General features: G+C 38.1%; 1 protein-coding gene and 1 long non-coding RNA gene across 2 annotated transcripts; one reads left to right on the top strand and one right to left on the bottom strand.

The window, feature by feature from the left end:
* Nucleotides 1-3,026: 3,026 nt before the first annotated feature.
* On the bottom strand, nt 3,027-21,081 carry LOC134415190 (uncharacterized). The gene is made up of 7 exons (XR_010026958.1): nt 20,981-21,081; nt 17,071-17,220; nt 12,741-12,944; nt 4,968-5,072; nt 4,416-4,489; nt 3,868-3,956; nt 3,027-3,437 (listed from the first exon to the last, which is right to left on the bottom strand). It is a non-coding gene; the product is annotated as an uncharacterized LOC134415190 (long non-coding RNA).
* A 38-nt stretch (nt 21,082-21,119) lies between these two features.
* Nucleotides 21,120-29,690, top strand: UFM1 (ubiquitin fold modifier 1). Its single transcript, XM_063149212.1, has 6 exons — nt 21,120-21,186; nt 21,280-21,336; nt 22,068-22,125; nt 24,232-24,271; nt 24,650-24,682; nt 28,337-29,690. Coding segments are annotated over exons 1-6 (258 nt in total). The 5' UTR covers nt 21,120-21,184; the 3' UTR covers nt 28,405-29,690.
* The last annotated feature ends 42,399 nt before the right edge of the window (nt 29,691-72,089 follow it).

A 72,089-nucleotide genomic window follows, 5' to 3' on the forward strand; every position in this document is an offset into this window, starting at 1 on the left:
AATGCACAGAAATGGAAATAGGGATACTTAATGTAAAGGGTCTTCCTTAAAGGTCTGGGGGATAATGATGACATATTAAGAGGTGTAGGAAAAATGCAAGGAAGATTATTATCCTCTTTTCAGAGGTTTTGATTGGAGACTTTAGAACTCCATATTTCAAAAGCTGTTTAAAAAACTGTTGAGTACAATATGGATGGTATTGTTTGTCACACAGTCAATCCCCATCACCTTTGGTGCCATCCCTGACAGTAGGTAAGAAGATGGTAGCTTAGGTAATCAAATGGGCATCTTGTAGGTCTTTTAAAAAACATTAGGTAAATGTTGTAAAGCATCACAGCAGTGACTCAGGCTGAACCTGGAAAACAATGTACTACCATATAAACAAGAAAGACCAGAAAGTTCTTGTTTTACACTAGAGGTACCTCCAATGAAACTAATGGAATAGTTCTGTGGTAATCAGAAGAATTTACTGGTTCAAACAGTGTATTTTTTAAACTACTTTCTAAACAAAAAATGCATTATTTCTCTCAGCCTATAAGTATTTTTTTCCTAATTACATATATTTAAAAGTCTTCGTGTGCGCCCTATGTACTGACTACTAACTAAGTAGACAAATCATGGAAAATTATGGGGAAAATTTGATATTCTTCACAAAAATCATGCAAATATAGAATGAAACATATCTGATGCTCATGTAATTTCACACTCTTCATGGTATGGTATAAGAAAAGATTCAAATTTCTCTTTGACCGCTGCACTTTCTGGGAAGGGGGAAGTTATGTGGGTTTTTAACTTGTATTTTTCATAACAGTACATTGCCAAAAATATTCCAGTCTCCCTAGGGCTCTAATGAAAGGCTATGAGTAGGTTAATGGATTATAATGAAAATCCAGCATGTTCAAATGTGAAAGAAGGGGGGGGGTGGTGGTTTTTCTCTTTTATTCCCTCACATCTTTTATTTTCTCTGAACCAAATGGCTCACTAATGCATTTAGAGCTCTCTCCTGTTGGAAAAAGCTGTTGCTCTAGCTGTGAAACAGCCCAACCCACTCAACAGCAGGTCTGCCCCTCTCCCACCTCCTACACCTACCACTCTTCCCAGAGAGCCTGTTTCACCCAGCTGGCTGGGCACAGAAGAATGGAAGAGTTTGGGTCTCTTTTTATTGGTCTTCCTGGAAAGAAAGTTTTATCATAATCTTCAGCCCCCCAACCCCTGAAAACACAGAGGAAAAAATCCTCCTTGTTTCATTTTGCTCATATGTCTTAGCAAAGATAAAGAAGAAAGCCAAACAAGACAGGAGGATTTGTGAGGAAACCTAGAAGGGAACAGACAGTATTTAAAAGCCAGGAAAATACAGAGAAAGACACAGAAATCCTCCTTTGGAAGACTAACACACCAGTCCAAATGCAGACAGCCTCTCCACATCCTATTGGAGGTGGTCCAACACATCCTGTTGGACCTATTGCAAAGGGAAATCATTCCTTCCAAAGCAGCTACACATTATTGTGCAAGTGGTTTTAGGCAGGTTCAGCCCCAGTGCTACTGAAGGGTCTTTCCTGAGGCGGCAGCTGAAGATATAAACTACAGAGTACATAGTTTTAAAAGGCAGCCAAAGAAATTTGGAAATCCTTTTTCAAGATTTTATCCTTACTACACTTCAAGGTGCCAGTAGGATTTGTTTGGAGGAAAGCAGAAAAATTAACATTTGACAGACACTTTCAATTTTCATACATACCAATGACAGAAGCTGTAAATCTAGGGTAAAATTATCTTTATGTATCTTCAGTAATATGTCCATTAAATAAAATTATTATTTTCTAGGTCATGTGGAAAGTTCAACCCTGTAATTTGAAATATAAGGCACCTATTTATTTCTCATTTTCTGTGGCTTTGTGTCCATGATTTACAGTGTTTACTTCTGAAAACAGAAACTCAATTCCCACAAATGCATTAAACTTCTCACTGGGAAGCTCTTTAAATAGATTGACAAACACTGTCTTTGTCTTCCAAAACATAGCTGAAACTGATCATCACTAAAATGCTTCTCAGTGAGTCACTGCCTTCTTCGGTAAGTTACCCTTCTCAGAGAACCCCCAGTGATGAAACAGCCTGGCCATGCCCTGGACAAGCTGCTTTATAAATGCAGGCTTTCACAGAGAGCTGTTATGTACTGGGAACTTGTGATCAGATCTGAAAAAGGGCAAAGCACCTTCAGCAGAAAAGCATCTAAAATATAATTCTAACCAGATACTGACCTCTTTCCTGAGCTCTGCCACTTTATTCGCCCTGATGTAGTTTCTCCTTGCAGAATCACAGAGCTGGAAGAACTACACTGTATTGATGAAAAAACCCCATTTCATTGTGAAAGGTCTGTAAACAACAAGGCATTAGAGTGGTTTCAATACATTCCCTGACAATCCCAGAATGTGGGAGGTGGGAATTTTCAAAAGACTGTCAGCAGCATCTTTATGAGGTTCAGGAAAGAAAACCCTGGACAGATATGAAATGGTAGATGATATTTTATTCAGTTGCCCTCTCCCCGCCACAATCGCATGCAAAGAAATAAAATGTGGTTGAAAAGTTTTGAACCTTGGTGTCTGTATACAGAGTAGATCCTAAACTGACCACTAAAAATAGCTTCCTAAACCACACTCTACTTACACATGATTTAAATGCTGCTATTTGAAATTTCACTATTAACAGCAGCAGGAAACCTGAACAATAAATCACTTATGTAAAGACAGTGTCACATATTCCATACAGGTCTGTAAAAAAGGGGAGGAAAAATGAATAAGCAAAATAATTTTCAAGGCTTGCCCACAGGAAGAATTCTGTATTCTCTGACAAAATTCTGTAACTTTGCTTAGTGTGCCATGATGACCTAAAAATGTGTGTATGTATGTGTATATATATATATATATATATATATATATATATATATATATATATATATATATATATATATATATATATATATAAATATGTGATCTTTCTGATTATGATTTGTAGTTCTACAAGTTCCAGTCAAGGGCAGGGTAGCTGGTATCTGGTCTCATACTTTCCTTGTAGTAAGGAAAGTATGAGACCAGATACCAGCTAGCCTGGACTAACAATTGAATTCAAAGGTGTTTCAATTTTTTCTGCCATTACAAAGAAATATTTCTTAAAAGATCATACAAAACTGCTAATTTCAGCATTTCCAGTCTCCAACTTTTTAAACAAATCTGTCTCAGCTCAGAATAATTTTCTGATTCATAATGAGCATCTATTGTGTTTGTGTCAATTTAATTTCTTAGGTAACTTTGCTTAGAATTACTACAGATATAAAGTAGCAAATGAACTTCGGTAAAACTAAGCCCTTCCTGTGGATTTGTTATGCTCCACTGACACATGTTAGTTTCTGTCCTCCATCTTCATTCAGTATTAGTATTCTTCAGCTGAGGGAAATAGAACAAAAAGGATTATTGAATTTTGTTGTACTAAAATGCCATATCTTGCTCTCTGTTTTGACATTTTTCTTAATCAATACCTTGTCAATGCAAAATAGACACAGCTATTTAACTTTCTGTGTGCAAAGAATATAGGCTATTACTGGATTTCACAAAGGCCACTGTGTGGGACATGAAGGAAGCAGCCCATAATGGTGGGGAGACTTAGTGAGAGAAAATGGGACAGACAAGGCAGACATAGCACACAATTGTAAATAAAGAAAAAAAATAAGGTTGAGGAAAATATTCTTATCTTCTAAGGGCTTCTATGGATACACAAAATGTTTTTCCCTCCTATAATACAAAATACAGTGAAAGAGGAGGCAGGTCTGGTCATAAAACCACATCAAGTTAAATTTGATGCATTCTTTCTTCTTACCTGGGTCATCCATACACAAATTTCAAAAAACTTGTGACACATGCAAAACCAGCTGCTTATTATCTTCAGTATGTGCACTACAGAGTTATCTGCAATTCAAGGAAACACATAGAAGTGATGCCTGTTACTATCTGTGGTACAAACATCCACTTGGGGTTTTTTGCAGGTAGAAATATCAAGTAAAAGTCACCACCAGAGAACATGATTTTCCCATCTGTGTTCAGCCTGCCCTTACTGCTGCAACAAAATGGAATTTTCATCACTGATGCTTCCAGTTGTGTTAACATTACAGGAACCAGTTTCTCTGTGAAGACCACTTCATCACTCTTGACAGAATCAATTAAAGCTGCTGATTTTCAGACAGAAAACATCAAAGCATTCTGCATGTATGCCTTTCAATCCTTCATCATAAATCAGAATTTTAGGTTTGATCTTTAGTGTTTTAGTTATTTTAGATGTCAACAGTAAAATAAACCATGTGTGTGTAGTTCCAACAAAGTGATGTCCCATTCTTTTGCAGTTACAGAAATACTGCATCTCATTCTCACCAAGGTCAGCGAGTCCTTGGAAAGCAGCCTGTGAAACAGGGCCTTTGGACAGGGAGAGACTTTTCCAACTCCATCTAAAGAATAAAAAGGTAACAGCAGAGCTCCTTCATTACATGTTCACCACTGTAGCTTACAACGAAAAGCCTGATTACACTTTTAAAATATTGTTGTGGGGTTTTCCTTATTTTCTTAAAGAATAATTGCACTGCATTATTAACTTCCACTCCCATATGAAATTCTGCATGAGATTTCTCTAAAGCAGATTTATGGCAATCTGCATGATAAGCCTGGGATTTTTCTAATTTTATCTAAACAAGGCAGTGCTTGCATTCACAATTTAAATGAAAAAATAACATGAAGTTCTTAAGCAGAATTATGCCAAAAACTTCCTATGCTAACTGATTTATATAGTCTGAGTATTTAAAATGCATTGGTTAATCAATCCCTAGCACTAAGATAAACAGAGAAGAACTGGTTTTAGAAATGGGAAAGGAAAATGAAGTAGGCCGAAACACAAATCTGTGTTTTCAGTCTTCACTCTTACTTGTTTACCATTTCTAATGGAGTAGGATGTGTTTCTTCACACAGTGTTTTCTTCTTCAACTTTCTACTGATGTTCTGATCCTTTGACCACTGGCAAAGCTGCTAAATCAAAATCTGTGAATAAAATTCACATCATAAGTTATATACTTATTTTAATTACTTTTAGACATGCTGAGAGTATCTGCAAGGTGATTAATATAACCTGCTTTAATATAAAATCATGCTAATGGCAAAGAATATCTTTCTTGGGCTTTCTACACAGAGAATATAAGTCCTTATTAATGAAAGAAAAAGCTTTTACATCAGAGTAGGATTACTGAACAAAAACTGCAGCAGATATATATATATATATATATATATATATATAGATATATATATATATATATATCAGAAATCATTTGCACATTAAGAAACTTACAAATCCTGAATATACCTAGAGAATGTAGTTACATCGAAACACTATATATATAATAAAGAAGAAGAAAAGTGAGGAAATTTACTCCCCACATTCCTCTAGATTATTACAGTGGATTTAATTTTTGAATGCAGGTATATTATAACCAGTTCTCCTGAGCTAGAAATTTATTAAGACTCTAATGTTTGATGTTTGAGCAATGACTTTTCTATTCTTCTTTACTTCTTTCCAGTCCTTTTTAGCTGGAGGGAAGGGCCAATTTACTGAAACATCCATATTTACTTAATCACTATGCTGCACAATATCAATATTACCCAGGGAAGAATAATACATGCTAAATATGAGAGAAAACGGAAAAGCAATGTAACTAACCATAATTAAGGTGTGATAAGTAATAATAGCAAAGCATCACAAAAATAATTTGAATGCATTTTAATCTATTAAACATTCAGGTAGGTTATGACAGACTCTCACTCATTATTTGGAAGACAAATTATTTGATGTATCATGCGTCTTGTTGACAACAAGATCCAATACTTATCCAATCTGCATTGTTAAGCTGTACAGCTGAGCCACCAAACTCAAATGGGGTGGAATACACAAAAATTAGACACATATATGTGGCATCCCTCAAAAACAACTAACAAGAAACAGAAAATTTAGGGATGCAAAATATCTGAAGGCAAAAATATCAAATAGTGCAGGTGAATCTCACTTGAGAAGAGTCGTCTTTAATGGGAGTCAAGTCAACCAGAGTGGGATTCATTTAGAGGTTATAACCACCAAAATCTAGCTGGTTAAGATGCTTTAATCAGCACAGATGCAGATGGTATCCCTGAGACTAAAGAGCGATTCAGGTGTCCAACTGCTTGATATAGGATTTATATGTGCAATAGTGGAAGTCTGGACCATTTTACCTGCCACTGGTATCCTGGGTTTCATACTGAGGAGCAAGAAGAGTAAAAATCTCTCTGGAGTCTATCACCTTTCCCAACCCCTTGTAGTGGGCTTAGATCAACAGAGTGTTTCAAATGGCACGAGCAAAACTACTTTTAGGTAACTGAATCCTGTCCTACCCAAATGCCACCACCTGCAATGACCTAATTACATGAACAGATGAGAGCATAGCAAAATCAGATGTTTCAGCGGTTTCCACACTCTTTTTTTCATAGTGGATAAGAAATGTGTCTACTAGACCATTCTGAAGAATTCTTTGAGACTCTGGAAAATGTCTGGAGGCACTTCCATAAAGCACCATTGCTAAGAAATTTGCCTTTCCAAGCAGGATCTTCAGCACAGATTTCAGATCAACTGATTGGACATACTCAAGATCCACAAGAAGGAAGTCCATCTGATAGGCAGGGCATGGAGATGGCACATGCCATGCTAGTCCATGATAAAAGGTGCTTTGTTTCACTCTCCTTGCCCAGTTTCACCATGCCAGCTAACAAAACAAGACCTAAGGACCTGCTTCCTAAGGAGAAGTTGATAAGAAAGTCACACCATTTCTATTAGTTTTTATATGGAAGTGCATGGTGAAAAAAATACTCCAAGCTGATCAGAAAAGCCTCAATACAAGGTAAAATAAGCATTATTTGAACAAGCAAAGCAAATGTTAACACATTGGTTCCAAATATGCTTTGCAGAACTGAAGTTTAAAAAAACACATCTTAACTAAACTGTTGCCAAAAGCAAAAAATAACTCGTCCCTACTAAGCAATTTGCTTATTAAAATATTAAAAGTAGGATGCGTTCTTTTTTGGTTCTTATTTAACAGACTGGATTAAGAGCTCAGTGGCTCAAGCATAATAATTTCTATGTCTTTTCAGCTGAATTTACTATTTTATGTGGATCAAAACTAATCCTTTCCTTTTCTAAGGATTTGTAGATGTATGTCTCACAGTTCAGTAAATGTGACTAGTGGAGTATATATTTAGGAAACATTTTCTTTCTTTTTGTGTGCTTAGCTGTATCTAGCTTGAGTATTAACCAAAGTTATATGAACAGAGTCACATGAATGGGTTAAAATTAACCCATCATAAAGACCCACTGTCAATAAAAAGTTGAAATGAATTTTTATTAAGGTCACACTCAATTTTTTTAAGAGAATCAGACAAGAGTTTACAGAAGAAAAAAAAACAACTGTGAGGGCTCCCGTTTTTTTGCCTTTTGTTTTTTTCCAGTTTCAATTACTTTTTCTCTCTAAAACTTTAGAAAAAGATTCAAAGGAATTTCTACACTTAGTTCAAAGGCAGCTTTAGGTTCCAAATTTTACAGTCATAAATATGTGCGAGGGAAATTTTTGATTGATTGAAGCAGATTGCAAAGGTCCCTTCAAAAAGTTCAGAAATAAAAGCTGTGTTCTCTTCTGAAATTTTCTTGATCTATAATTTTCTCTCACTAGCTTGGAATTTCTCTACATTAACCTGTACATTTCTCTCTTTCTTGACATGTATGTTTACAGGGAGGAAGAGAGAAGCAGAATTGCATATGCTAAAGCACAGCATCTAAGATGAAGGGGGTTTTTTTTGGTAAATAAAATAGTGCTGAGGGAAATGGCCAGTGTCACTGCAAAGCTGCACTACAGGGCCTCTTGTGACAAGCATGGGAGATTCCTGGTGACTGGTAAAACAGAAACACCAGACCCAGGAAGAGAAAGAAGACCTGAACAACTACAAAACAAACATTCTAATGTCTGAGGAGTTTATGGAGCAGATTCTCCTGCATCCTTTATCTGAGGCATATGATGGACTCAAGGTGACTGGGTGCCAATTTAATAAATACCAATTTAAAGCGGGCAAAGTCTGTTTGAGCAACTTAATAGCTTTCTATGATGAGATGGTCAGCTATGCAGCTGATGGGCAAGCACTGGATGTCATTTACCACGTCTTTGCTACAATTTTCAGGGAAACTCAACAAGAGCAGAAGCAAGTCCTGTGTCTGGGATGGAATGCCATCAGGTAACAAAACTCGTTGAGGAAGATCAGTTTTACAGAAAAGTGAGCAGTGAAGGTCAAGTGCTGGGCTGCATTAGAAAGTGAGGTCAGCAAAATGCAGGAAGTGATGCTTCTGTACACAGCATCTGAGACTGCATCTGGAGTATTGTCTTTAGCCAGAAAAATATTCTGATTATTTTGTTCCTCTAGATGTCACACAATTAAATGTTCAACACAATTTTCTTCATATTGTTCCGGGTTGTAAACACTGAGACTAATTCCTGCACCAGTAGGAACCAGCCTGGTCTGGCTGGCTTGAAAGCAGTTTTGCAGAAAATTACTCAGAGAGCTGGTGGACAACAAGCTGACCATGAGCCACCAACGTGCCCACAGGGGCAAAGGACACCAACTGCCTCCTGGGCTGCATTAAGAGCATCACCAGCACATCAAAGGAGGTGATCCTTTTACTCTGAGAGAATTCAAACACCGGCATAGGTTGTCCAGATAGGCTGTGTAGTTTTCATCCTTGGAAATATTCCAAATTTAACTGGAAAATGATCTGGGTGACCAGCTTTAGATGATACTGCCTTGAGGAGGAGAAATGAAATAAACCATCTCAGAGGTACCTTACATCCTCAAATACTCTGCAATTTTGAAAAGAATAAGTAGATAACAACATCAAAATCTTCAGCATGCCAAAAAATAGCAAGATTACCTCTTTCCTGTAACATTCATGTTCTGAAAACCACACAAGCAGCTTGAACAGAGTAATTGACTCAAGAAGTCAATAGGGTTTCTTAGAAAATCCGTTTCCACCATACTGATAAAGCCTTTGATAAAACATGCCTTCATGGGCTTTGAAGCAGAGTTAATATGATTCTCTTTGAAGTGAAAAAGACTAGTTTAGTCTGAAAAAATATCAATAGCAAGCACAACCATTTCACCTGTGGTACTTAGTCATTCAACAAACACGGTCATTCTGCTTCAGAAGATCATTCGTTTCCACAATCATCTTCCTGTCTAGGGAGTCAATAGGAGCTTTACCTGGAACCGATTTGTTCTACCTCATGCAGCATGGACTGTACAAGAAAACAGGCAAAACAGACAAAATGCGCTCTTACCTGTTCTTGGGGGTTTTGGCTAATCTAAATCTGTAAATTAGACCATGGACCTCACTTAATACCTACAAACACTCCTCAAAAACCGAAACTCAACTGATACTTCTCTGACATTCTCCCTTTCAAAATAAACACTTCTAATTAGAAATCAAACTAAACTAAACTAAACTAAAATTTTTCTAAGTCCCCTAAACTATCTAAATAATTTCCTATAAAAATGACAACTTGGATGAACTTTTGAGTAGACAGGATTTCCTTCAGCTAACAACAGTTTTCCACAGACACTTTATTAAAGGTGATCAGTTTATTTGTGATATAGGTAGGAAGAATGGGGATTAAAAACTACAATACAAATTTATTAGAAGCAGTAAGTCTAACAAATGAGCTTAAATTATTTCTGAGGATATTTGTCTTTAGCTCTTAATTTATATACTATGATTTTGTAACCTACTAAATTCTGAATGCTCAATTCTGTAAGAATATGATTCCTGCTACAACTTGATATTAAGACCAATTACTACATCATAATGAATGTCACATTATGATTTTAGTTTTTGAACTTCCTGCCAAAGCAACATGCTTCATTGTGAATCCCCAAAAAAACAAGGAAAATTGTTAATATGACACATTTTACATTTTATGATAGATGTTAATATGATACACTTTATTAAATAATGTATAGTTTTCCATGTGGTATTTTTTATTTTTTAGAATAGGTCTTGCACGTTTGAAAATCTGCTGTTTTTACAGTAGGTATAATGTGATGCATTGCAAAGGAAAGACACTAATCCTCTTTTTAGGCAACATTTACATTGGCTTCTCTGTTCAGGTGACTCACTTGGAATACATTGTCTGAACCTGCATCACGGATTACTCTGTACAGGAAAAAAACGAGATCCAGGAGTTTATTATCCACATAGGACAACATATTTCATTGTAACAGATAATGCTATTAATTTAATGCTAGATAGTCTGGCAGCAGCCATTTCTTGGCTTATATTTCAAGGAAAAACAGATGGGAGGTGAGAAATGGTGAAGAACTGGTAATTTGTGCAATACAAACAGCACGGAGGGCGTACACCATGGGGAAGTCAGAGAGGCAAGTGGAAAATTATGCTTGGACTGAAAATAAAGTAGGGATAAGCAAAAGAAAGCAGAAAACAAATAGAAAATATAAGCAATGCTGGAGTTATTCAGGAAAAATAATTAATTTGATATAGAAGAAAAAGAAATATATACAATAGCATATTGGCAGAAGTTTTTTGCTAGACTACAACAAAAAAGTGTCCAAATAGAGATAATACAAACCTAATCAATAATTAAACTATGGGAGAAAAAAAAAATTCAGAGAATTTTTTTCCTCTATCACTTTTGGGTAGATTTTGCAAGTTAACAATGTGTTTGATGTTATCTCATACTCGCTCATTTCATTTTCCCATTTTATATAGTTTCAGTGATCTTACTACTTCATTAACAATCTCTGTGGTTTTACCATTTTGGTTCCACTCCTCTGAACAGTAGAGAGGTGATACCCTCATATTTTGTCCATTATCTTCCAATCTAATTTGTAGTTATTTCTCTTCTTCCATCGCTTTCCTGTACAGCTCATTTCCTTTGAATTGGTGTATTGAACCAGAGGCAATGGGCACAAATTGAAACACAGGAGGTTCTTCCTGAACAGTAGGAAACACTTTTTCACTGTGAAGGTGACCGAGCACTGGCGCAGGTGGTCCAGGGAGATAAGAAATCTCCATCCTTGAAGACACTCAGAAGACAAGTACACATGGTCCTCTGCCACCGGCTCTACGTGGCCCTGCTTGAGGAGTAATTGGACCAAATGACCTCCAGAAGTCCCCTTCCACCTCAATCATTCTGAAGTTCTGTGATATCTTCTTTCCAATGAGTTTATTCAATCTTCCTTTTGCATTTTTTTCCATTTAATTTCTTTTATTAGGTTCTATGCCAGCATTTACTACTCTGTACACTACTCAGCCCTTCTAACAACCATAAGCCTGATTCAGATTTAGGAGTGTTCCCAAAGAAATTGCTGAAGGAAATAGGTGCAATGAAGCTTCTGGAAAAAAGAAAATTATCTGCTAAAAATGTAATAGCCTAAACCGACTCCATGTGGTGGAACAACTGATCCAGTCTGAAGCAAAGTCTTCAAGACAGAGGACATGAAGGTAAGACACCTATGTGAACATTTAAATCAACATTAAAACACTATTTTCTCTCTTTTCATAGGAGGAAGACTTAAAGAGTTTAATTCTACAGATGAAAGGCATCACATCATCCTCAACTGACGTTGCCCCTGAAATGTGAAATGCGGTTATTCCTTTGCTTTTGCATGAAAATGGTAACCAGTACTGTATTTATCCACTGAAATCCTATTTGCACTTTATTCTTCTTCCAGATCTTAATGTGATTTTACTTCCATGCCAAGGACTGATTCTTTAACTGGTATTTTGCTGCGTTTTCTAAAAGATTGATTTTATCTTTTATGCTTTGTCTCCCCATATTCTAATGAAAGAACCGTACAGAATTAAGTTGAATTCAACTGGGTATCTGAAGTCATACAAGAGGAACAGTAGAAGAGGGGCCTGAATAACGAGGCTCCAGAACATCTTAGGGGCATGGACAAAGTGTGGGATTAATGTCATCAAACCCTATTTGCACTAAATAGATGTCAATATGAGAGCTAGCCAGTCTAGGCTCTCCCTGTTGTCAGTTTGGGAAGAAATTGGCACTTTGAGGAAACAGCTCATCTTTTCAGATGTCCACTTCAAAATAATATAAACTGTGCACTAGAAGTACCTTCTTTTCACTTTGACTATAAAGGGAACACAATGGAACTAGCTTAGATGTAGATATTTACAAAGTTGGCATCAAGACTTTTTCAGCTGAACCCTTCAAATTCTGTTGTAGTGTTGGATTTGCAGTTAAAATTTATTGCAGTCAAAGGATTTAAAGGTGTTAATATATTTCCTAAGCCTTGCTAAACAGTAGCATTTAGGAGATGGCATGAAGATATTTTAACAAGATAATATGCGGCATAAAAACCCTTGCAATGAAAAGCATAAAGTTACTGAAATGAATTAGTACATTCTTCAGAAACTCATTTGGCACAAGAAGTTGTGACTCTGGTCTTCATTTGCTAGTTAAGCATAATTTTCTGTTCTCTGCATGTTTCTTGACTATTTCTAAACAGTGTTATGCTTCAGAGCTTAAAAATCCCTTATGCCAATATAATTTTGCACTTACTAGAATTGATTTTGTTTTATGGGTAATGGTCCAGAAAAAAGAAGTTTCTTACCATGCAAGCACTGCAGAAGGAGACATACTTCCTAGGTCAGAACATTCCAGCTAAATCTTCGATCAATTAATAAGTCCACAGGAAGGCGACATGCAGAGAAATACTTGGCTTTGTACCCAAAGAAATTAGAATGCAAATCCTGATAAACAGAGCCACAATTTGAAGGCTGGTGTCCTGAACCACAGCAGGTTAGAAAGGCCTGTTCTAGATGAAGAAAATTAAAGGTCGTGTTTATCTTTTTGTCAAAAAAAAAAAAAAAAAAAAAAAAAAAAAAGCTTTGGCAATTTAGCCTTTGCAAATACAACATAAGTTTTCACTTGTCTTTCATTTTCACAGATGCACCACCTCCTGTAAATCTCTCTTCTAATCCCTTCAAACACTAAACTAGTGATCTGTGTAACCTCAGCTGCGCGACAGTGAAAACCGTCCTCTTGCTATAATACTTGCAGATTATACAAACTCTCTTCTGGGCTTGCCATCAAAGAGAACAAAATGGAGAGGAAAAATACAAGAGGTATCTTCATAACAGATGACTGAAAAAAGAGAATATATACAAGGTCACTTTGTTTAAAGAACTGTGAGGGATATCACAGTTGAAATCTTGTACTAGGCCTCTTGGAATCACAACTTCCTGGATCCGAAAATAATTTCTTCTTGTCTCCTTCTCTTCACCAGTCTTTACATTCAAAAAAGGAAACATCATTTGGCCTAATTTCTTGCTTCACTTCAGCAAGGATTTGTGTAGCTCTTTTTTAGTTAAATGTTAACTGTGAAGTCACTAGAATCACCTGATTTATTTAAAGTTTATAAAAAAGTATTCCTTGTTAAAAAATCTAATAGCCTAGGCATATTAAGAATAATTAAATTCCAGTAGGAGCTGAATCAGGACTCTTGCTGCACATAAAGTATGCAATTTTGGATGAAAAACTCTAACTAAATTTTTCACGGTGCTAGTAACAATTTAAATCTGCATGTAAAGCCCAACTTCCACAAGAAATGAAACAGCACAATAAGAAAACCACCCTATACTTGGAAAAATGCCTTGGTTGGATTGGTATTTATTCTATACAGAAAAAAAAGGGATACTACAATAAAAATATTCTTAACCTGAAATTATGCTTCAGCACACTCTTACATTTTACTATTGGAGTCTGCAAAATTTCAATGTTTGTGTGTATTGTTCAGTTCTCTGAATCATATTGAAAATAAGGTGATTTTATCTCCAGCAGCAAGCCAACCCACTACAACACATAACAGAAGTAAAACTAAATGACAGAACTTCACAGCCTGATTATGGGCACAAGAAAATCAACACACAGAGCAGTTTACTAGAAAAAAGAATCTGCATAACTGCATGAAATAAATACTGGGCCATTTCAGACCAGCATGCTCAGATCACAGAATTTACTGCTTGCAGCAGATAGGTGATAAAGGTACATGTATTTTCTGAGACTGCTGACTAGTCTCAGAAAATACATATACCTTCTGCAATCTCCTCACAATTCTCCAAAGCAGAGTAATAAAATATTCTATCATAACTGTCCTCATGGCATAATCAAACAAAAATAATTTTGATAAAGTTAACAATTGCAGTGAAAAGGTTAATATCTAGATCTGGATATGTTTTCTTTATATCTATACCTTCAAAAAAAAAGTCTTTTTTTCCTCACCAGAAGAATGGGTGACCTCCCCTTAGACTTGAATAATTACAGTTTATTAAACAGGCTCAAAAGAAAAGAAGGAATTTCATTTCTTAGTGCCCAATTAAAACACGGATGTGACTCTTATGGAAAACATTTTAAAACCATTTCCTGCATATAAAAGCAAAGTATCACAAAAGCATTGGCATGGCTAAAAGCTTCCATAATTGTCATCATGACAAAAGAGTGATGAATCAAAATACTTTTAAGATGACTGGGATATGCAAAAACCTGGAAAATTATTCAGAAAGAAAATTATTTCATACAAATTCTTCAAAATAGGACACACTATATATATGTAACAGTGTCATGCCCCTACCACATGAATCAAATTCCATGATTTGATTTGATTCCAAATTCCAAAAAATGTCAGATACAAGAAAGAGTACACAATTTCGGTTCTTCCTGACACTTTCACCCTGATAAATGCACATAATAATAGAATAATGGAATTGTTTCAGTTGGAAAAGACTTTTAAGATCATCAAGTCCAACCATAAACGTAACCCTGGCAAGTCCACCACTAAACCATGTCCCTTGTTGCCTTATCTACACGTCTTTTAAATACCTCTAGGCATGGTGAGCCAACCACTTCCCTAAGCAGCCTGTTCCAGCGTTTGACAACCCTTTCAGTGAGGAAATTTTTCCAAATGTCCAATCTAAACCTCCCCTGGCACAACCTGGGGCTATTTCCTATTGTCATATTGCTTGATTCTTGAATAATCATTTTGATTACTGTAAAGATTTCTTAATAATTACTTTTTCAAAGCAATTGAAAAAGAAAGAAAATCTAGTGCTGGTTCTTCAGAAGACTAATCTTTGTTTTGATACGTGGTTATCTGTATTATTTAACCACATACAAGCATAAAATAAAATCTCTGGAGTCTTCCATTATGATTTCTATATGACTAATATGACATTTTTATGTGATCATCTCATTTTGATGAATTATTTTAGTAAAATGTTTGTGACACAAGAGAACTGTAATAGGTTTTAATTATTGTTTTGTTAGAGGAAGAATATGAAGACGTGTCAAATTGTCTGATGATTAACTTTGCATGGCATTTCTAAAGTGTTATAATCTTCCTCTATCTTTGGCTTAACAACATTTTTTTAAAATCCCTATGTATGCCTATGTTTTACAGAGAAATGCCATCACACAACAAAGAAAAAAGTCTCATATGGGCTGCAGGCTCATGAAATTCCCTGTTTAAAGAAGGTTAAATTTTTCTTACTGGGGTGTAACAACAGGCTAGTTTAAATAGGCTAAATTTATGTAAATTTATTTACACCACTAATTCTGTTTTTAAAAAATAAAAAAGAAAGAAGAAAAATCATAGATTCTGTAACCATTGAGGAGTAAAAAACAGCAACAAAAACAAGAGATGATGCAGTGCTACTGCTTCCTTTCTGGAGGGCTGAACTTCCTGCAGAAGGATCCTACCAGACTGCTTGAGAAAGGCAGATGACTTCTGCTGACATAGGAGGATCCTGCAGCCAAGCAGGTACCTCTGCACTGGGATGGGTCACAGAGGCTCACATTGATGAGCCTGGAAAATCAGGCCAAGAGATGCCATCATGCTGAGCCAAATGAGAGTTAAGGGGATGTACCAGCCAAAGGAAGACTCCAGCATCCCAACTATAGGAAATGGTATCCAGAGGAAACCTTATTCCCAAGACCTTTAAGACCATCAAGTCCAAACATGTTAAAGTTGACTCGATGATCTTATGGTACCTGCTTGTTGGAAGCCTGCATGCTGAGAATTTTAAACTTTCTGTGCTAAAGGTACAGATCCACAAGAGAACATTGCATTTGACCTGAGGCTGTGAAGAAGGCTTCCAAAATTGATTGATAGTACTGGGATTACAGGTGTGTAGTTGTTAGAAGTGTGTAATATCACAGGTTGAAAAATTTAGGGTTTGGGATTTTAGAATATAGAAATAAATATGAAGCAAGATGGAGGTTTTAGGGTGGAGGCAGTTTGTTCTTCTTTACCTTCTTCTTCCTTCTTCTTCATGGGTTTGGGTGATTGGACAGAAAAGTCTGAATTGCAGGCTTCCAGGGATCAGTTATTGGGTTAAAAGGGAAAATAATCTAGGCATCCTTTCTTAATTGGATAGTTTAGTCTTAAAATACCTAGTAACAAGAGATTGTTAGACATTTTGTGCCTTGCTAACAAAAAACTGCAGAACTCATGGTTGTGAGACCATTTTACTGATAAGAAATAATAAACACCTGAGTCTGAACATGAACATCTCAAGTGCTTTCAATCCAGACCCAGAGAAACCAATATCTGCTAAAAGGCTAAATTGGGTACTTTTTCACTAAAGATTTCTGGAAATCAAACATTCATTATTCAGTCCAAAACTGACAAGCTAAAAGCAAGTTTTGCAGGTGGAAGATGTTTTACTGCATTTCTTAAAATTCCGTACTTGATATTTCCATAGAATACTTAGTATAGATGCTTACGTAATAAGCTCTTCCTCCACATGGGCACAAAAACTGGCATTCTTCAAAGGGCACATGCACTCATGAACAGAAATGCAGTGAGGGTTAGAAGATTTAAGTCACAGTGTGTGCTTCCAAAACAAAGGAGAAATCTTTCAAAAATACAAACACTTAATGCTTACTTTTATGGCCAGACTCCAAACTGGTCAAGTTGACTTGTTGAAGGAGCAGGAAATTTTGAGTCCCAGTTCTGTATCATGGGGCAGCTCTACTTGAATGCTCAGCAATATATTGTAGCTAGCAGATTACAGCAAGGGAGGAGAGGAAACAAACTGGAAAGAATAAAAGCAGGCTACATAACAATAAACACAGTTCTCCAGGACTTTCTACTCTGTGCTGTGGCTATTGATCTGCTTATTTTTCTCAACTCAATTACACTAGGCCCAGCCAGGTGGAATACAGTCATGTGGGATGAACAGCTTCTATTTACTGCAGTTATTTTCTCTTGCAATGCTATCAACAACTAGGTCTTGCCGAAAGAGTTGTCAGAGGTACTCTAGCTCATCTTACTAACATCCACAGCATCCAGGAGACTATATTGTTATTTTCTGGTTGGTAATTTTTTTTTTTTCATTTTCTTAACCTAAAAGCTTTCAGTTGAACAACTGTGTTTACATATTGCCAGATCCCAACTGTTTTAATTAATTGCTGAAATTGTCATTCCTTTTGTCATTTACACAGCTAGGAAAGTCAAAGTTAGGTGTCGTTGCTGTAACACAACATATTTGAGTCTGGGTAATTAAGAGCTGTAGAAAAAACAAATTTTATGAGGAATTAAATTTTTTTCTCTGGCTTCACTCACAGGGTAAGGAGGGCAGACTTTTTTTTTTTTTTAATAAAGCAGTTTTTCCGGTGTTGAAGAGGATATTGTTGTATATAGACCCATAAGTGAAATGCAATCCTCTAAACCATCCCTGGCTTGTTTGCAGACAGGACGAGTCCCATTAACTCTCCCAATTAAAAGAGAAAAATCATGCACATTCTCCTCCTCTATTCACTGTAAATTCTCATAAAGGAAAAAAAAATCAACCCTGCCAGCTCTTTGAACAGGTTGAAATAGCACAGGAATATTCTGAATTTGCAGCACTGAAAAGGTCCTCCTTTCATGAAATCACTTGGATGCCTGCCTGTACATCAGAAGATCCTGACCCTGTGTGCTGGGTTTGCCCGGCAAGGTTTTGGCAGTGGCAGGGGCTACAGGGATGTCTGTGAGACACTGCCAAAAGCTTCCCCATGTCCAACAGAGCCAATGCCAGATGGCTCCAAGATGAACCTGCTGCTGGCCAAAGCTGCGCCCATCAGCAACAGCCCATCAGCATCAATAGCACAACAGACTTAAGAAGGAGAAAAGAAAAACCAAACCCACAGAACAGCACAGAAGGGAGTGAGAATATGTGAAAGAAACCACGCAGCAAGAACCAAGGTCAGTGGAGGAGTGGGAGGAGGTGCTCCAGGTGTCACAGTAGGTTTGCTGGCAGGAGTTGTGGTCCCTGGGAAGGACCCACACTGGAGTAATTTGTGAAAGGGACCTTACAGGGAGAAGAGGTAGAGAACTCTGAGGCAAAGTTCAGTCCAGAAGGGAGGGAGAGGTGGTATTTTTAAGATTTCATTTTACTTCTCATTTCCATGCTCTAGTTTGATAAATAATTTCCCCAAGTCAAGTCTGTTTTGCCCATGGCAGTAACTGGTGACTGAACTCTCCCTGTCCTTACCTCAAGCAATGAGCCTTTCTTCATGTTTTCACTCCCCTGCCCAGCTGAGGAGGGGAGTAACAGAGCAGCTTCCCTGGGCAGCTGGCATCCAGCCAGGGTCAGCCCACCACCCCCTGGCATTTCCATGAATCTCCTGATGCCTGCTCAGAATACAGCTCCACAACACCTCAAGCTGACCCGAGGTTCAGTGCAGTATCACTGCCAACTAGCTGTGCTTCCTCATGTCCTTCTTTGTTGGTGGCTTCTGAAGACAATCACTTAAATCACCTAAATTTCTGGGGATTTTGCTAAATCAGTTTCCTGAACAGATCCTTTACCTGGTCACTAGTGCTGGCTCCTTTGCTTGACAGAGGACAAGACCACGTGGCCAGAACACAGGACTAGCCAGGCCTGGATTTACAGTTCACAGCACTTTAGCACACCTATGCTCAAACTGGATTTAACCAAGTAAATCTGGGTACTAAACACAGTCCAATAACAGGAAGATTTGGATCTGCTTATTTCCTGAGAGGGGAAGTACTTGAAGTGAGAGACCAGAAATGAAGTGCTGAAAAGATCAGTCTTTTATTTCACATCTGCATTCAACACCTTGGAAAACAGGAGAGAGCAATGCATTAATGAAAGCTGCAGATAAGAGAGCCACATAAGCCAAAGCCATAAAATGCATAAAAAAACAGCTGATTTTGAAAAGGGCAATGATAAATATAGGATGACATTTAGCTGAAAGTACAAAATGCAGGGTTAAATATAAAAAGATGACTATTAATTAGCTCAAATTTCAAGTGTGATCTCTTAAAAGCAGGGGGATGAAAAAGTCATGACATCATTAATGGATTACAAGATGTGTACAACTCCCAAATCCAATACAGCTATGAAAAAAGACAAAGTAACAAAAATGCAGGAGAGACTGGGAAATATGAATGCCATTGGACAACCTCATAGTGAAATTCTTGGGTTTTTAATTTTTTTTTTCAGTTTGGTCCATGTTCATATAAGAACAGCGCAAGAGTGAAAAGCTGGATTTCATACGTGGACAAGAAGCCTTTTTTCCCTTTTCCTTAGGGAAAAAATAATGACTTTAATGTATGACCTGCCTTTTGTACAGCATCTACCTTAATCCAAATGAGACCCCAGTGAAGGTGAACACAACAAATGCTTTGCCATGACAAGTTTGGCAAGCAGTGTGTGACACCAAACACATCATCTGCAGTGAATGCTGTCCTTCCTGCAGACAGCATAAACTGGGGAAACCTGACAAATATCTTCTATAAGGAAAATACTGACATATCAGAGTTGAAAACTCAATCATCACCTGCATTAGGAGATACATGACTATTAAAGACAAAAACTACTTTGCAGTTCCATGGCACCTAATGGAAGAGAAATTGATTTGTCAAGAGTCACAGAGGAACAAAACTGGAACCTGCTGATTTTCTGCCATAAAAGTAACCATCAGTATCCAAACAAAACTCCTGTTCTAGTTCCCTCATCACAAGAAAGATATGAACAGTTTTAAATATTAAGGGGGTAGCAATCAGTGTTTGCATCCACTTTTGCCTGCATAACTTTTAACAAGCATCTGCAGACCATTTTGGTTTGAGAGCAAAACAGGATCACAAAATTATTAGGGTTGGAAAGGACCTCTGGAGATCATCTACTCCAAAACTCTGGCAAGGCAGGGTCCCCTAGAACAGATTACACAGGAATGCATCCCGGTGGGGTTTGAATGTCTCCAGAATGGGAGATTCCACGGTGTCGCTGGGCAGGCTGTTCCAGGGCTCTGCCACCCTCAATGTAAAGCAGTTGTCTCATGTCGAGATGGAACTCCCTGTGCTTCAGTTCCTGGCCATCGCTCCTCACCCCGTCGCTGGGCACCACTGAGAATTCTGGCACCATTCTCTCGGCACTCGTCTTTGGGGTACTCATAGGCATTAATCGATCCTCAGCCATTTCTCCACACTGAACAGGCCCAGCTCTCCTCTCTCCCTCTCCTAAGATGCTCCAGACCCCTCACCATCTTTGCGCTCTTGCGCCGGACCCTCTCCAGGGGGAGAGGAGCCTCTTGCACTGAGGAGTCCAAAACCGGACACAGCACACCAAACGTGGCCTCTGGTTACCAAACTCCCCACTCCTACATACTCCCGGTGTGGCCACAGCCCGCCGATCCCCCCGATCCCGGCCCCGCTCCCCCCCCGTCCCGCCTGCGTCTCCCTGCAGCCCCCGCGGAAGCGCCGGGTCCCGGTGCCGGGGTCCTACCTCGACCTACCCAGCGCGACTGCCTCATTAGAAATCCTCTCTGCCGTTCTCCGCTGCGCCTCACCCGCACCTTAGACTCTCTCTTTTCCAGCTGCAGTGAGGCACTGAGGAAGAACACGGCCGCTCCCCGCCTCATAGCGGGTCGGCGGGGCATGTTGTCTTCCCTTTGTGATCAGGCGCACCTTGGGCAGCTCAGCGCCGGGGAAGGCCCCCGTGCTGCGGGCGGCGCTGACGTGTCGGTGGGAGCAGCGGCGGCCCCGGCAGCACCATGTGAGTGAGGGACGGACGCACAGACGGACAGTCCGGGGGTCCCGCAGCCCCCGCGCTCCCTCACCCAGCCCTCACCCTCTGCTCTCTCCACAGGTCCAAGGTCACCTTTAAAGTGACGCTCACCTCGGACCCCCGGCTGCCTTACAAAGTGTGAGTGCCGGCGCTGCGTGGGGCGGCGGGAAGTGAAGACGGGGCACGTCGCGGGTGGGCTCTGAATGGGCATCCCGGCGGGGCATTCCCACAGCGGGAACGGCGCTTGTCTCCCGCCTCCCTCCCTCCGTGTGGAGTGACAGGCGGTGTCCGTGGTTAGCCCTGCTCTCGGGGCTCTCCCGCTTTGCCCCGCTGCCATGTGTGTCGTCCCAGAGTCGTTCAGGTTGGAAAAGACTTCTGAGATCACCGAGTCCAACCTTTGCCCGATCACTGCCTTGTCAGCCAGGCCATGGCACTGCCGGCCGCCTCCAGGCCTCTCTTGAACAGCACCAGGGACGGTGACTCCACCCTGGGCAGCCCGTTCCAATGCTTGACAGCCCTTTCAGTGAAAAGTTTCTCTTGATGGTTCACCTGAACCAACCCTGCCACAGCTTGAGGCCGAGTTCTCTCCTCCTGGAGGGGACATTGCTATGGAGCTTAATCGCACACCTCCTGAGACTTGCCACATCTGCTGACACTTACAGGTGTTCTTGTTCTCTGCTAAAAAGGCTTTCGCTTGAAGCATCTCACACACCCCCGGGACCTATTTTCCCCCCGAGTAGAGCTTGCACAGCTTTGGCAAAAGTATTTCCATTGGTAAAAGTGAAGTTCCAGTCAGTAGTGTAACAGCAGATAAAGGTGCTTTTCGGTTTGTTTTGGCAGCCACGCATTTACTTGTGTTGTGATTTCAGGTTAAGCGTGCCTGAGAGCACACCTTTCACAGCAGTCCTCAAGTTTGCTGCAGAAGAAGTAAGTAAAGAGTGATGATGTTGGTTTTTAACATTTTGCATGTTCTTGAAAGCTAAAGGTTTTTTAATGGTAAAAACGCAGCGGTTACTTCTGCTGAAGGAACTGCTGTTGGTCAAAGGTGGTCACAAGCTTTACTGGTCTCAGTGGGGGCCTGGCAGAACTTGCAGAATCCTAAACTTAGTGATCTTTGCTCAATTTATGCATCAGCAGATGGCATTGAGGTGATAGCTGGTATTGTAATTAACTATTTTATGGCAGTGATTTAAAAATTTGTGACAGTGAAGAGAATTAAGAGGAAATGCTGTTGGTACTTAATACTGAAATTTCTTATGTGGGATATCAGAAAAGTTCTTCAGAACTATCAGTAAACGCTTTCCACATTCAGTTCTAGTAATCTCTGACTTTGGAAGACACAGAGTTTTTGATTGTGGAAGGTATTGAGATCAGCCATATGGAATAGAATAAAAAAAGTCACTTAAGGGAAAATGTGGATAGTGTGTTCTTTGGTTTCTGTGTGTTGATCTTTCACATGGAATCCTGTATCATTAGTTCTTTAAATTGCCCACATAATGTGTTTGAAGAGATGTATCGTGCTGTTTCAGATTAAGCACACAAAGATTGAGAGACATTCACTGGATGTAAACAGTGAAATCAAATGCTCAGAAGCATGATGAGTCCCTTCATCTAACTGGCAGAAAATCAGCTGAGAGTCTGTTCTTGCAATTCTCCCTCTCCTTAGGAAAACTTGGGAAGTTTTGGGTTATTGAAAATTTCTTTTGTTTGAGCATTGCAATTGCAATAAAGTAGTTAAGAAGGATAAGAGACTCCACATCTTGAGTCTCCTTATGTTTTTGCTGTTACACTGTGATGTGACAGAAGTTATTAGGGAAACACAGCTTGTGGGGGGAGGTCGTGGATTGGTTTTGTTGTAAATTTGCTTGGAGAGAACATTATACAGAATATTACTTGCTGTTAAAGATATTAGATTATTTAATTGGGGGTTTTTACTATGTTTTCCCCAGTTATTTTTATTCTATATTAATACAGCTGTGCCAACACAGCCCATAAATAGAGACCTAGACTGAAAGTCTAACAAGCAAGTATGAGGTACCAGAAATGAGTGTGACTGAGTAATTGGGGATGTTGAAAGGGAGGTGCCATTTCTGGTGGGGATTGCCATTAAAGCTGTTAACTTCACCTGCTCATGGAACCTAATGTTAATTACTGATAGAGTCATCTGAGTAATGGATTTAGAGAATCTTTATTGACTTAAATGTTCACGTTTAGGATGCCATTCTTTCAACTGTGTGAGTATTTTGAGTATCTATGGGAGTTTGACCTCAGGCTGTTCTGGATCAGCACTGAAGCTTTTTGCTTCTCTTTGAGACCAGGCAAAATGAAGTGCTTTGTTAGCAAAAAATTAAAAAAAGATTGTTAAACTCTTCCTCAGTAATGAAGCCCCTTGTGAACTGGCATTGAAATGAATGACAGATAACTTTTGTGTTATATGAATGTTTTTTCATTCTTTGAACTGCATAGCTTAATATTAACTTATGTAGTCGGTTGTGATTCAAGAACCAGTTTCACAGCACCTTAAGTTATACATATATGGAAAAGATCAAAATTTGGGCAAAGTTGTTAGCTGTTCTCCAGGGGAAGTGCATTATCCTCTCTGTGATTAAAATTCTTAGGGCAGAGAAGTGTTTAAGTTCTGGCTATTTGGCCTTAGCCAGTTTCTACTGAGACATCTCTCCAAAACTTAAAATTTGCCGACTCATAACCAGACTTGCCCTAGTTAGAAAAAACCTCATTTATAGTGTGTGGTATCTATTGGGTTTTTTCCTTCATATTTTAGAGCTACCTGGTACATGTCTCAGGTGTACGTTTGCACAACAGTTAGAAAAAAATTTCCATTACATTTGTGGAATTACTACTAAAATAGCCATCCATTTCCATTAAAGTTATTTATATCTATAAATCTCAAGGACCATTTTTCTGATTTTTTTGTATGTGAACCAGCTAAAATTATGAATTTAATATTACCCATATATTTTCTGCTTTAACTATGTCTCTTATGTTGTTTTGTCATACTCTTACTTCCTCTAGTTCAAAGTTCCTGCAGCAACAAGTGCCATTATAACAAATGGTAAGAATATAGTTTATATATATTTTTAATAGTTTTTGTATTGATGTTTCAGTGAAAGTTTATTGATAAAATCAATACTGTCTCATGTTTCACAAACTCTACTTGCTGCAAATTGAATGTAATAATATTGCAGCATTATTTAAATTTCTTATGCATGGGTTGAAGATCCTAAACCACTAATTCAGTTTTGTCCAAATATATAGCTTGGACTTCTCTATGCTGAAGCTTTCTTGTCAGTTCCTATTTTTTGGCTATATGATGACTGATGTAATAGTTGTATCTTGCTGGTATGTTTTTTGAGCTGCAAGTTTAATGTAATAAATTGTATAATACATGTCTGTTACATCTTCTTTTTTCTCTTTTTTCCCTTCTTCCTAGATGGTATAGGAATAAACCCTGCACAGACAGCAGGTAAGTTACTGTGTATGAATCTCAGTATTTAAAACTTGTTATTTTTCTCTCAGTCTAATGTATTGCACATGAGGTTGTATTACATTTTAGGTTTTGTCCTCTTAAATGGGAGGAGCATTACCCAGTAGTTGAAAACTCCAGTCTTTGTAGCATGTGAAAGGTTAAATCCAAAAAACAGTGGGGTTTTTTGTTCAGTGTTTATTTAGTTCTGTAAAAAAGTGGCAAGCTTCTGATCTTAAGAGCTTTGCATTTAAGGTGCAGCCTGAAGGCAATACAGTATTACATGCTGCTGCAGTAATAAGTAACTGCTGCATTTCCCCCCCTGCTCTATCTAATTCAGTAGCACTTGCTGTTCTAGCAGCACTTGTCATTAGATAGGTTAAAAAAAGTAAAGAGTTTTAGAGCAGAAACTCCAGGGGCTTTGGGGAGTGTGTTTTCAGAAGAGTTGGAGTGGAACTAGGTGGTCATAAAGGTCTCTTTCAAATCAAACCATTTTTTGATTCTTGCTGATCACTCTCTTGGTCTCAGCAAGGGGTTCCATGTTAGAAATCCCTGATTTCAGATGTCAAGGCTGGCTATGAGAGAAGAGTTTATCTCTGTCACAGGAAAGTGTGAGGCCCTTTCCCATCATCTCCTGTAATACATGGAAACAGAGTACAGAGGTTGAATTGTACCAGTAATGGCCTGCTGTCCTAAGGCAGATTGTGTGGACTTGTTCTTGAAAAGCTATACTTTTACACTAATTGGGAAATAATTACAGTACTCTAATCTTAAACCATTTGAGAAGAGAATGGAACACAGTATCTTGATAGAAAGATATGAACATTTCTTACCTAGTAAGTACTAGTAAAAATGGCTGTGCTGCTTATGGAATCCAATCATCCAGTGAAAACAGAATAATTTTACTCCTACTTGCAAACATGATGAATGGTTGATGGAGACTTGTTGCTGTTTGGTTTTTGCATGAAATCCATCATCCATCCATCTCTCATTTATGCCCTTTGACTGCCAGTCATTACTGAAGGTACCACAGGAAAAATAACGAGGTATTATCAGCACACCTTGCTGTGTAAACTGTAGAGTATAAAGTGAATCTTTGCATAGCACAGAACAGTATCTGATGGTGAAAAAAGCAGTTGTTTGGGGAATTTTTTTGAGCTGTAAAAGAAACCACTGAAGTATAGAGACCTTTTTCTGAGGTCTGTGATTGCATCAACAACATTTGAAAATGAAGATCAAATAAGTATTTGGCTTTCTGCTCCACCAGAGACTTCTGTCCTGCCTTAGTACACCTGGATTATGATTTCACAGGTGTACTGCCTCAGGCAGACTTCTCAGCTGATGCTGTCCTTATCATGATTCCCCTGACCAAATGCATTAAAAACAGATAATAAATCTAATAATTTACTTTAGTTACTAGATCATCACCAACACGGAAACCCACATTTTCACATGACCACTGATGAATACTTAGGCAAAATGGTAAAATTTTTTAAGGTATACTTAGGCTGTTTCCCTTCCTCAGCAGTATGCTTTCATTTTGTATTATGTAGCTTAAATTAGTTGTAGCTTAATCCTTTAAAGTAAGTGTATTTACAACTCCTTGACTGCTGAGTGAAGGCATCCATACAGTAGTTCATTGTTCTTGCAGCTGTCCATATTGAATTCCTGTCTCCAGTTGATTTGCTTTACCTCTCCTAAGCTCTTATAAATATTGAGGAAATATTCAGTAGTATAAGACAGCAGCACATGATCAAGAAACAGGTAAATTAAAACCATCTAGATGCAAACTGTTCTCATCGCTGCCTTATTCTGCAGATGTAAAATTAGGCACATAGGTTATGGTTATTTTAGCATAGGTGTTCTGGCAATGCTGTGGGATGTTGCCCTTAACTGGAACAAAATGAACCAGTCCACAATAAAACAAACCTCCAAAATCAACCCAAATAAAACAACCAGAATACAGCCTACACCAAACCTAGTGCTCAGACCAAAATTCTTCCTCAGTTTACAAGTAAACATACATAATTTAGGTTTCATCTTCTGTTCAGCCTCATTAATTAGTATCTCAAAATCTACTTTTTTCCCCTTCTTTCTATTTTTTTTTCATATATCAGAGTTCCTACAGATTTTGCTGTTACTTTACTCTTCAAAAACTTCCAAAATAAGATACATGGGAATAAAATTTTAGTAATCCCTGGGGATTTGAGAGGTTTTGTACTGTTGCACAATTTCCCTTCCTTTCTGAAAAAAGCACTCAAGTATGACTTTCATTTTCCTTACATGATTTCATGGAGCAAGGGAAATGAAAACTGAAAGAGCTAGGCTTACCACTTAATCCTTGTATTGATTTCAATTTTCAATCCTTGCTAGTTCAGGGAGTAGTATGCTATAACTTTATTAAAACCAGTGTAATATTAATGATGAAGACAGACCAAGGTGAGGTGAGCTACTATCTCCATGAGGTGCAGCTGAAGCCTGTTTTAAAGTGTTAAGAATTTTATAATGGCCATTACAAAAGGATGTTTCCAATCTAGAATAGTAAGGTTAGTAGGCAGTTCTTTCTTTTGCTGGTGAGACAGGTTTGCATTCAGTGGATTTCGTAGATCTCTTCAGTACCAGGTCTTGGCAGATCTGTAAGATCAGAATGTCTTCTGATAACATGTTATTTTGAATTGATTTTCTAAGGGTCGTTATGTTGAGTATATACAATGATTTTTGATCCTGATCCACTTGAAAGGGTAGCTTTATTCTAATGTACAGACAATTTAAATGGATGTCAAGTATCTTAATCTTATTTGTGAGAGCACTCTACATCTCTGGAATGGGGTGCTCAAGAGAGAAATAGAATTCCTCTGGTTTAGAAGTTAATTCAAGGTTGAATAAGGAATCAAATATAGTTGATTCTGTGCAGTAGTAGTATGAAGTTAAAAAGTAAATATTCTATATATTAAGTAAATACATCACTTAGTGATGTGGTTTCATTTTCAAACGTTACATTTAATTAAAAAAAGTAACCTGAATATATTTTAAAAAAATCAACACATCTAAATATTAGAAACTTCTAATATTTATTATGTCTTCTTGAAAAGACTATGATAATTAAAGCAATACAGGAATAAATCAGAAGTTGAAAGGGATTTTTATCTTTTTCAATTAAATGAGACTAAAATCAGCTAAAATGAGACTAACTTATGATTGGACATTTGGAGAACCTTTCTAAAAGAAAAATACAATTGAGGTTCTGAAGTTAGAAGTCGATAATTACTGAACCAAGGAGAGAGCTAAAAATGAATGAATGTATGAATGACCTCAAGAGAACAAAATAATTGTGGAAAAGTAAAACTTTGTTTTCTGTTCTTGAAATTATTATGGCTTATAAGTGAAATGAGGCATTTGAATGTGGAACTGCAGAGTTTGGAAGGCTGCACTTCGCAAGGCCTAGCATTTTCATTTAAAATAAAGAGCTCTTTGGAAAAAGAGAGGCAAGGTAAAATTATGTGGAAGCATGAAAACTTTATTTATGGCATGTCAGAGGAATTACCATGAAGCTGCTAAACGCTGACTTAACACTGTTATACTTTAAATGTGTTTATTGAGGGAACATTGTATTTTCTTGGTTAGTAATACATCCTGTTTTCTATCTTTGTTTAGGAAATGTGTTTCTAAAGCATGGTTCAGATCTACGGCTCATTCCCAGAGATCGTGTTGGGAGCTCATAACATCTGAAAGCTGGGGAATAGGTGACATTGATGTGCAGCAGAGGTCTATTTATTTTGGAACTCCAAAATGCAACTGATGAATTGGACTTTTTTAGAGCAAGCAGAAATGACTTCCCAGTATTTGATTTTTTCTTTGGAAACAGATATAAAGGTTCATTTTCCTCTTAAAATACAATAACTCGTGCACTGATTCTTCCCTGACGAGTAGAACAGGCTGATTGCATGTTATGTTGCTGTATGAAAGACAGACTTCTCTACAGGTGTTACTGACACCACGAGAGTAAGCACAGCCACCATCAATACTATAATGATACTTAAAATACTGGATATTGTTGAGCCTACTTCATGAAAGGGAAAACTGTGTTGTGACGTTGCTACAAGGAAATTATTCCTACTGTGTGCTAAAAGTTGGGGGTTTTCCTGTATTTTTTTTTTTCCTAAAGTTTTTCCCATATTTAGGGGAACAGCTTTCACTTGGCTCAACTATTGATCTCAAGTAGAGGGGAAATTTCAGGAGTTTATTACTCAAATAAGTAAACAGCTGCCAAATGTTCCAAAGTAATTCTAAGATTTAATTGCTGCAAGTATTTGAGATAAAGGAGAATACAGGGATTTCTGTGTTTTAAGACTTCATTTTGACATCCTGTGAAGTTAAATTAAACTCAATTTCAGAGAATTTGTGAGACCTAGTCTCACATGAAGTGCCATCAGCTGGGAAGGATTGAAGTGTAATTTGGGAATGTGTAGACTGGTCAAATATGTCATTCCTTTTTCAGTAAACTAATGCTGGTTCTTTCCAGAAGTCTTGGTTTTGTTGCTGCCTGTTACATAGAAAGCAGGATACAATGCTCTGAAATATTTTTGTTCAGATTAGAAATTGCCATGTGTACACTATCAGTTGTGTATTTTAAGTAGAGAAATTGCTGCTTTTCTTGAACTGGTTGTCTGTGCTGTGATTTAATGTATTTGGCAAAATCTTACCATATTGCATTTTTTTCTGTTCTACTGAGTTGAACAGAAAGAACAATGGGTATTACAGTGCTTGGTTAAATGAGTATTCTCACAAGTACAACTGTCCTGTGCAATCATCATGCTTTAGAAAGATGTTCAGATAATGTGTCAGATAATGCAGAAGTACAAAATGCCCTTCTAAATGGGTGCAAGCTGAGGAAATAAAACTCTCCAGAAATCAATATTTGCCTATAAACAGCTTCTAACTTTAAGGTAAACTGTAAAATTCTGTATTTTTCTTTACTTTAATAAACAATTAAATGAAAAAGTGCAAATGTTGTTCCTCTCCTATTCTTAGAGTTTGATAATAATTAAAAACTGTTCCTGTTAATTATTCAGCATGCTTTGGGATTAATTTTGAGCCAAAAGATAGTTATTATGCAGAATTCTACAGAACACTGCCCCAAAGGGCAGAGTGCCTTGTTGTTTGTTACTCTAAGGCCACAATATAATTAGTATGAGCAAAATTAATTGCTTGTAATTTTTAGCTGCAAATGTCTTGACTGAATGCTTGAGAAAGCGCCTCATATTGGAATACAGCAAACATTTTTTTTTTCCTGTCTAAAGGTGCAGTGTTTTTGAAAGGGAATCATGGTTAACTGCATTTTGAAACTAGGATGCTCTGATGTTTACATAATTGAGGGTTATGTAAAAATTATTTCATGTGGTGGCTAACATTTCTCACACTGTTACTTAGGTTATAACAGAGCATAAAGTATTTGACATACTGCATTGCAGGTAGTTTATGTAACATGCTAAGAATTTCTTCATTTGGAAAAATAACTGGTATTTTTAGTACTCTGTTCATTACACCTTTGTCTCAATATGGCCTCTGAAATCTGACCGTGGCTTTTCTGTTGGGTAAAGAGACCATTTCAGTGCTAAAACATATTTACCAGTCTTAGCACGTTGACTCGACCTTTGCAAGTTCATTTTGTTAAGTCATGTTTGACATGGTTGTGTAAGGAAACTTTAGGTTTCTAGGGCTTGGGAGTTGTTAGATTGTAGAAATGCTGTGCTCCCAGATTTGTACTGGGCTGTCTGTCCATACATTACTGTGGACTTTGGAAATCAGCTCTACCTGGCAGATGTGTTGTTTTCAGCTCTGATTATAACCAGAATGGTATTAAAGATTTTTTTTGTGTTTATGATTCACTTTGCTGCACCTTTGCTGAAGTTAATTTGAAGAGTCTTTTTTTCTGTTTTCTACATTTATAAAAGGATGGTTGATTTATGCTACAAAGATAGTCTGTGAAAAAAAAAATGGCAGAAGCATAAATTGTGAAAGGTCCCACCAAAACTTTCAAGTAACTCTAACTGTTCTTTTGGTTTATATGAGTTCATCGAAGTTTTGTTTTTATAAAATTTGAAGATATCATGGGCATTTTTCAGGGAAAGCACAGTGATCTGATGAAATACAGTAGAACAGGAGAAGTTAGAAAATGGCTCTGATAATAAGTTCTGTCAGAAGTATGTTTTTTTCCCTGTGTTCTCGTCACAAAATCCAGCTTTATTATGTGTTTGAGATGAAAAGGCCATTTTCCTTTCTTGTTACTATGTGAGAATCAAAAATAGTTGACAGTAGCTCTCAAAAGTTGAGAGTCCTCGTTCTTTGTGTTTAGCTTGATCACAAAAGCCCAGCTCCCACTGCTGCTCCAGTGATACGAGGAGCAGTTGGAGTGAGAGAAGGAGCTGTGCCAGCCCGGCTGCACAGTGAGTGGATTCTGAAGGTGCTGGGTCGCAGCAGTCCTTTGTATGGCAGCCTCCAACCAAAGGTGGCCTTCAAACAGAGCACTTCAGTGGGGCACTTGGAAAAATTCAATCCTGCAGTCATCCTAGCAGTGCTATGCATCCTGCTCCAGTGATTCCAGCAGGAGTGCTAAGCTCAGTCCATGTGCAATGCACAGTGTTCAGAGTTCAATACAGTGTACCCAACAGTGCGTCTCTGTAGTGAGTTTCACCTGCTGATGGAAGGTAAATAAACACTGGGGAGTGTTCACAAAAGCAAGTGTGATCTTTTCGAGCCTAATCTCTGCAGGCTGCTTCTGAAGTTAACAAGTTGAAGTCCTCCAGAGAGATTCAGTGTAGCTAAACAAATCTTTAGCTGTGAATGACTCTCTGAGAAGCCTTTATCTCTTGGCTGGCTAGAGAAAGCAATTGAGGCATTAACCTGCAGGGGCGAATGTTAACACTTCTCAATGCCTTCCCCAGTTGATACTTTTCCCCTCCCTGGTATATGTTTTATACCAGTCTTGTTTGGTCTTGATTAGCACATGATGCAAAGTTCCCAGGGACTTGTTCAAAATCACAAGAACCTTTTTGCATGAAATCAAACTACTTTCTAATGTAATATAATTACTTCAGTATAACCATTTTTCCTTTCGCAGCAGGTTCAGAACCCTTGGAGGAAGGCCTGTCATTTTTCACAGAAAGTTTTGCCAGGTTAAAATTAGTTCTCTTTACAAATAAAAAATGTGTGTACTGAAGAAGAAAACAAAAGATTCTATTACTACATTTTTTCAGAGTATGGATTTGGTCTCCTTTATCTCTCTGAAGTGGTTAAATGTTCCTGGCAAGCAGATTTTGAAGGGTTTTGAATGTATACAAATAGCCACTAATAAAAGGACCAGGTGCAGGTGTTCCTGTTTACTACTATGAAGACAATCCTGAGGCTGTGAGTGGGAACCGTCAGTGTCTCTCACTGCTGAGAAATACCAGATGTGGTAACAGCTATAATACCCCTAGAGGCTTTTGATCATTGTAATGGAGAGAATTGCTCTTTGATTTTGGACAATAGATAAATTTGTTTACAGACCTTGAAAGTCTTCATCTGGTGAGAGTGAGATCACTGTCCACAATCCCTTCCCCTGCTCATGATATTTGACAATAAGTAAGTCTGGGACAATCTGGCCATTAAATAACTGGACTTCTCCCCGTGGAATTCTGTCTCAAAGGTAAAGTGTGAGCTGAGAAGTGCAGCATCTATATCTTCAGAAGACTTGGCTGCGATAAAAATCCATTGCTGTCTGATGAAAAGTTTAAAATTAAATGGGAGTGGAGAATATTCTTTGTCTTACCTATTGAATCATGAGGTCATTTTGCAGTTCAAGGATCACATGTGTGACTTCTCATAGGAGAAGTGACCAGGTTTTAGTAAATGTTTGCTATTAAACATCTTAGAAATTTGACTAAAGAGCTGAGGGCTATTTGTAAGACAGGAAACATGAAGCAAATAGAAGCACGTCCACATCTAGGGAACCTTTGCTATGGATGATCAGAAATAGCTTGTTTTAATAATGATGCATGCTTTTAATGCTCTAAAAACATCAGGCATTATTTTGAGCTGCTTTTCAGGTCTGGTCTTTGTGAAGCAGTTTGTAATACTTTTGATTGCTTGCTAGCCTTGCCAAAGTGCTGTTAGTTTTTACTATGGGCCATGATTTTTGTAGAGTTTAGAGACAGAAATGCTGCTTCTGCCTCAAGCTGGGTTTATGCAGACCTTGAATATATCTCCATGTGAAAATGACTGACATAAGCAGTGCTCAGAACTCCCCTGAGGAGGGGACCTTAAAGATCATCTAGCTTCAATCCCTCTGCCATGGGCAGGGATGCTTTCCATTAGGCCAGGCTGCTCTCAGCCATTCTGTAAATTAAATTTTTTTATGTGTAAATTGAAAACAAAAAGGCAATGCTGGATGTAGCTAATCAGCTGATGTTTATTGCGGTAGCTTTTTAAACCGTGGGAGGGGGAAGGAGTCAGTAACATTGCTGTAATAAAGTGCTGTCAGACCATTCATGTTGCTTGAAAAATTAACATCTTTAAATTCATTTTCGCATTGACATTTCCAGTTAGTCGAGACCCATTAATTTGTGACAGGGTTCTGTTCTATTGCTATGGGCTCTTGAATAGTATACAAATAATAGTGGCTAACAATAAGAACAGGCAGGCATCCTTACCAGCAGCACGAAGGGTGAAGGTTTGTACAAGCACTCAATGTCAGTAAAGCTCCACCCATGCAGAGCTGCTTATTAGTACATGAGCAAGAGCACAGTACATCTTGCCAGCTGTTCTGTAGCTGACATATCCATTATAGGTGACAGTGGTAATCAAATGGTCTTATTATTTATGTCAGGTTCATTTAATTCCCACTTCTTGGCTAAATGCTGTTCCAGATTAATATGTGTGTGTAGCACAGCGTGTCCACAGTGACCTCAGGTACTCATCATTCTTATTTCATGACTGTTTTGGACAGCTCCAGCTCTGTCCAAGAGAGGTCTGTTCCACAGTGTGATTGCAGGACAGTCAGTTCTATGGGGCCTCACATCTCAGAATATGTCGTTTGAAACCTGAAGTTTATGCATTTCATTTTTATTTCTCATCCTGTGGCCATGAAAATTTAAGGTGGAGAGCTTCCACTGATTTTCAGCCTTTATGGTCAGGGATTGCTGAAGTTTAAAGTGCCATATCTAAATGTCTATAAATAACAGGAAAGCAGTTTTAGCCATGTGATTTTGTAAATTAGGCTTAAATGTCTTCTGCCCTACTGAGATGCCAGAGGAATTTGAAAATGTCAGAAAAATTTGCAGCCATGAAAAATATTAAGGGAAAGTTAAAAAAAATAAAGAGGATCTAAAAATAAGAGCACATGGGTGCTACAGGGCCTGATGAAACCTGACATCCCATTTCAGTTTTGCAGTTCTCAGAATTTTCGTTGTTGACCACTGCCCTGTTATCATTCCATTACCCTGATTCCAGACACTTCCAGTTACGAACTGAAGAGGTGACTTGTCTCTAAACATTTCTAAAGAAACATCCTGCTTTCAATTCTGATCATTCAGGGCTGTCATCTGTCTGATATCAATTATACTTCACTTGCAGACATCATGTCTTTTGTCATTGCAGTAGTGTAGACTAATTTATCTCTAAATGATTCAAGTAATGAAGTTTACACTGGGAAAGTGCTTGCACCTAAGGAAGCATAGCAAATATATAAATTGTCCTATATTTTAAGTTAAAGTTATCAGGTATTTTTAGTTCTCTAAAATGAAATTGAAAGAAAACCTGGAACTTTACCACATCATCCTGAAAGTGGCAGCTATCAAAGTTAAAGTATGCATTCTTCTTCATATTATGCCTTGATTGTGAATTTTACTTTTAGTTTGAACAGTAAGATCACCTGGAAAATGAAGCCTGTTAAATTACTGCTGTGATATGCCTGCATTAATTGATGACCTCAAATTAGAATGGCAGGGAAAGGCTGTAACAGCCTCTCGTGTTCATCACAAAATTAGGGTACATATTTGTAAAGATGTTTTAACTCAAGGTTTGGCTGGTTAGGCAAAATTATTTTAATAAAATCCTGCACAGGTTTTTTCTGAACATTTGACAGTTGATGATGCTTAATGCAAAACAAATTCCTGATTATTAGTGCTCAAATATTAGTTTTAGTAATGCTTCTCTGGTATGAGTGAGGCATGTCACTGCACCCCAAGTCTTGTGCACTGTACTGCAGTTCATGTTCCAGTGTAAAAGCTAAAGGAAGACAAATAATTATTTACATTATTTAGTGATGTTGGACTGGAACGTCAGTTCTGTTCCAAAAAGAAAAAGAATGAATCCTGAACTGTGAGGTAGCAAATAAACAGTTATTATATCAATAAAATGCATTATCATCTACTTGAGCTCATGCAAAATTTTTAGTATTAAAAAATGTAATAGCCTTATGGGTGGGGAAGATCTGCAACCAAAATGCACTGATGGTGCTCCATTTTGGTTTGCCAGAAGAATCCTCAGCACCGTTCCATGTGATTTAATGCAGAAGACAATTTCTTTAATTCTTCGACTATTTTTGTTGTTGAATTGCGTGAATTATTTACTTTCTACATATGTAGAATTTCCAAAGGGATCTAAAACTGTTCTGGAAATTTGTTAGGGGTCCAAAGTTGAAAAAGGCAGAATAAATGTGATCTGGCATAACTACTGGTCTTGCAGTATTTAAAGAACAAGGCAAGAATAAGTCTAACTGTACTAGAAAGTGTTTCTGCAAGCATGGTTCTCTAAAATGTACTGCCAGGCTCTGGAAATTTTGTAGACCAGTGTTCTACACTTATATTTAGAAAGTTTTAAACAAGCTCCATTTTAATTTGTGAAAATTAAGCCTGCTTCTTCTTCCTCCTTTCCCAGCACATATCTGGAACAGCCAATGGGACCAATGCCTGCAGGTGCCTATTTCTACAGACCACAGGAGAAGCCTGGTCAGTAAGTTCATGCTAAGTGACCTGCTAGCTCAGGTAAGATGGATCCCAGTCAGGGAGGCTTTTACAGAAAACAAGCATGAACCAGCACAGATGGGGAAGATGATGCTTCCTGTTCGCTGCAGATCATTGGTTTTATGAGTTTCTTTAGCTAACCACAGTACTGCTGGTCATAAACATAGGCAGCTTAAGAATCTGTTTGAAACCAAGCTAAAAAAATCTCTGTAGGTGAGTTTTTAATTAAATTCCTATCAGAGGTATTCAGGCAATAAATTAATTTAAGATCTTATAAATAACTCTGTCAATTCAATTAATTTCTTGTGTCATACTTGTAAAGATGTTAATTTTTCTTCTCCAAGGTAATTTTTTCACTTAGCTTATGCTGCCATTTTCACACTTTATCACAGGATATGCTGAGTTGGTAGGGATCCACAAGGATCATCAAGTCCAATTCTCAGCCCTGCACAGGGCAGCCCAAGAGTCACACCATATGCCTGAAATCATTGTCTGAACACTTCGTGTACTCTGTCAGGCTTGGTGCTATGAGCAGTTCCTTGGAGAGCCTGAGTGCCCAATGTTGGGGTTATTTTTTCCCTTAGATTTCTCTTCCCATCTACTTTTTCATAATTTTCTTCTTCCTTTGTTTTAATCCAATTCAGATTGTCTGTCATTACCTTGTTCCATCACAGCTCTTTGAATTACATTTTCCCCCTCTTTTCCTGAGACCTTTCCACAGTCCTGATTTCTGCTAATTAATATGGGGAAATTAAAGAAGTCTGTTTGGCTATCTTATTATGGATTGCTGAACAGCCCTCTTGGCTGTTTTGCTTTCTTAATCTCCAGTCTAGCTGATAACCTGACTATGTTTTTGCTCTTCCTTGCCCCAGGGCTAATTTGGTGTGTGAGGATGTGCTAGAATATTAATATAGGTAGCTGAAAAAGTCTCTTCTACACCAAATATAGTTTCACCAATAACAACAACAACAACAAAAAAAATAGATCTGGCATGCAGAACACAGGCTCCAGTATTCTGGAAACATATCAGTCTGGACACCTCATACTTAAACTTAGTTTTGTCTTCTTCTTCATATTCTCCAGATTGCTTCAGTAGAACTAAGTCTGTGTTACTCAAAAGATTGAAAGCTGGAAGGCTGTTGTGTGAGCTAGGAAACCTAATGCTGTTGTGCCTCATTTTCCTCTGTAGCTTTCTCCTTTTTTTTGTTTTTTTTTTTAGCTTTTTGGTCTGTTTATTTTCACTTATTTTCACTATTCCTTTTTTTAGCTTTTTTTTTTTTTTCCTTCTGGAATAATTCTTAAAGCATACTTTAATCCCATTATCCTACAAATCCACCATACATTATTTCCTTGCTAACTACAGCAGCTGATGAGTACAGCCAGCTCATGCAGAGCAGTGAGAAAGGCAATAAACAGAGCATAAGAAACTGTTTCAGAATTTTGAAATAATCCTAACTGCAGCAAGAGACTGTAAAAGTTATGGTTTACTCAATTAAGGATTTTTGTGGTAATGGAGGCATGAAAAAACACTTCTCAAGCAGTGAGGGCCTGCTCTTGGGCAGATGCACAGAACTGTCCTGTTCTGAGGAGGGAGGGAACCTCTTGGGAATGTTTTTGATTGGAAGTGAGAGATGAGCTGGGAGAAATGACCTGATCTAGGAAAAGAAAAAGGAGGTGAAATTGCAGCGAGGGCCTCAGCATCCAAGAGTCTGCATATCTTGAAATAGGACATCTCTAAACTTGTGTGTGAGTTCCTGACATATTGGTGCTGTGCCCCCACCCCCAGGAACTGCCTTTTCTCCTGCTAAATAGCATCTCCATCTACTCATTGCTGAGCAAAGGTCAGCTTATCTTGAATAAGGGGAGCAGAATCTGGCAGATTGGCACCATCCCACCCCAAACTCAGTGCAAATCTGCCTTTCCTTCAGAAATGTGGGATTAATATAGAGTTTGTGTTGGAGGGTACAGCTCATGCGTTTCATCCAACGTGTGCCTTGCAGGAGTGCACAAATTGGTGGATTCTTTTTGTGTTTGATCTTGCCACTTTGCAGCACACTTATGCTATTGTTAAAGAAAACACTTTTCAAAGCTCTGTGGTTTGCTGAATAGCAGCCTTCCTGTTATTAGTGGATTGTGAAAAGCAACCTGTATTAACTTGCAGCTTTGTGGCTTACTAGCTCAAACTGTGGGTGACTGATTTGTTGCAAAAAACTCTATAGCAATTCAGCTGTCAGCCACTAAGAAATGCCAACTTAACATTTTAATCCAATTTACAGGCAAGAGAATTGATACACAAGCCTTCTCTTCAGTTATGGCTGCTTTCCATCTCCTGCACTTGGAATACCTACCCTTGTCTCATGCGCAATCCAGTGTGGATGTGGAGAGAAGAAAGGCATTAGACCTGGTCCTATTCCAACTCTGTTCCTTTCATTTCTAGTATTCCCAAGGTAGGTCCCTTCTGCCCATCACAGAGGAAGGACTGTAAACTGAAAAACTTCCTCCCCACCCCTAAGAGAATGTGTGTTTCCCCAGAAAAGAGAGTGAATGTAACATAAGGTCTCCCTGACACCAGAGGTAGGATAACACTGGAAGAGCTTTGCTTTTCTTTCCTGACCTGTTTCCTTCAAGGGCTGTACTGAGCTACAGACAGACACTCTTGTTCTAGCAATGAAAGCTAGATTATCTTGGAAAATGTTTATTGCCAGTAGTGGAAGCCCCAGAATGTTTTGGCTCACGAGATACAGTTCCAAGCAAGTAGGTAATAACGTGAAGCAGGAGAGCCAGCAATACTGGGGCCATCAATGTAGGTTATATACAGGTGAGAAACCAAGCAGAACTGTGTGTGTATGAACCCAATATAAATTGCTTTTCTGGTGCAGGATGTACATCAGTCAACAAGACAACAGGAATTTTCAGTTTCTAATTCCTCTGTGAGCACTTCCTGTTGGCTCATATATTTTTAGGGTAAGATTTGAGACCAGTCTTGGTTTTGATCACAGGGTTTTTTTGATCAGGAAAAACACAAAATTGATGGAATGGGAAAACTTTTTTTTTAAATCTCAGGGGTGTGTGAGATGGGATAAAATCACCCCAGAGAATGAAAAGCCTCAAGTGACAAAAAGTGGTGTGGCTGCACTCCTGTGTGTATGGAAGGCACAAAGTCATTGCAAGACGAAAAGTAGTTGAGTAAGAACTTATTTTATTCCTCTGAAAATATTAGGATTTATTTTTATGAATCTATGACTCCAGAAGGGGATAAAAGTGCATTTGCTATGTTCTTAAGAGAAAGCAAGGCAAAATAATTTAATTAATCAAATTTTATTGCTTTATCAAGGCTGCTTTCTGAGTTCAGTTTTTTGTGTAGCAGAGGGCAGGTGAGAGTTTAAATGAATGCCTCACAATGTGGCTTTCTGTGAAGGAAAATACCTTAAATGGCTACAAACTCAGTACACATCTGCTTCATCTCTTAAAAACATAAATTCTACATTTTGACACTATGTAAAATAACACTTCTAAGCTAGACTGCCGTAGCAAGAACAGAAAAGAAAAATGGCCAATTTAAGGATGAGGAAAAACTTTCTGATACAGTTTTATTATGTAGAGCTGCCTGGGAAATCTGATTTCTATCTAAAAATCCAGAATAAATTCCTGATTACAAAGCTTAATAGCTGAAGTTGTTAAAAGCGCAGAGTTTGGTACAGACTCTTGCTAGCAGCAACATTAAACATCGAATTTTCTTAAAATTGTGGGGGGAACTCTGCATCCCTGGCAACAGGGTGGCATCATTGTTTGACCTCATCTTGTGTGTCTGCTTTGTGAGATTTAGGGGAATGTGAAACACACCCTTTTTGACTAAAGTATATGTTATTACTTTTTAAATATTGAAAACTTAAGGGCACTAAGTAAACTAATGAAAAAGGAAACAGGCTTTGTCCATTACTGTCTTGCTCATCTGCTCTACCTGGTGGAGCAGGTTTTTCTTTACAGACAGCTCAATGGTGTTCTGTATTGGAGACTTCTCTGCTCCATCCCTCTGGTCTCAGGGAAGCTTTTTACCTCTTTAGGCATCTTCCTCTTCCTCACTGCAGTTTCCCAGCTCTTGCTTCTCCCACCCTGGAGCAGCTCCATCCATCCAAGCATTGGGTCTCCTGGGAAGGTGCAAGCTTCCACTCCTAGGTTACAGTTTTCCAGGCAGTGTTTAAAGGCACAACATATTCATGTGGAAAGACACACTGTGAAGAAATCATCAACTATAACACTGAAAGAAGTGACAACAAGGCACCTTTGTAGTTTAGAACCCGAGCATGTATGGTGTGGAAAATTTAAAGATGGCTGTCTGTGAAAGTGGGCGTGCTGATGCTGGAGGTCTCTGTCCACTGCAGTTCAGAATGTGGCAGCAAGAAGGGAAGCTGATTCTTTCCCACATTTCCTGAATAGGTGCTCAAACCAACGCAATTGTTGAAGATGTAGAAGGTACCTACCTGCTGTACTCAGACCTGACCCTTATATTCAGTTGCAGTAAATGTCTGGCTTATTAATTACATGTTTTCCTGTAACTGGGCCAGAGTGAGTATGTTTCTGTCTGAATTCCCATTCATTTTAAAGATGACTCAATGATCTGAATCCCTTGCACATGCAGTAAATGAAATAGACATATGTGAGAGAGATAATGTCTATATTCAAAACTATCTCCTGCAAGCAGAAATGGGTTACATAAGCAGTCCTAGTTCTGGCACTCCCTACTTTGACTTTGCTACGTTAATCTCAACTATATATGTACCTATATATATATTTTGACTATATATGTACCTATATATATATATATATACTCACGGAGATGAAATCTTAAAACCTTCTTCCAGTCCTTAAAGTTTCGTAAATTTGGTTGAGGCTCAGTTTTTGCCAACACAGTTTTGTCTGTCCTGTGTTTCTGTGCAGTCTGATGCACATCAGCTCTTGTCCATCCTTAAAGAAGCTGTTTTGTTCTTGTGACATGCATGGAAGGGTGTACCTTGCCTGTTCTTGGGGAGCTGGTGTTTCTGGGCTGTTGCTTTCAAGTCCAGTCCCTGCCCAATAAACTTTTATGCTTTACTCAGACCATCAGTCCTCTCACAAAATGGAATTTCATTTCTGATTTAGGGTTGCATTAATCATACAGTTTACTGGGTGCTGAGGCACTGCCAGCCCTGACCACAGCCCACGACCCCCTGTCAGTCCCTGCCCTGTGATGCTGCAGCAGGGCTGGTCTCCAGCCCCCCACGGCCTTGCCCAGCCGTGGCCATCACTGCTCTCCAACAAAACCTGCACAGGATTGAGTCTCCTCCACAAACTGACACTTCTGTAAAATATTATTGATTAAAAATTCATACTTCAGTTAGTTTACACTGATGCAGCTTTCAATTGACTTGACATAATTCCTAGGTCTTGCTGGAGATTTGTAATTTAACTTAGTAACAGATTTCAATTAACACACCTTTCCAACTTCTACTATAGCACTACAGTAATTCCAAATGCTACACAGTGTTTATTTCTTTTTAAATATGAGTTTAATTAATTTCATTACAGATTTTCAGTCGAGGCAGAAAGTACCACAATTAATTATGAATCCACATTCAAGTAAATTTTTTATGCTGGGCCTAGTTTTTTTTAATTAGTGTTTAAATCATTTACAAATCTTTATTTCAAAATGATCAGCATTTGACATGTGTTCTTTTTAGCTATTTTTAGTTTTTCAGTGTCTCTAATTTTTTTTAAGTATATCCAAAAGAGTAAGGAGGGTGAAGAGCAAAAGAAAACTTCCATTTAATTTTAGGGTCTGTTAAGTCCTGACACCATTCCACGAGGCAGTGACTGGATTGTAGATGAGGAAAGACCAGTGGATGTTGTCTAACTCTATTTCAGTAAGGCTTTCTATATTGTTGTGTGTGAGACCCTAATAGGGGAGCTGGTGATGTGTGGGCTGGATGAGCCCATGGGTTGAAAACCAGCTGAATGGCCAGGTCCAGGGGTGGAGACCAGTGATCCTTGCTGTGCCCCAGGGATCAGTACTGGGCCCAGTCCTGTTTATTGCCTTCATTAATGATCTCTCTGACAGGATGAGCCTCAGCTGTGTTGCAGACCACACAAAACTGGGAGGAGTGGCTGATAGACCAGAGCAGTCATGCTGCCAGCCAGAAACTCCTCAGCAGGCAGGGGACATGGGTTGATAGGAACCTCATGAAATTCAGCAATGAGAAGTGCAAAGGCTTTTTTGAAAGAAAAGCACAGACAATTTCACCCACACTCCAGAACAGCAGCAGACCTGTCCCAAACCAGCTACTCCACTTTACACCTGGCTGACACAAGGGCTGTAATGTCCAGAACACAGAGCTCATTCTGCACAGCACTACGTATTTCCTGTAGTGACCTAAGTGTATTATTAGGAGGAAAATAAATCATTCTCATGTTTTGGTTTTTCTATTCTTCATGTTACAGCCTGGAACAAGGAAATCATTACTAGTTTGTGCCTGTGTAGGAGTCACACAAGTGGGAGCAGAGCCTCCTGCTTTCTGCCATCTCTTATTATGCACTGCTTCTAAGATGGAGGATGTATCTTGAGCATCATAGTTTGATATGATTCACCACACAATTGGGTTTTACACTGTACACAGACTGCTTGGCAATAAACTAGAAAAATAACATCATACTGGTTTAATTTTCTTGGGGAAGAAAGTCTATTTAATCACAACGCAGTTCAGCCACATGGCTACATTTCTTTTTGTACTGTAATATTTGTAGGAGCAGCACTCTGACCGCCTGATATATTTCTGCACTCAAGAAAAAAAGGAATGCAAATCTTGTTAGAGGGAAATGTTGGTCAGAGGTCAAAACATTCAGAGAAAGTTTCTTTGCTTTCTTTTAGTAGCTCTAAAGCTTCATATCAACAACTGCAATTCCCAACCATATGCTCCTCAAGCAATTTCTTGCCCTCTGCTACAGTCCAAGGTCTTGGGAAATGTCATGGTTTTACTTCTATGTCACCCATGTAAGTTTTTATTCTTTTGGGCTACATGTGTGTCTCCACAAATTGCTTTTACCCATTGCTGTGCCTGAACTGGACAATCTTCAATGTAACAACCTAGACATGCACTATATGAAAATATTAACCTGAAATTTTACTACCTAATTGGGTTTTGGTTCCTCAAATGACTCATGTCAGTAGTGTCCATTTTCTTTTCTCTTTTTGTTTGTTATGATTTTTGTTCCTAGAATGAATACAGTAATTGAGAACAGGAATATCATCACACCTTCCTGTTTATGGTTACTATCTCTTACCTCCTTGCAAGTGATCTCAAAAGGGAAAAAATCAAATTTATGATTTTCCATGCAATATTCCAAATACCAGTTCTGATCCTATGGTGCCATGATATCTAGCACTCTATGTTTGGATTTTATCAATCTGCATAATGACATATATGAAAGCTGTTCAGGTAAGGACTCAGTTATACTGGAGTCAAAAATTCCATCTAGTCTTTGCTAGTCCTTGCTGCTCTTTGGACAGTGCCCTTCTTGGCTCCCAGTGCCCTTCTTGGCTCCCTCAGAAAAGAAAGAAAAACCACAGGTTTTTGGCAGAAGATTGAGAGTTTATCACAACTGTTCTGTGACACTTTTTCTTCCTGCTTTCCTTACTCTTGCTACCTGTTTTCTTCTTGCTTGCAATAATTATTTTCAGCTGTTCTTCTCCCTTCTTTTCCTAGTCTCAACTTTCCTTATTTTTGATGCAGGCTTCACCCAGACTCTCTCCATCCCTTCTTTGAGGTGACAGGAATCTCAAGGGTTGGGACCATGTTCAGAAGCATATCCTGCTGCTTGCTTCTTATTTATTTTTCCTCCTCCCTAGCAGTGTTCAGCCTCTTTGGGGATGTCCCCACCTTTGTGTGGATTGCCAAAGAGCAGCAGATTCTCAGGGATCCACTCCAAGTTGCTAAAACCTGTCCTCTTTACCAGCTCACATTTTTAGTAAAACACTTGGAAAGTGCAAACCAGCTGTTTGAAGATGTTTCTGAGAAGTGTGTATAGGATTGAAAGGCTATGCAAAATATTATGGTCTTCTTGGATTTTGCTTTTTTGAGGGACTCTATATTTTTTTTATATATTGAGAGAGAAGTAATAGGTGATTGAATGAAAGAGAACCATTTTGCACTATTATTGAAAGAATATGATCAAAAGAATATAAATTCTGTGTTACTGGAAGTGAGCTGTTGGGAGGATTGACACACAGGCAGTTTATATTCACATATAATATTAGAAAATCACTAAAATAATAAAAATGTTACTGCTAGGCTTTACCACAGAAATTAAAAACAAGATAGATCAGCTGAATCTCCCAGAAGGAGGCTAAAAGAATAGGAAAAAATTCCTTGAAGAGAACAATTCATATTGCAGTTATTGAAGAACAGATGAAGAGAGGAGCTAGTTACTTGGTTGGCTGATGCTGTAAAATCATTCACAGCTGTTCATAGCTCCTCTGTCATCAGCTCTTCTTCCTCCTCTTTCTGTGTTGGCCCTGATCCTGCATCCCATGCCCTCCCTAACCCACCCTGCCCATTCTGCCCCCCTTGCTGTGCCAGGTAGAGGGATGGAACAGCTGTGACAGCTGCAGTTGAAGAAGTCTAAGGTTGAGGGGATTTTCCTGCATTTTCAGTGAATGTGGGGTCCCTCTGGATCATATCCTGTGAATTGAACTATAAAATAAAACCCATAAGGTGTTGCTAGCTGAGTAGGCTCTGTGATGTAAGTGTGCTGAGGACGGGAAAAGTGATACTCTAGAGACATCTGGGGAAATTGCTGCATCCTCTGCAATGGCCTCCTTGGAGCATCTTTGCAGTATTTCAAAAATATCTGGAAGTTGAAACATATCTGCGCCCATAAAAAAAAAAGAGAAAATGTTCCTTAACTACAAATCAGAGGAAATATAGAGATCAAAAAGGGGAAAATACTTGCTTAAAGAAGAGAAATTATGTTAAATGCAACAGAAGAAATTAGTGGGTATTTTAAAACATAGTAGGAAAAGTGCTTTGAGATCAATAGGTAATAACTGGGTACGTAACCACTATCTTGTATTCAGCCATAAAACGCACCTTTTGGAACAAGCTGTCAGAGCTGCTGTCGTGTCACCAATAATTGTTCTTGCATTACTTACTCCTGACAGGATAAAACAGTCAGAGTTTAATTCCCTGTAATATATTTGTCATAAACCTTAAAATAAAAAGTCAGAGTCTGTTTATGACACCACTTATGATTCAGAATGAAGACTGAGGTTCAAGCAGTTACAAATGAGAACTGCAAAATGCTTTAGATATTGAAGGAAAACATGATTATCAACACAGGCTGCTTTAAAACGATCAGCCGTAAGTAAAACAAAAGTAATATATAAGTGAATGGAATATGATCCATGCACTAAAATAAGTACTCAACATTGAAGATCAGTGAAGGGTCAGACCTAGGATCACGTTTGCTTGTCCAGGGGACTTGTCTTGCATAGACTTGATAAACACCAGTTTCATTCTTCTGCAAGTGTTGGATTGCTTTTTACAGGACTTTGTGTTTTCACCTAACCTGATATAAGCTATCCCAAGAGAGAAGACTTAATTTATCTGTTTCAGGAGTTTTCCATAGACATATAAACTTTTTATCAAGAAATATTATTTTGACTTCTTTTTTACAGTCACTTCTAGTGATACAGAATTACTTGGTTTCTGCATTAGTTTACGTAATTCAAGACTCCCTATTTTATACTTTTGATTCAGTAGAAACACCATGAATATGATCAATACAGAAGAAGTCTGATTGCAGCTGGCCCACCAGTGATATATCTGAAGTGTGATAAGAGTACCATACAATTACAGGGAGCACAGAACACAGCACAGAGGATAAAGACTTGTGGTTTACAATGAGCAATGGATACAGACCTGCTCAGCTGGGCTCAAATGTGGCTTTTTTCAAAGCTTGTTTCAGATCAAGCGGCTGTGAAGTATTTTCATATTAAGGCTAAGATGACGGAACAATGTGTCCCTGATTTTGTGCCAAATTAATTTCTGTTTCTTCTGGACACTCTGGGGCTTGGCAGTACTAAGGTGAGTAAGTGCTTACTTGTATTTGTTAGAATATCAGAAATTAGATTGAAGGACTCCTGTACTGTAGGCAAAAGGCCCATAATAACTGAATACAAACAACCAGCAATCAGACATATTTTGAGATCAGAGATAAATGAAGACAAACATCATTGTATTTCTAGGCAGATAGATGCGATTTGCAAAATTATGTATCTGTAGGCAGTATCAATATAATGAAATGCTATTATCTCTTTTATTTATAATAAAAAAGTTAAATTATTATTTATTCTCTAAAAACACATTTCATAAGTTCATGTTTGAAATACACAATAAATTCCACCATTTTATTTTCTCTATATATGTGTAGGAAAACAACTGAAAGATGGTGCACTCATTAAATCTTCAGCTGCCTTTTAATGGTGTTCTTCCTCACCTCAGATAACCTTACTAACTGAATAAATGATTTCCTGTGTGTTTCAGGAAATTGGAATAAAAATATTTTTTCAGACATGAATGACTTATTTACAGTGTCTCATCACTGAGGGCAGGATTCCTCTTCCCTAACTTTAGACATCTGCAACATAGAACACCTGATTTATTTTCCCTACTTCACCTTTGTCAGAGGAGAAAAGATCAACATTTAAGGTGGTGCATTTCCATTTTCCTTAATTATAGAAGGGTTTTGTAATGGCTAGTTCAGACAGGGTCTTCTACATGATAAACATCTAAGATCTTTGTTGCCAGCAAAGCACATTCTCACCAGGACTAGGGCGAAATGCGTTTAAGGAAATCTCATCAAGCTGGAAGACAATATGGTCTGTCAGCAATTCAGTCAACCTACACACCATTTCCTGTTGTTGTTTCAGGACCAAGGTGCTTTTCTGTCAATCCAAAAGGTTATTTCTTCTATTGGCTGTGATATATAGCAGGTGCTCTTGAGTTACCATCAGTCTGTAGATGAAACTTGCACACTGGGAAGTTCTGTGTCACTGGCTGGTGAAGGAGCTGTGGGAACATGGCAGGGAAGAGACTGAGCTTTGCTATATTTATTGACTTGGTGGTAACTTAGATTTACTTTTGCCTCAAGTACAGTTTTCCATCCTGATGGCTAACCCAAATTAGCTGTTTCAAAAGCAGTGTGTTTTTTTTGTCTACCAGTGACATATATTAAATATAAGGTAAAAGCTCTTATGGACTCAGGCAAGTTGTATGCATTAATAATTTGCTTACCATTACCAGATAGCACATGCAGTCTCTCAGGCCTGCATGAGTGGTCTGACTGCACTAATAGCTGTTTTGTTGTGACAAAAAAACCTCATGATTTTTAAATTATTGAATATTTTTCAGTAAAATGACTTTTAGGGTTAATGAGCTTCTGATGTTGGCATCCATTATTTTCTGGCAACACAGAATGAAACCACGGAGGAAGATCCCAGTTCTCCTTTTACTTTCATATATGTGAACATGAAAGGGCTGCAAAACATGAAAGGGCTGTAAAATGGGAACAACATAAGGAGGCCTGAAGTGTCCAGCTCAATACAAACTTGCTTTCTATGTCTCTTACATGTACTATGCCATGAAGGAATTAGTAAATGCAACATATTCGTTAGTTACTTGGGAAAAAAAACCAACTTTTTTTCCTTTGTGTAACAAAGAGCATTGTTTTAAATGTTACTTTCAATATTACAAGTTTAATGGGAAAGGAGTCACCCCTCTTTTAAGAAAAAAATCAGTAAATTAAGACAATATTTACTGTTGGGTAAAGGTTTGTCTCTGTATGTCATATATATAATGTGTTGCACAAGCTCATGAGCTCCGAAAAATGAGCTTATAACTATTTCCAAATTATCATTCAAAGTTAGTGAAAACACTCCATCTCATCCTAGTTCCAGAGCCATGAATGTGAGGTTAACATCACCTTCTACTGCTCTGAAGTTTCAAAATGTATTGTATTAGGGCATGGAGCTATCTATACAACAATAAGGAGAAAATAAGTGTAACTACTCATCAATTTGAAAATAGTAACTATTCAATGTTGTGCAGGAAACAAAGGATGGTGACCTTTCAATTATATGTAGTCATATACTTACAGACAAAATTGCTAAAAAGACAATTCTGGCTGTCTTCATTCTGCCACTTCCCTGCTTTTGAATACCCAGCTTTGTGATTCTAATCTTATTCTTTTGAAGTGGGGGTTGGGTTTTTTTTGTTCTGCAGTTTCAGCTGCTAAGACAATAGGCTGTACTTTGTATGAAGCTTCTGTTTTCCTATGATGACATGCCGGAGTTTTAGGTCCTCTTAGGACACAGTTTTAGTAAGAGACAAAGAGAGAAGAAGGGGTCCTTAATTTAACCGCCAGACTGGTTCACCTCTTCTTTATTGTCCAAATAAGTGGCCAGTTCTTTGGGGGAATATGGTTCTGACCCTGCCAGCCTCACCTCATGGAATTTCAAGAACACTGCTGTTTATATTGGTTTTGTTTGCTTGATTGGTTTCTATTTGCTTTCTTCTCTTAGTTCAAGCACGTACAAACTTGTAAGCATGGAACTTATCACTCATTCTCTGATTTAATAATGTGGTTGTATAATTTATTACATTGTATATAATTTATAATGTATAATGTGATAATTAAAACAAAATTCAGTGCATTTCTCTCCCAGGTGAATGCTCAACTCAATCTACCTTTCATTTATTTTGAAATTCAAAAGAACCATTTTGAATTTATGAAGCAAATTATGATTCCAGTTCATGTTGCCCAGTGCTTGTGTCACGACTGTCATATAAATTATGAGGTTTATATCTTCCATCAGTCCTAACAGAAATGAGAATCCATTGTCATTTTCTCTGCAGACTTTGATTCTGCCCATTCATGCAGCCTTTGGAAAGCATTTGGTGGATACAACATTACAAAACCAAAGGTTTGCTTTGAAAATGAATTAGGGCTGAGTTGCTAAGATAAGACAGTTCAGAACAGACTTGCAGCCTCACGGGGACATTGAAGCAGAGCGCAGATGCCTCTAGCATTCAGCTGTGACACATTTAAGATACACATAAGGTATTAGTTGGGCCTGAGTATTTAAATTCATCTCCAAGTGTTCGTTGTCTACCTGTTTTGTGTTGATTGTCCTCTCTTCTGTGCCAAGAATTCACAGTGTTGCAGGTGGATAAAATTTCCCAGACTGTACATCAAGTTGGCTGGAGACAACCGTGAGATCTTCAAGCAACTTTGCTGACTCTGTTGGCTCCACTAATGCAGGCAAGTTGAAGAGTGCACTGTGAATCAGGACTGTTTGGAGAGTGGACTGTAAATCCAGGAGCCACGGGTGCTTGTCACAGCCTGAATTCAAATCATGATACCTTTGTGTTAACACAAAGAAGTAATTCTTGTTGGTTGGCCTTATCTAGCCTAAGTCACTGAAGTTTACAAGGGAAGGTACAGCTCTCTAAGTCCAGAAGTGCAGTAATTTAGGCTACCTACTTTAAAAAGTACTTCACTGCTTTACAGTGATCTTTAGAAAACAGCTCACATTAGCAAGATAGGTTTTACTTGTGATGGTAATGGTTTTGGCCCACCCTTTGTACATGTCATGAAAAATGCTACACTTGCAGACTGGATTTAGAAGAGTCCAGTGTAGCTACCTGGAATCAGTGTGTGTACCCACACAAATTATTAACTGAATTTTGTTCAGGAGAGCGAGTACTTTCAATCAGAAAGCATTCTGAAGTACAATTCAGGATGTACTGGTATCCTAGTTACAAAAGGGGCTTAATGATGCCAATCACAGTTCATATTGAATCCTTCCACATAAAACCCACACAAATAAGAAATAAAAATCCTATATTTTTCAGGCCCATTTCTGACAGAAAATAGTGATATAATCACACTCTGATGACATGTTCCAGAAAAAACAGCCAAAGGCATAATTTTTCAAATTAGTGGCATTCAACTTTGTTCCTTGCAGGGAGCTTTAGACTTTACTCTTAGATAAGTCATTGTACTAAAATTTCAGGTCATTGAGAAACCATTGCTTTTAGATCTGTTAGCTGCAGTCCCACACATGAACCCCATCAGTCTTGGTTTTTTGTTAGGTATAATTAATTTTGAAAATGTACCGTGCTGAATAAATCATATGACGCATTACACACTTCACAGTTATTTGTATCCATCTTCCATTTACATTTTTTTTGAATAGCAACATGTTAATCCATTCTGAGGAAAGAAGAAAAGGTCAAAAAAAACCCCCATGAGTGACTGCAAAATAAAATCACTTTGTTAAAATATAAGTGAGCCACAAGCTTCTGGCAGTAATCTGAGATATTTGACAGTGGAGCCAGAAAGGCAGAGGTCCAGGCATTTGGGAAGAGGCCAGGGAGCAGAGAAGGAGTGAAAAAAGGGATTCTTGAAGCAAGATATTACTTATTATATGCTGAGAGAGGTTCCCCTTAAGAACTCAGTATCCTGCATTAGAGATAGGATGAACTTGCTGAACAGTCCCTGTTTAATTGAAAAAAACCAATTTTAATTATTTTTAAGCTTATTACCTTAAAAGCCTTTGACAAATTTGTGTCATGTAATTGACCCAAATGGCATCAAATCCAGATCCTCACAAAAATCGAAACGTGCACAGAGTTAACATTCCAACTCACATTCAGATCAAATTTGCCTTCAACCAATAAAAATAGCTTTTGGGCATTTTTCTCAAATGAACAGCATATGAAAAGCTGCACTTCCATATGATTCTGGGTCAAGAAGCAAATTATTTGCAATAACCCACACTGGTTTGCCAGGTCAGCTAGCTATGAAAAACATGTGACAGATCCATAACAATCCAGCTGCTCTGCCATTACATGACCAGACCCTGCAGCAAGTGGTGTTAACAGGGGTGAGGGAAATAAAACCCCTTTATATCCCAAAGATAATTGAACCTGACCTTACAAGCATAGTGGTTGTGATACTTTTACCTGTCCTTGACAGATCCCCCCCCTCCATAAAGTCACACAAAACTGTTCCTTCTTCTAGAAGGAGCTTCAAAAATTCTGTGACTCGTAGAAATTATCTATTTTACAGTCTTCTCACAAAGCTGCAATTTAAAAAAGCCTCAAGATTCCAGATTTATGTGGATCTTTATGCACCACTCCATTTCACTGAAACAGAAATTAAATGCTGTGTCCATAGTTAAGCACATGGACAAAGTCTTTGCTATGTCAAAATCTTATTTTTCAAAATACTCTTTTTAAAGAAGTATGAGGTGGAGATTTAAACTGGGGTTTTAAATTGGTTTGTAAGACTCGTTCATGATGCTGTTTTACTTTTTGAAGTAATTTTGAAATTTTGAAGGTTGTAAGATTCCTGTGTACTTATCTACAGAGTTGAAAATGAAAGGAAGTTTTCTTTTAAATCTATCCTGTGCATAGAAGCTGAAAAGCTTTTTGGATGAGGTCTCTATTCCCTATTTTAAGTAGGGTAAAGTTGATCCTTTCACTATTTGTGTATAGAAGGATTAAAGAAGCAATATCTATTTATGGTATCTCTTTAGATGGGGACAAGTATGATAGACACTATAGGAGACATCTGTAAGAGAACTCTTCAAACCTCTCATAATCATATGGAGTTTACAAAGCATTCTGGAGACACAGACTTGATGAAGAGGAAAGGCATTTCCTGAGCTTCCTGCCATGCTGGTCTCCCTCTGCTTGCGCTGGATGAGAATTCCTGCAAACAGCAGAGCTTTGCAGTAGGGAACCACTGCTCTACCAGAACATTACAGGCTCTTTACTGTCTGGGCCTTTTCCCCTTCTGTGAATTTGTTTTCTTACAGTGTTTGGTGTGTATTTGCACAAAGTTAACTCCTATTTGTTTCTTCACAATGAGCGATGTTTGTTTATTTTTTCATATCTAAACTCTCTGCTTCTGTAGAGGGCAGAGAACTGTTAATACTAAAAAACCTTCCTGTACTTGGAAAGGGGCTTATTCACAGTAAAAATGTCTGGATGCAAATAGAAAAATTTGAAGCTTAATTGATTAATGTAGAATTGGTGTGGATAGACCTATGTAGGGCACTACTACTGGCGAAGCAGAATCAGGAAGAAGCAGGAATGAGGATCAAAGACTGCCCTGGGACATTTAGCAGCTGAGGTTTAATAGGATGTGACTTAGAAGCTATACTGACCCCCCTCCACAGTGGCACTTTGCTACAAGTCGAAATGTGGCTCATGTTCCGAGGCCTCTACTCTGACATGTTCCAATATCTGTGTGGTTTTTTTCCATTTGTTTCCTTCTTTTAAATCTCAAAGTTATTTGATTTCATTTCTAGGGAAAGAGATGAATGACTGAAAAAAACAGGCAAGAGCACTGAACTAACTTTCCTTTATGATAATATTTTAAAACGTCCAAAAGTTCTACTCCAGAAAAGGGATAACTTTCCTCATACAAATGTTGGAATCATTTAATACATTTTCAGGATCATGATGCACTTTGGTTATGTCCCTATTGAATGTGAGAATATCTGCAAAGCAAGCTATACATAAGAACTGACCATAAGGTATCTAAAATGCATTTGAAAATAATAAAATTATTTAATTTGCTGCTACTAGAATTATAGCTGCTAGTTTGGGCAGTGGTTTGGGGGGTGATTCTATTCTCAGGACTAACAATTTAAATTATCTCATGAAAGTTTTATGTTCCCACATAAGGATATGACATTAAAGGCAGAGAAAGAAGAATGGGCAGCATCTTCAATGTATATTCTGGATGCAAGAGTTACAGAGAGGAAATGAAATGTTTTGGGGAGATTTCTGTTAGTAAAATGTTGCACAGATAATAAAATTCAAAAATTTGACAGCTGTGTTGAGGCATTATCCCTGTTTGTACAGAAGTTTTCTCAAGGAAAAAAAGAAAAGCATTTGCTCATCTTATTAATCTGAATTAAATTCTTGTGTTTAGAGGGAAATATGCAGGCTCTTCAGCCACTGCTGGTGTGAGTCAGTCACTGTCTCTAGAGATTCCTTCTGCCGCATAATCCCACTGCAGCCCTGCTCAGGAAGAGAGATCTTTTCAGAAGAGCTGCAGCACAGTTATTCTTGTATACTTTTTGATGGCTTCTGGAAAAGAAATGAAATGTGGCCTTTTTAGTTCCTATATGATGCATCCTATTTTATAATGATGCAAAATCATATCTGATTTCCTTACATTTAAGGGGACTTTTTCTCAGAACTAGGTTTGGATACCTGACCTGAGATGGAATTCTGGACTGATCCATTACTTTACTTCTGGTGTTCTTAACAAGAAGCTAAATGCATTTATATGAAATAAGTGGATAGATTTTAAGAAACAAAAATTCAAAAATTCTCTTAAAGGGAGAAGTATTGCATCTTTTTCTTGACAGCCTAGAAAAATCATGGAAGTTACAAAAATCTGAGCTTAAAGATAGTTTATTCCTTAGTGTTATAGATGATTTTTTAATTTTGATCCTCTAAACATGACTTCTCTGTAAGGAGCCCATGTCCCCTATTTTTTTGTTTGTTTTCATTATTCATACCAAGAGCTCTTGGGCATTTTCATATACCCTCCATTCAGCACTCTTTATTCAACTGTAGCCTATGCTGGACAATTAACTGATCTGTCCCTGTCACATCTTCTACTGACCAGGAAATCAGATTTCCATAAATGTTACCAGCCTTAATTCTTTGGACACTACACAGAGTCCTCCATTAGCTCTCCTATCCTCATCCCCCAAAGTATGTTCCATTCATCTGATTGCATCATTTGTCCCTCAACTTTGAACCTGTTCATCTGTCTTTCTTCTTTTGTCACCAATGTCTAGGTCCCAGACTCATACTTCATCAGATTCTGGACAAGGATTCGTCATTCAGACACTGAATTCTGAAGTGTTGTGGGCGTCTGCAGAACAAAAGGCAGTTCAGCATTGCTGAGGGCACTCACGATCTCCAAGCACGTTTGTTGCTTTATTGGTCTCAGTGAAAGCACACAGTAGCCAAGTGCAGTGCTGAATCAGAGCCACAGATAGTGAGTCAACTAAATGAAAACTTAAATGATTTATATGATTTATAACAAAGTATTTCATTTCCATATTGCCCAAGAGATGTATGTCTTTGTCAGTCCACGCTTTCTTCTCACTGTTTGCCTTCTGTCCTATTTAAAGTTCACTATCTCATCAGCTGGAGCTAGGGAAAGTATCAGGAAAACCTAACTCAAACAGTAGCCATAACCTATCCTCTTTCTCAATAGCTATTTGTAATATGCTATATGAAACTGTAATCCTAATTGTGGTATTGATTTTGAACTAATTCAAGTTTCTATTGCTCTTTTCCTGGAAAGAAAAATGGTATGGAGAGACTGAATGAGCTATACGTCCTTGAAAGACTCAGATTAAGAGTACTTCTGAGGTTTGAAAAAAGGAAGTTATTCTGAACATTTGATTATTTTTCCCCAGGAAAATAAATGTCTTGAGGGTTTGATTGGTTGAAAAGATTTTTTATCAAGAACAGAAAATTCACTAGTCCTCTCCATATTCATAAATCATAAGAATTCCATCAGCTAAAGATTAAGAGAGACCATGCATTTTCTCAGTCTTTCTCAGAACTTTTACTTCCTTCAGACAACCCATACTCTGTACTATTGTGCGTGATCCTTCTTCTTTCAGTTCACCCTTAGTTCTGACATATCTGCTTGTCACTCTGCATCTTTGATTCCTTGAGGAGTGCTGGAGTGGATGAAGGGGCCCATTGCAGTGCCCAGGGCTGGAGTTCCCATGGACCTTGCAAATAGCAAACAGCAAAGTAAGAGGTGATGGAGGTCTGAACAAGGGGTTCTACGAGAATTAAAAACAGAAGAAGCACTTCTTCCCATTGATTTAAAACAAATCTACGGGAGAACTGATGTTTGAGAATGGAGTAAGAGCTGGAAGGAATAAATTGGAAAGGGGATAAGAGAGAAGGAACGATAGGAAGCGGCTGAGCTGGCAGCTGAGCTGGTGCTTGGAGGTTGGAGTCACACATCTTTTTATTCAGCTGCAAATCCAAATATTGATCCAAAGTCAAATGTCCATATCCACAGTCTTTATCAATGTGTAAAGGCGTTAGACACTATATCAACAGGCTTACAAGAAATCCTTAGCAGAGAATCATATGTAGGCTGGCTCAGTTCTGCTCTCAATTTTGCACATGACTGGCCAAGTATCCAGAGAGAAAATGTGATACCTATTTTGACATTATCTCTTCCCATGAAGTACATAACATGCACTTAAGCAAAATACTCCAAAATGTAGAAGCTATAGATACATGAAAAAAAGGCTGGATTGCAATGTAGTTTAATTTAAAATGATCATGTTTTTATTGGATATATATAGAGTACTCAAAAATGAAGTATCCCAAACCAGTGATATATAACATTATTTCTTGATTGCTATCTTCTCCCCACTAATTAAAAATCATTCAAAAAGAGATTTTTTTTTTTTTTATGTCAAATTTAAATGTGAAGGATGAATTTATGTCTACAGTACATGAAATCTATTTGGGAATTCAGCTGAAATGCTCTTACAGTGCCATCTGCTGAAAAGCAACTAAGGCTAAAAAGTATTCGACAATTAATTCTTGCTAGGGTACATGTAAATTCTTGGTCACTCCTGGGATTTTTTCATTTGTTTATGCTACACAATCTGTGTAGCACAATTTGTGTCATAGCACAAAATCTGTAGACCTGATGCAGGGGAAACTAAAAACAGTGCATTTGCTCATATTGGTAGGTGTATGGTGACACTGGCGGGTAAAACCCAACTGTCTCAAACAAGAGGATGCAAGCATGCTTAGGGTTTAAATTGGTTTATGCACATGCACAGCTTAAGGCCTGGATGTCTGCACCATTTTTTTTAACCTCTGTCAGACTGCATCTCATAAAGCAGCCTAAATTTAATAAACTCTAACATGTTCAAGAAAAAAAAATTTTTAAACTGACTTCAATTCTCATCTATAAATGCTTTTCAAGCATGAGACGAATTCTTTTAACATGAAGAAGACAGACTGCATGGATTAAGGTAAACACTTAAAACAGCCTGAACTTGAGCCATGTGACAGTAGCCCACTTGTCTGAAGTTAAAGATATTATTTATTTCTTTTTTTAATCAGCAACTGATCTGAGTTTCAAATTGCTTCTTAATTACAGCTGAATATTTTTGTCCAGCTTGCTGTGTTAAGCATACTCATTCTTCATTATTTTCATATCACTTTATGAATTCTTCTGGCTTCTCAGTCCAGAGTGAATCAAATATTCAGCAGATCTCATGTAAGATCTGGTCAACAGGCTCAAAGCTGCATACATGCATCTCCACAGCAAATGCGGGGAATTTTTGGTGTACATACAGATGTAAGGCATCATGTCAGTGAAAATCAGATTATTTCTTCCCTCTCACAGACTAAAATAAAGTTTGAAAATGCAGTTATCTGGCATTACCCCCCTGCTTGAAAAGTTTGCTATGGTCATTTCAAGAAGTAACAAAATGTATTCCAGCAATTAATCACAAGCTGCACACTGCCAGAGTGGCCATTCCATAAATAACCTAGAGGCTGGAGCTCTTTTTCATATGTTCTGTCATGAATAATTTAGACTTGTAAAAGCAAAGTCAATCAGTAACTCACTGAAAGAGAAAAATACTGAATTTCAATTAACTCTGTCAACCAGCATGACTAATTCCACCCAGTTCAATGGATGTAGGACAGGCAGAAGTTTGCTCATCAGTACTGAGCATTGTGTCAGTGTCTGTTAGGTGATAATGTTCAAAGGCATTAATGTGATTTATTGCTGTTAAGTGCTATTGGTGTGAATTGCCCAAGCTAAGTAAAAATGTGTTTAAGCTTTTGTCTTCCATCATTGTATTTTAGGGGTTCAAATTTGTGTGTAACACTTTCAGAGATCTGAGCTAATTTCCCTAATTCCTCCTATGATTACTGCAGTATGTTCTTACTCCAGAGGGTAAGTCTTAACAACTGAATTTCAACTGCATTTCTGATGTGTGCTCTGGCAAGCCTCTTTCCCTCTTCTCTCTTCCCTGTTTCTTTACTTTTGAAGAAATATAGGTAGATTCACTTCTGGAGTCTCTTTAAATGCACATTCAAGCTCCTTCCTTTTTTCCCTTTGCCATTCTTTGTTAAAAGCTCTCATAAACATCACAATTATAAACCAGTACTTAATAAGAAGGTCTGGAGTAAATGACTCTGATGTAAGCTAAGAGTTTCCGTATTGAAAAAAAAATCACAAAAACTCCAAACCTTGAGGCAAAATATTCAAAACGTGCATAAGTATCTGAAAGGTTTTCTAAAAATTGAAAGATGCCTGTGTCTGTCGGTGCCTTCTTAGTCAGAAATTTTAAGTCAATGTTCATGAAATTGTGTTTCAATCAAGACAATTCAATCCCTTCCCCTCTGCTGCACAATTTGATAAACACAGCACTGTCTTGGATGACACTTGGGTAACATTCATCTGTTTACTGGAGATGGTGGGTATAAGCAAGACTTCTAGCTGTTGAAGTTTTTTAATCAGTCCATTCTGTTTATTAACCATACCCTAAAAGAAGACTGACTTTTATGAAAGATGTTAATTGTTGAATGCTACATATTCTTGGAGCATTTTAAGGACTGTGAATTCTCTTTATGGCTGCAGCCAGCCTGATCCTGTAATCTTTTTCTGCTTGGAAAAATGGATTATTTCCAATGGTCTTTGTTTTGAAAAATGCCCTGATTTTTGTATTGTTGCTACAATAATAGTAGCAAGAGTAAGCTTAGCTGCTTATTTTGGCTCACAGAAACAACAGAATCATAACTGGTGGAGGAAATTGTGAAATCTCCCAGAACACCGCAGTATTTAAAGAAAAAAATAAATAACAAATGCAAATATTTCCCAAGTGTAACCATTGTTTATCATGGTGTCAGAGGCACACCATTAGTTTTCATTTAGGTTCAGTAACTTTCACATAATTTTAGGGCAAGATATAATCACCACTAAAATTCATGGACCAGGTGATCAATACCCTACAATGATTAAAGAGATCAGTACTTAGCCGTGACCTAAAGAAACAATTATAAGTTTTTATTTTCATCCCTGTAAGGTACTGGAAGGCCACAATAAGTTCTTCTTGGAGCCCTCTTTTCTCCAGGCTGAACAGCCCCACCTCTCTCAGCCTGCCTTCATGGCACAGGCTCTCCAGCCCTCTGATCAGCTTCATGCCCTCCTCTGTAGCTGTTCCAGCAGGTCCATGTCCTTCTTGTGCTGGGGGCCCCAGAGCTGGATGCAGCACTCCAGGAGGGCTCTCAGAGTGGAGCAGAGTGGAGAATTTCCTTTCCCCTTCTGGTCATGCTGCTCCGGATGCAGCCCGGGATATTGTTGCCTTTCTGGGCTGCAAGCACACATTGCTGGGTCATGTTTGAGCTCTTTATCCATCAGCAACCCCAAGTCCTTCTTGGCACCACTGCTCTAAATCCTGTTATTCCCTACTCTGTATCGATACTAGGGCTTGCCCCAGCCCAAGGGCAGGACCTTATGCTTGGGAACAATACATGGGCTCCCACATACCTGGGAACCTCACAAGGATCCCACTGGGCCCACTTGAGGCATCATTTGGCATCAATGGGATCCCCAGGCATCCTTGTCTCAAATATTTTTAACAGGTAACAGCTGTACAACTGTACTTCTACGTATTGACACAACATAATTTACAAGTAGGCAGCAAAAAAGACTTTCATTTCAAGTCACATTAGAATTTACTGCTTTATAAATAAGCCATAGAGGCATTCTTTTAAAACATGCCATGGAGATACTCTCTGTGCATTTTATGGGCCCTGACAGGTTTGCTTCTCTAGGGTACAGGTTTCCTGAACAAACAAATGATTTCTTCATTATCTTTGGAAGTCTACAGCTTGCTGCACCAGAGCTGAAGCATTGTTTATGTGCATTCTGCCAGCTCTCTTCAAGATGCTTAATGTTATTACTCTTCTGCCAGCTCCTGTCCTAAATTACATATTTACAACACTTCAGGGAAATGAAAACTCAGGGTTGAAACCTCCCCTGCCACTTTTCAAAGAGGCTGCTTTAATCCCCACCTTGGAATTTCAGACACTTGCACTCCATCCAACAGTTTTAGAAAAAACACTCAGCACACATTCAAAAAAACATCATCTTCCTCTTTGCATTTTGGATTATAGATTACAAAAGTCAGAGAAACAAGGTGCTTAAAAAAAAAAAACTTGATCATTCCCCAGATTACACTCCTTATTATATACTGAAGAAATAAGAACTCCATTACTCTTCTAAATATTATAGCCACTGAGCTTTCCTAGGGCTGTGTAGAATAATTTGAGTTAAAAGAAAGTGAGAGATAGTCCTGCATAGTGGGGTTTCTCAGGACATAGCCTGCTGTGCAACAGGCTATGCAGCAGCCAGAGAGAGAAGAAAAGCGGAGACAAAATCCACTTGCAGCTTCTACTTGAAGGTAAAGTGTATCCTCTTATCAATAAGAAAATATCCTCTTTTGAGTAAAACATATTCAGAAAAATACCAGCAGAAGCAAGGACATTGAATAGTCACGTAAGAATTGGACATCTGTAATTTCTATAACCATCCTTGCAGAGCATTGTTGCACCATCCTTTCCTTTCCCATTTCTTGCTCTTGCCTGTCTTGCTAGAGAGCCTTTATTAATATTTGCCCTGGGTAAGACGTAACATGAGCTGCAACTGCTTTTTAAAACTTAACACAAAAGGGAAAAAAGACAAGCTCTCAGGCATTCATGCCCTTCCTTGACTTCCTGTTGTTCCCAAAAGTCTGTTTTTTCTTGCTAACTGGAGGTGTAAACTGGGTTGTTTAAAGATGTGCTTCTCCAGCTTGTTGGGGAAAAGATGTGAACACAGAAGCAGATGAAATGGAGATTTTTTTTTTTTTCAACCTGGTTTAGGGCTTATTTGCATTCTTTTTTATTAACATGGATCATATTTGGTAAAATGCTTAGTCAGTAGGGATTTATATCAAGCTGCTAAATAGGAGGCGTCTGAGAACCTCAGGCCTTCGCTCTAGTATTTTCTTTTCTGGGCGTTTCAGTGGTCTGTAATTCAGTTAGGCTTTGGGATGTTGCTGAGTCCTCATGACACCAAGTGTGACTGTACCAAACACCCATGATGGAAAGGCTAAGAGGAGCATCAAGTCAAAGGTTTTGTCTGCGAAGTTTTATAATCCTAAATCCCTCCCCTTTCTGACACAGCCCAAGTCTTCTTGTCCCAGTACAATTTACTGATATTCCACTGCTAACCACACACTTAAGTATTCTGCAGAAGCAAGATCTCTATTTCTGTTGCTGGATCTTTACAACAAAGGCAGAATCCATCCTAAGTTACAGGATTGCTAGGCTCAATTTAGCTATGCAGTTTTAGCAGTAAAAAGGAAAGGGGGTTGGGGAGTGGAGGGGAATGTGTTTGCTAAAATAGCACAGATATGGTCTAATTCCCCTGCCTAAATAGGGAATATGTGTTTGCATGACAAATTTCAAGGTAAAACATGCTCAGCAGAAACAGTGCTTCCCAGCCTTCATGGGCTTATAAGGCAAGTTCTGCATTTCACACTGTGCTTTCCTCTCTATTGACCTGAAGAGATAGATATTGACAAAAAGGAAAAGGTCATTATTAGCCTGTAAGATTGAATTGGAGCGATGGGTCTATATAGCATGCTTTAACAGCTTGTTGAAATTCATTGACAAAAATTCCCCATAATATATGTGTTTCTAAACCTTTTGAAAATGGTGAATTTTCCAGTTTGTTTTTCAGAATTCTGTTTCAGTTTATTGTCCAGATACTCATACATCTTCAAAACAGCAGTACTTAGCACTGCCATGACAGCTTACATGCTCCTGGCTGCATGCAAGCATCTCCTGATGTGCATCCTCACTGGCAGGAATTAAGCCCACACGAAGCTTTGTCACGCACGTGCAATTTCTCCGTCATTTAATCTCAGTCGTAAATGACAACTTTGTAATTCTCTGCCTCTCTAAATCTGCATTTCTCATTGAATCTAAATGCATCTCCAATATATAAATAACTGCACCAAGCCTGAATATTACTTTCAATTACTTTGAGTTTGCTGCTGCTCACATGGCATTCATGCTGGTCTTTCATGCTGTTTGCATTACAAAACTTCCTCTCTCTAAAACCACCTCCTTCATTCAGAATTAACAACTCAGTCCAAGGTGGAATTTCTTAAACTTCTTCTCTGACTTTTAAAAAATGTACAGCTGGTGGCCTGTGGCTACAGCTCACCTGTTGTTCTTTTAAACAAGACTTCATTTGGAGTCACAAATGTTAGAACGGGTTTTGAAAAAAAGTAGCAGGTCTGTTTCACAGAATGCAAACTGCAATTCAGTACAGAATTAGAGTGACAATAATAACACCTATTACAAGCAGACCATGAATTTTGTAGGTGCCCAGTAAGAAAGGGTCAGGCTGTGGAAGGATCATTTCAGACAGTTGCTGCTCTCCATGGGTAACAAAAGTACATTAATTTATTTGCCTACAATGCTATTATGGAGTGGCCCTGTCCAGGGAACAGGGATGAGCCTTCTGTTTAATTTTGGGTGTTAGCAACAGCCTTAGGTAGGGCTGTCTGTGGGGAAACTACAAGGAAACCTCCAGTGCTGATTGTGACACAGTACATAGGAAAGGGACGTCCCACCACCATGGGCTACATTACACCCTGCTGCAAGGAGCCTCTGTCTAGCCTCTCTAGGCTAACATAATGTTCTGGGCAGATAAAAGCCATGATTGTGGGGGCAGAGTGCAGCTCCTCACTGTGAACTGATGTCACAGCAGGGAGGGTTTAAAGTAATGCTGCTCACAGGGCAGCATAAATGGGCAGGCCCTGGTCTTCCCTGTGGCCTGCATTTCAGGCCATTAGGGGCAGCCTGAGCATCCTTCTTGGGAAATAAATGAAGTGTACATTAATACAGACATTAAACTCACTGTTCAGATCTTCATAGAGAGATGGAGAAAGACAAGTTCAAGGTCCGACAAACTCAGAAGCTAATTAATAGCTAATGTTAATTCACATGAGCGAAGGCAATTCTGCTAAGGACCATAGACATGATGGAAAGGACTGTGAAGACCAGTCTGGATGTCTAGATATCTGTCTATTATCTGATAAAGGCCTACAAAATTCATTTAGAGCTGACCAACTCTGTGGAACAAGAGCTTTTGTATAAGACAGGAATAATAGTATTTATTATTATTAAATAAGCAGCTTGCCCAGATATTCAATATATTGCAACAGCTTCCTACAAAGAAAAAGGGTATTCTACTTCAAAAGCTGGGAATTATTTCAAAGTCATAATGGAATTAGGAAAGAATGAGATCCTTGCAGTCACTGGCAGGCATTAAAAAGAGGAATGGTGCAGCTAGAGTGAAACAGAGACTTCAAACGTTTCTCCAAGATTTCTTTCCTTCATTGTTTTACCTCGTGCCTCATTTGTGCACATATTTCATTCTTGCTAGAGGTTTACATATCCTTGGTGGTCAATGCAAACAAAGACAGTTCTACTTTAGAGTAGAAAAATAATAAATAAAACTTTATTTTGACAGAAAGACAATGATAAAGAAGACATTTGAGCTCTGTTCACTTTTCAGTTCCTGGTTTGTCTGTGTAAGGATTTCGCAGCTGCTGCTAAAAGGCATAACTTGGCTTATCTTGATGGGGAGGGATATGCACAGACCCATGTAGTAACCATGTTCCACTTCAGGTATTTTCCACCTGCACCAGTGGGTCCCAGACTTGCCACTGGCCCTCCTTCATTTCAGCAAAACTCTGTGTGAAGATGGGCAAGCATGACCCAACCTAAAAAATTTCCTTTTACTCTAAACTGAAAACAAAAACAAATAAATGTGCTATGAGGAGAATGCTTCTCAAGGCGCCGTTCCCATAAAAATTTATAAACAACTGTCCAATTTAAGCCAAGTGTACTATGTGTCTCTTAAAAATATTTAAAAGATACCCTTGCTGTTACAATAATTAAACAAGCATGAGATGGAAAGTAAAAAATACACAAAAATAGCCCACAATGACTTATAAGTACAATAACAGTAAAGCCAAATTTAATAAATAAAGCAGAATAGTATGGTGGCAACGAAGCAAGAACATAAAATCCATAGAAAATAATGTACTGCACTAAAGAGCAACAAAAAAAACCTTGTCTGAAGGGCAGAAAATTATGATGAATGATATACTGAAGAAGAAAATAAAATATTGGTGAGCAAGGGACTTGAAATGCTTAAGGCTGCATGAACAGTGTGATTATTCACAGTGATTATGAGTCCCTATGAGTCTTCTTAATGCCAGAAGCATTTAATTTCTTCCTAAGACCAACAGAACATTGTGCAGGAAGTGAAATCAGCCAACTCTTTAGCCAGACTAAAGGGATGCAAGGTTCTGTATCATTCTAGGGCACTTTTCCTGGAGGAATTGTACCATACACATAATTAAGCTTAACAGGAACTTGTCTCCACTGCTGCCTTTAAAAAATAATTGGAAGGAATCCTAAAAGACTAAAAAATATCTTTCCCACAATATCAGATTTTATTAAAGCATAATTTTATTTATTTATATATCAAGTGCTACTTCTCTTCCTGCTAAATGTGGCTTTTAACTGGAAAGAACAAAACCACTCCTTATGCTAAATACACAGTAATTCTTCCCTTCCTCTTAGCAAGCAGTACTAAAAAATGAGGAATTTTTAAAATGCAGATTAGTTTGGAGTGACCCCTGGATCAGAAGACCAAACTTCTAATGACCAATATACTCTTAGGTACTGAATAAAAGTTAACTTAGTAAGGCCTCATAGAGTTTTCCATTTATGCTATGTTGTTGTAAATTCTTCTTATACTGATAGCAGAGTTCTGACCTGCCCAATCAAAATCTTTAAAATTACCTGGGTAAGGGGTTTACACCTTGCAATGATTTCCAGGTGTTCTGCTTTCTTTTTGTTGCTCTCTCTTTAACAAATGTTACATAGGAACTTTTAGTTCAGAGATTTAACATCAGAGGAGAAGCAAACAAGCAATTCTCATATTGTCTCACCTTCCCACCTTGAATTTTATGAGTGTTTAATTGCTATTTTTGTGGGGAAAGATCGACCCAGATTAAATGCAAGCTGTTGTAAAATTCTGGACATGACCAGACAATGTCCTTTACATCATGTGAGAATTTGTTTTTCCATATTTAAAGCCTTCAGTTCCTTAATTTCACCACCTCTTGTCTTAATAGATTATTTAGGACCAGAATCCATTCAGCTTTCAAGTTGGAAGCATGAAAAAAATTCTGAACTCTCTTGACTTTAAGACTCATAATGACCATTTATTTTTGCTTTTAATAGTATTAAATAGAGATTAATAGTATCACTATGTTTTGGCTTACCAAAAGGAATACCTGTCCAGACACCATTTTAAGTAGTACAAGTTTATGAAAAAGACTGTAGAAGATGTGGAGGCTTTGGTTCTTCAGAGATTGATGCCGCTGATTGTCTGCAATTGTCTGTGTCAGATCTGTATTTCACTGTCAATTGAAATGAACTGAGAATTAAATGGAGTTCAGTCCTCTCAGCTTCCTCCTGACATCACCTCAAACAGCTTTGGAATCTGCTTGCACTTCAAATAGAGATAAAAAATACTGCTGCTGGTTAGAGCACTGTTTTCTAACATATGGGCCACACTCTGCTGAGGAATCACACTAAGGCTGAGTTTGTAACCAGTGTTTGAAAGAGGGAAAAGCAGGAATCAAGGAGGAATTTCAATCTACTTTTCAAAACATGAAGGACAAGCACTGAGTTGGAAAAAGAAAATAAATCCCTTTATAAATCTGGGGGGGGGGGGGAAGAGAGCCACATTAGAGGTTGCTGTATCTCAGTACTCACAAACTATATTTGGTCTGTAATGCACAGGCTGTAGTGTAACCCTTCTTATCCTGGAGAAAATAGTAATAGATGCAAGCGCTAATTTTCAAAAGTCTTGTATTTTCTGTGATATTAGCAAAGGTCTGACATTGAGAGCTTTTCAGGCTCATTTTCAAAGGTGAGACAAGTTATGTCATTGCCTCAGGACTTCTATATTGACATCTCTATTGTATTTCTGCTAAGACATTTTAGGTCCAATCCTGTATGTGGTATTTATCTACAGCTCAGGCTCTGAGCTCATCTGGGTAATTCACTTTTTCTGCCCATATGATTACTGCTGGTCATTTAAACAAAACTGGAGGTCATGAGAATAATTTCTAAAGTACATGTAATAGTTCTAACATCTACTTGTCTTGAGCTCTGTACACACTGTCAAGGGATGATTGTGAAAAAAGAATGTATCTTTTCTCATTTTTGGGATAATATAAAATCTCCTTTTTTTTCTTTCTCTCTTCACTTGGATTTTATGGATATAGGTACCTATTAGATTAGGCATGATATTAAATGTAAAATATTTCTCTTTGAAAAAAACCCTAGAAAAATATTAAGTTCATAAAATATTTTTTCAATGTTTTTAAATTTAAAAACTCTACAGAGCAAACATTACAGAAAGACAGAGAAATTGTACATTTAGATAAAGTTCTGTAATTCTAACTACAGATGTCAATCAAATGTAGTAAAAAAATTGGCTCTGACAGAGGAGATCTTCAAAGCAACTTTGGATGAGGATAAAACAAATCTCGAATTTGCACATGAAGTGTTTGGAGCCTCACACAACAAGCTTCAATAGATTACTTTATTCACATTATTGTAATTTTCCTCTGCTTAATAATCAAGTTACATTCTTATTCTTGTTGCATTGCTCAGCTGGCTTCAGCCCAACTTGATATTTTGCTGCCCTTATCATCTTTTCTCTGCAACTTCTGATTGACTGAGGCTTTTTTTTTTTTTTCTCTGTCTTGCTTGCATCATCCTTTCCTCTTTCCACTACAGGGCATTTATTTTTGCCCTTTCTCTTAGGAGCAATCACTGCTGAATACATATCAGATGTTTTTTGACCCTTGCACTTTCTTTTTACTGAGAGATGGCTGTCTCTTCTGTCACTTACCATTGTCACACAGATCCCTAGCAACATAAATTTACAGAACTCCACTGCCTTCACTGGAATAACTCTGCTTTCCACTAGCAGAGGAACTGGCTTAAAACTCAAAGATGCTTCTTGCATTACACCTCAAGAACAGCATCATTACTTTCTCCCCTCAGTTTAAATTAATGTATTTAAAGAAAAGGATTCATTACCTAGTATAGTATCTCTCAATAAGACTTATACACGGTTAAAACGTAAAATAGATTTTGAAAAATCTTTTTTGTTCCACTCATTTCACTCCTTTTGGGGGTCTCATTTATTTTGGGGAAGATCTATAGAGACTTTTTATAGGAGGTAATATGATACTGGCACTGAAGTAATCCTTGAGGCTGTGAAATCAACAGATCGAAAGATCTGTCAGATCACAGGAATAGAGCTTGGAAGACAGACATTTCTGCTGCTCTGTACCTCCTTATTGTTTAAATTACTGCAGGAGTATAAAACTCAGCCTAGAATCAGCAGCAAAGGCTTATCATGAGTGAGGTGGAACATACTTTTGAACCTTCTTGAAAGAGTGACATTTGAGACTCTCCCTGTTATACAGGCCAGGGTTTCAATGACTGCACCAGCACTTCCTAACTTATCTTTGGGGTGGGGAACCAACTATCAAACAGCAGTCACTGTTGTTTCCAACACAATGCCCCTTTGTGAACATCATAGCTCTCTCCAAAGCACAGAGAAATCTGTGTACCCATGTACCATGGCACTATTGGACTGAGGTTCTCATTTGCCATCGTTCAGGGGACATAATCATTATTTGGTTTAAAAAACCTGTGGAAACCTGTCTAACCTTTCCCAATTAAAAGAAAAAGGATGGAAAACGTTAGATCAGTTCTGAACTAGACTGCCAGAGAAAGGAGAAGGAAAAATTGCAGTTTTCTGCTGATTAAGTAGGAGAGCAGGGTGCTGTGACAGCAGTTTGTCCCACATGTCACGCCTGTTGAGGAAGGCACCTGTGCCTGACCTTCTCCAAGGTGATGTGAAGCTTTGCCATCTCGTGTTTCTGTGCCCCTAGAGGGAGCCAGGGCTGTGTTCCTTTTTGGGCCTTGACCCAGTTATACATCTGCTGATCAAATCAGCTGTAGATAAGCCTTTAACCACTGTTGTTAGAAGTGATACCACCCCAACACTATATACTGTGTGTACTCCTCTGTACACCAGTGCTTGTGTGAGGACTGGACAATGGAGTGCCAATTTCCCTGTTGAGTCAGGTAACATTCTAATGGAAGCCACAGAAGAGTCTCTCGCTCTTCATTATCCTATCAAGTTTTAAATAATTCGTATTTATAAATTTCTTCTGATGAGGGAATGTAGGGGGATAGAATATAAGTAAATAAAGGTAGTAGAGAAAGTAATCTTACCCTCTAAAGAGTTGCAGCTGGGTTCATTATTAAAGATTAGGAGCAGACCTGACTTTAACAGGCTGCAGCTGTAGCCAATAAAAAGAAGAGTGTTATAAAAGAGCGATTGGTTGGTTGAGGGGAACCGGAGTTAGTTGATTACTGTGAGGATAAGGAAGAGTCTGTGCTTAGAGGAGTTGCCTACGACATCAAGGTGGTACAAAACTCTAGCAATGTAATGACAACAAGGGACAATGCACAATTCCTAATTAGTAGGATTTTTTTCTATAAATTTGATTTTTTTTTTTTCCTTTTCTGTCCTGCAGCCAATAAAGTGCTGTTAAATAACACAGGACTCTGCTATTTCCCACAAAGCTGAGGTAAGGAGTATTATTGCTCCCCTTCTGCCCACCTGTGCAGAACTGGTGTTGCCCGTGTTCTTTCACAGGCACAGCATAAGGGCAAAGGCTACCTCAAAAGTTCTGTGATAATATAATTCAGGTGTTAGCTGCACAAGGTCCTACTACTTCAAGTAGTACAGGCAAAAGCTATAAATAAGGACCTTGTGCAGCTCTTTGGCCTTCCAGGAGAATAGTGGGGCACTCTGACCAAAAGAAGAAACTTCATTAGTAAAAATAGGCTAGTTGTTAATTTGGGACTGAATAGCATTTTTACATTGTAGCATTCAAGATCCTAGTAACAAGTTTTAATACCATTCTGAGTTAGGTGAACTTCTAGTAATCAGATGTTTTCTGTTGCTCTTACTAAATTCTACTGGGAGTAATTTGCTAATCCTAGATTGCAACTTTCATCTTAACAACCTCAAATTTTTTCTTCTTTTTTTTTTTTTTTTTGACATTTATTAGTAGTACTACTTTTGAAAATAGGCTGATACCTTGTACTGGTGGTATAGTAGTGCTCTTGGAAAGTATGGGAGGCACCTTTCTTATGCCACCAAGCAGAAAATATGAGATACTTGGCTCAGCAGTAGCACCTCAGATAACAGTAAAAAAGTGGGTGAATGCTGCAATAAATACAGATAGTATTTATCCTGAATGGGCTGTGAATAAAAAAGGACTTTCAGTTCCATCTGTTTGGCGTTCTCTGTCGTTTCCATAAAGGTTTAAAAGCCCTTTTATTACTTAAGTTAAACAACTACAGGCTCTTGCCCAAACCGAAATGCATCACGACTGGTCTGTGGACATATGTTTGGGCATATATTATGCATTACATAATCTTACACCAATAAGACTTCTTTCATGCTAAAGTGCTTTAATAACTACTAGCCATAATTGGTTTTGGCCTATCTGGGTGGTATTTGCTGTGAATGAGCTCTTCACAGATTTTGCAGCTGTACTTCCCTGGTGCCAGATTGGAGACTAGCTGGATAGTAATCAGAGAAGTGCTTTGTCAGCTAAAGGACCATGGCCAGATAAATTCAAGAAAGGCAAAGCCTTACCTGCCATCTCCTCATGTTATGCAGTTACTGTCAGGGCTGATGTTTGCTTTTTCATCTTGGAAGCAAAAGTATTACACTATCCTTCCATCCTGTATAGACAAATTTGTGTCTTGCCCCTTCCTTCCTTCCTTCCTTCCTTCCTTCCTTCCTTCCTTCCTTCCTTCCTTCCTTCCTTCCTTCCTTCCTTCCTCTCCATGAGGAACATAAATATTCAGTGTGCTCTCTGTTGTTCAGTTTAGCTGGGAGGACCAAAGCAAATAACCCTACCTGTTCTGTTCTGGAAAACCAGCAAAATGTACAGTGTCATAGAGTACACGAAAGAAGAAGCTAAAATTTGGGACTTTATCCTTTTGGGGAGAAGATGAGAGCCCATATTCTCCAGGATAGTGTAGGGAAAAGGTGCCTGTTCTTAGAAACTTCTCTAACATGCAAGAAAGGTACGAGGTGAGTGTCTATCCATCTTCTGTCACCCACACCTTGGGGATGCCACACTGACCTTTCTCCCACAGTTTAGCAGTGCTGAGGTGGTTGCATCCCAACACAATCACTCTCCCATCACCAGGTGGCTGCTTAACACCAAGACAGCTGACACAAAGGCAAAATACTCTGGAAATCCAAGAAACAGTCTGGGCTTTATCACAATGTTATGCTAGTACTATCTATAAATGAAGTTCTTTTTTTGCAGTTTTCCTTCCAAATATGTAGGGAAACCACAACAACCTATACATAATATGGAACTATATGTGTCTGATAAAGCCAATTTAGCTGAAATTTTAGTTGAAATCTGGTTTAAGATGAAAGTCTGACATGTGGCCTATATAGGCTGAATCACCTAGAAATACATCTGCTAAACGACATTAATGTAGCTTTTGAAAGAAAAGGTGTTATAAGCATGTGTGTTTACATATAGAAGGGCATTAAATAAAACATAAAATTTTAATCAGGACAGTCAATTTTCATAAATACAAAGAGATTTAAAAATTTGTGTATATCATGTTAAAAGGTTTCAGAAGCAGGGTTTTTCTAACAGCACTGGAGATGAATGTCTTAAATACTAGGGATATGGGGTGTAATCTTATCCTCTGTAGGTGTTTTGTTCTGGACTTCAAAGGAAATGGAACATCTTTCACAGGCTGAGGAAGGAAAAAGAATCTCTAGATGTGACTTATGGCCCCTAATCCCTTCCTAATATCACTATTTGTCAAATCATGTTCAAAACCATGAGGTGAAAAGATAGCTATTGGCTGTTTTCCATACCCTTCAAGATGTGACAGGTTATTTTCCCTGCATTTTTAGCTTTATTTTCTGTATTTTTCTTTTTGCTCTTCATTCCAGCACTGTGAGAAGAACACACTTCCTTTTCTTTTCATGACTGCACTTCAAATATTTATCCTGTAGTGAGTGTTAATGCTAGCCTAGCTGTACCTGGTACTTTATTTCCCCTTCACTGTCTGAAATCCCAGTACCTCAGCAATGCTGAACATGAAAAAGCTGTGCAGAACATCAGCTGGCATTAATTAAACTTGATTGCAGGAAAACTGGTTTTTATGCTGGTGACTCATAAAACCTCTGTTTTCACTACTGATCAACACCACATCCAAATAGAAATGTGATAAATTAAGGACAAAAATCTTCCAATTTTTGTCTTCCTATTCCATTGGGGAATAGGGAACTCTTCAAAGTGAAATCTGGCACAGAAAGTCAAGGTTTTATCTTACCAAATATTTGGAAATATCTATAATTTTTGTTCATATTACATGTTAAGTCATGCCTGATCTGCTGGGCCTCCTGATCCTTTTCTAATTACAGATATTTACGTTATGTTTTGTGGTTTTTGTTTTAATAAAATCATGTCTTGTTCAATTTGAGACTGTAGGATTATACTATTGCATAGCAAGTACAGTAGAATTGTACTATTTTATTTACAAAACGCTGCACATTTGAAATATCAGTTACCTAGTCTCTCTTGGCAAATATTTAGCATCTTCTGGTTGAAATTAGACATTACCTATGATTCCAGGGGAAATCACCATGGGAACATTTCATTATTTAAGTCTGTGAGAGGCTGGAGGGGAAGGGGCTTAGCCATCAAAGTTTAACAGTGTATTACTGTAAAATTCTCTTTTATTATGTTCGAGTATAAAGGTCAAGTCTGACTTTAAAACAAATGGTAAATTTAATCTGTGATATAACTCAATGGAACTGCATGAGAGAAAGAAGAAATATGGTATGGGGAAGACAAGAAAGAGAAAATTGAACAAAATTGAAGCAAAGTAAAGTACTTCTGATGTATAAGAACTACTGGAGCATACTTTATAGAAATTCCACGTGTGCATTAAATTTTTATTATCCTCTTTAACTTGCTAGACTCCTTTTCTGGCAGCATACAGAAAATGTGTAAAATCTAAAGATATGAAATACAATCTAATATTTATTCATTCAGTATATATAGCCTGTTCAATTATTGTATACAACAAGTGATATTGCAAGCTGTTATGATGATACCAAAAGTAAATACATTATTTCTGCCAGATATCTTCTTCTAGATGCACCATCTATCACACATATGGAGACAATTTCTACTTTAAAAGATTGAAAAAAGCCCCATGGCTACAGTGAAGCTACAGGAATGTAAATGTCAGTCTGATGTGATAGGTTTTTTTTATAAAAGAGAATTTTGGCCTGTTTCTTTTTTACCTTGCAGCTTGAATACTCATTTATGTATGTTTGAAGTGGCTGTAAAATATTAAATTTGAGATCATTATTTCCAGTCGCTCATGTTGAACTGAATGGTTTACATGTAGGTAAGAGACAGCCTGTGTAACTAGACAGTGATGAAGCTGGCATACCTGCAAACAGCTGCCTTCTAGCAGCTATTGTTGCTTCATGCCATCAAGAATCTTTAAACAGACTGGTTCAGAATTACATTTCCTGGGTCTCTGAAAATACTTTTTCTTTACTGTGTTTTTTATATAACCATGGTTGGAAGCATTTAGAAAAATGTCTTTACAGTATTCATGTGCTAAATGGATGGTGACAGATTATATCTGAAAACCAGTTGCTGACTACAGTTCACACTTGCATCACTTAAAGTTATCTATCTGTCCTTGTATCTGTCTAACTACCAAGAGTTTGTTCATGGCAAAGATATGTAACTGTCAGTCCATTATATAAAATATTTATATATTCTTCTTACAAACATTACAGTGAAAATTCTAAGGTTTCCAAAACATGTCAGAAACTTGTTTCTGAGTCATTTGTCTGTCTGGTAACACCCCAGGGCAACACATTCTTGTCCTTTGTTATAATTACTGTTAGTTAAACATAAATGCTGGGAGAGATTTTCATCTGCAGAGAACGCATGTTAAGCAGAGTGC

Source organism: Melospiza melodia, chromosome 2, assembly GCF_035770615.1.
Source record: "Melospiza melodia melodia isolate bMelMel2 chromosome 2, bMelMel2.pri, whole genome shotgun sequence".
NCBI classification, from domain to species: domain Eukaryota; kingdom Metazoa; phylum Chordata; class Aves; order Passeriformes; family Passerellidae; genus Melospiza; species Melospiza melodia.

Excerpts from the sequence above, each read along its gene's own strand:
- UFM1 (XM_063149212.1), top strand. Across the intron at positions 21,337-22,067 it reads CCCCGGCTGCCTTACAAAGT|GTTAAGCGTGCCTGAGAGCA; the intron begins GTGAGTGCCGGC and ends TTGTGATTTCAG. Across the intron at positions 22,126-24,231 it reads TCAAGTTTGCTGCAGAAGAA|TTCAAAGTTCCTGCAGCAAC; the intron begins GTAAGTAAAGAG and ends TACTTCCTCTAG.